The sequence below is a fragment of the Arachis ipaensis genome, chromosome B6, assembly GCF_059453495.1.
Source record: "Arachis ipaensis isolate K30076 ecotype BB chromosome B6, ASM5945349v1, whole genome shotgun sequence".
Taxonomy (NCBI): domain Eukaryota; kingdom Viridiplantae; phylum Streptophyta; class Magnoliopsida; order Fabales; family Fabaceae; genus Arachis; species Arachis ipaensis.
Window position 1 is genome coordinate 55948701 of NC_142441.1, and position 72089 is coordinate 56020789.

General features: G+C 37.1%; 2 protein-coding genes and 1 non-coding gene across 3 annotated transcripts; all 3 read left to right on the plus strand.

Moving 5' to 3' along the window:
- The first annotated feature begins 7705 nt into the window (after window positions 1–7705).
- LOC148555667 (chloroplastic group IIB intron splicing facilitator CRS2-B, chloroplastic-like) lies at window positions 7706–9209 on the plus strand. Its single transcript, XM_088491641.1, has 7 exons — window positions 7706–7742; window positions 7875–8023; window positions 8181–8231; window positions 8321–8394; window positions 8520–8578; window positions 8672–8748; window positions 9099–9209. Exons 1-7 carry the CDS (start codon window positions 7706–7708, stop codon window positions 9207–9209), a joined length of 558 nt encoding a protein of 185 aa, XP_088347767.1.
- A 4537-nt stretch (window positions 9210–13746) lies between these two features.
- On the plus strand, window positions 13747–14947 carry LOC107648187 (zinc finger protein ZAT5-like). Its single transcript, XM_016352159.3, has one exon. The coding sequence runs from the start codon at window positions 13869–13871 to the stop codon at window positions 14778–14780; it is 912 nt and encodes a 303-aa protein (XP_016207645.1). The 5' UTR covers window positions 13747–13868; the 3' UTR covers window positions 14781–14947.
- A 29722-nt stretch (window positions 14948–44669) lies between these two features.
- Window positions 44670–44773, plus strand: LOC148555668 (small nucleolar RNA R71). Its single transcript, XR_015887140.1, has one exon. It is a non-coding gene; the product is annotated as a small nucleolar RNA R71 (small nucleolar RNA).
- The last annotated feature ends 27316 nt before the right edge of the window (window positions 44774–72089 follow it).

A 72089-nucleotide genomic window follows, 5' to 3' on the forward strand; every position in this document is an offset into this window, starting at 1 on the left:
TTATTCTCTTTCATTCTATTTTTCTTTATTACATTTGCATACTTTCATTCATTGCGTTTTCATCTTGTGCATGTTTTATTTCCTTTTCTAAGTTTATTATTTTACCATTGATGTTAAATGTTCTTATTCAATTGTTATATCTTTTCTGGTATTATTTTGGTGCTTAGTGACTTGTTTTACACTATTAGATCATATTATTTACCTGTCAATGCCAATCTTTTATGATACTGGTATTCCTTTTGCATTGACATGAATTCATATTATCTTTCATTACCTACTATCTCTTCCCCATTGTTTCAATTTTTTCACTATTGATATGCCATTTGCCTCTACTGTTTTCTCACTTGCATGTTGTAGCTACCATGTAATTGAGACCCTCACTATTTAGCATTAACCCACCCAAGTTTTAACTGTTTCTTATCTTTATTTCTGGGTTACTTTTCTTCCTTTTCCGCTTCTTTCAGGATGGCCACCGAGAAGGGAAAGGAAGACCTTCTATAGGGGGCAACAGACAAGTCAATTTGCATAATTTTTGGAGAAAACCGTCAGTTGGAACCATCCGTCCACTTGCACATCTCAGCATGCACCGAGGACGGTGCAATCTTTAAGTGTAGGGAGGGCGACACCGACTTCCATGGGTTAGTTACCTTCTTTTCAACACCATTGCTTAATTTTCTTTGTAGTTCATTGTTGCATTTGCATGTTTGAGTGCATGCTTGTTTGATTTTGTGCATATTTTACCACTACTTGGTTGAAGTAATAATTTCTTTTCCAAGAAACTTTTTATAGCATTTCACTAATTTAAATTGAAAATTTGTGTTAAACTTGTTTGAGGATTGTAATTTGGAACATGAATTATAGCTAAGAACACACAACTCGTGAGTTTTGAGCTTATTTATATGGTTACATTATTTAACCATAATATTTTATTCTTGTGTGTTTTCTTCACTATGATTGCAGACTTTACTTTGTTCCATTCTATATATCCATTGTTCAGTGTATTTACATGCTTGCATATATTTGAGGCCATCAACTGTTATTAGCTCACTTATCCCAAATAGCCTACCCTTTCAATCACCTTTGTTTGCCACCTTGAGCCTTTTAATCCCCGTTTGTTCTATATTTTACCACATCACTAGCCTTAAGCGGAAAAATAATTAATTATCCCAATTGAATCTTTGGTTAGCTTAAGATAGAGATTGTGTGTCAATTAATTGTGGGAAACTATGGGAACTTGAGTTGATGAAATGGTGCTGTGTTTCATTGACAAAATATTGAAAATTTGGGTACCTACTCATGTGAGACCAGAAAAATTAAAAATCCACGTGCATTGATATGTTATGTTTAGTTTTATATTTTCAAAAAAAAAAAAGATAAAAACCAAAAATATTCAAATAATTAAGTAATAAGTGAATAAGGGGACAAAATTACCCCAATGTTAAGTTTAATAAAGGATCAATGCATATGTGATAAAATTAAAGAAAAGTTGATGCATGAGTATGTGATGCAAAAGTGGGAATTATGGGTAGCTAGGCATGATTTTAGAGTTATATAGAGTGTATGTATGTTAGGTGAGAACATAGGTTAGTCAAAGATTCATATTTTAGCTCACTTGGCCATATATATATATATATATATCCTCACATTTACCTTAGCCCCATTACAACTAACCTTGAAAAGACCTCATGATGTTTGCATTGGTCTACTAAATGTTTGTTGATTGGTTAGATGAAGAACAAAGTTTAGAAAGCATGATTAGAGAAGAGTAGAGTGATTCACCCTAGACACCTGAGAGGTTAGAGTGCATATACACTTCCTGTTAGGGTTCAATGCTTGATTCTATGTTCTCTGCTTTTATGAGCTATCTGCTTACAAGTTTACTTGTCTTTTATTATATAATTTGAATTAGTGAAATCTGATTTATATTTGTCTTGGAGAACTTGTTTACTTTTAACTAAGTAGGTAGAAGTATTTTTGCATTTAGTTGCATTCATATAGATAGGTTGCATTTCATAAGTTTTACCATTCATCTTCACTCCTTTATAGTCTCTTGAGCTTAGCATGAGGACATGCTAATGTTTAAGTGTAGCGAGATTTGATGCACCACTATTTTGTGGTACATCTTGTGCTTAATTGAGTGGATTTTACCTACTATTCTCACACTTATTCATAGAATTCACATGTTTTACACTTTCCTTCCTGATTTTGTGCTATGATTGAAAACATGCTTCTTTGGCCTTAAATTTGCTATGTTTAATCCTCTCTTATTACCATTCGATGTCGTGATGTGTGTGTTAAGTGTTTTCAGATATTACAGGGCAGGAATGGCTTAGAGAATGGAAAGGAAGCATGCAAAAGTGGAAGGAATACAAGAAGTTGAAGGAACTGCAAAGCTGTCAACCCTGACCTCTTTGCACTCAATCGATCATAACTTGAGCTACAGAGGTCCAAATGAGGCGGTTCAAGTTGCGTTGGTAAGCTAACATCCGAGGCTTCGAAATAATATATAATTTGTCATAGTGGCCATGCAGCTAGGTGACACGCACGCGCACTTGACGCGCACGCGCACATTGGCGAAAAGTCCATCGACGCGCACGCAACCTGGCGCGTACGCGCGACATGTCCGGCGGTGATTTCTGGGCTATTTTTGACCCAGTTTTTGGCCCAGAAAACACAGATTAGAGGCTGCAGAGTGAAGAAATCAGGGACACTTCTCATAATTCACAATTTTAGATTTTAGATGTAGTTTCTAGAGAGAGAGGCTCTCTCCTCTCTCTAGGTTTTAGTATTTAGGATTTCTTCTTTCAATTTCCCCTTTGGTTCAGGTTCAATGTTCTTTTGATTTAGTTTCTCTTCTACTTTTATTTATTCTAGCATTCTAGCTTATTTATTTTCCCAATTTGGTTTATGAACTCCATGTTAGATTTGATTTCTTTATTTAATGCAATTTGAGGTATTTCATATTTATAATTGCTTTCTTCAATTTATTGATGCTTTCAATTTAATTTAGATTTCTCTCCAATTTGGCTTTGGAGTTGATTAATATTTGGATACCCTTGAGTTGGAAGACTCAAGAGTTATTTTGTGATTGGCTCTCTAGCCACTAACGCTAATCCTTCCTAAGGGAGAGGATTAGGACTTGTAAATAGAAGTTGGCTCCCAACTTGAATTTTCTTTATTTAGTAAAGGATAACTAAGTAGAAACAACAACCTATTACTATTAATCTTGGGAAATCCAACAAGGATAGAACTTCTGATTAATCTTCTCCTAGTCAAGGTTTTTTAATTTAATTGCATAAAATCTCTCATTTATTTTCATTGCTTTAATTTATAATCATTTATTTTCCCATTCTCCAACTCTAAAAATTCTCTGAAAAACCAATAACCAATAATAACACACTTCCCTGCAATTCCTTGAGAGACGACCCGAGGTTTAAATAGTTCAGTTTATTTTATTGGGTTTGCTTTAGTGACAAACAAGTTTTTGTATGAAAGGATTATTGTTAGTTTAGAAACTATACTTGCAATGAGAATTTATTGTGAATTCTTTACTAGCAAAAATCTGTTCATCAGTTACACTCAATTTTCTAGTTTTAGTAGATTTAAGTTGTTAAGATAGGTTAGATTTAGGTTAGTGAATTAGGTTGTTAAGATATTTTGTTTTATATGCTTACTACTTTATTATTCATGGATGTTGTTGCTTAAGTCGTATAATTTTATATTGGTTTGTTTGTGAATCGTTTAGGGTTGATTGGTTATGGATAGAGTTTGTGGTGCATTTTATTTATAGATAAAACTTTGTCGAAATTTCTAAAAAATATAAATATAATTAAAGTTTAATTTATTGATTACTTCAAATAATTTTTAAGTAAACTACTAATCTTAAGTTTTTCATTGATAGATTTGCGTCAAATAACAACGCATGATTACAGAAGTGTACTAATATCATCAAGTTGATATACGACCATCCATGACCGAGCTATACAAAGATCCCTGCCAAGACCAAAGAGGATGGTTCCAGATGTGGGTGGTAAAAACTCTACATATTCAAACATTAGTTAGTTTATATCTTCTATTTTATTTAATTATGTATTTAATTTTGATTAACTAGTACTAAATATTTTTTTGAAGGAGAAATTTATATAGGACAAGATGCACGATATCATGATCAGGAAGACCTTCGACCATCGGATTGTTAGGCAGCTGTAGCAGATGATGGATGCCATAAGTGAATGGCGCGACCATCTCACTATTTGGCTCCGCCCGGACCTTAAGAAGGAACTATACGTCTATTGGGAGACTGATAATGGGTTCAAGTGTCGCTGTCTCATGAACAAAGCTAATAGAGTATCGACCAGGTCATCAAAGTATATTGGTGGATGAACAACTTTTATGAAGACAAAGACCAGGCTGGTATGTAACTTGTTTCAATTTGTTATTAAGTTCGTTTTGTTTTTGAAATGTAATATCATTATAACATGATTTAACAAGTTGTTTCAACCTGCGTAGTCTATGTTATTGAGTCATGATCAGACAATGGCAAAGACCTTCAAGTACACCCACACCTTGAAGGAGAACAAGGAGAGATTCGCTGATCAGTGGGCTACGAATCATTATGTGAGTAAGTATCGCAGGGTGTAAAGTTTAATTTTCAATTAGCTGCAGTCCTAATCATACCATGTGTTACACAGGAGTCCTACACGCAAAGATTGGCGGAAGCTGCAACCCAACAATCTCAGCAAACTATAGATGAAAGCAACAACTCTGCTGTAGCTGACGTCGATCTTGACACGATTTGGTGCGACACCACATCTAAGCCATACAAGAACCGTGTCTACGGATTTGGATCGTTCTTTGCCGAAACCTCCGAACCTCCACACTGAGACATTCATCCACCTCTACTACCAGCCGGCCCGTCGATCCCGAGGACGATGTCGATTTGAGGGAGCATGTGTTGGAGCTCACCCGGAGCCTTTACCAACAAGCTCAGCAGCTGGAACAGTTGAGTAAAAATATCAGGAGATCCTAACATGTGTCTCAGACACAAATTCCTTTAGGCTGGAGTGGAGGCGAGAGTTGGAGTAGCTTGAATGGATGGAGCAACAGATGACTGTGTACCAATATCGGATGCGAGCCAGTGGCCGCGGAGCTGTTACAGGGGCACCGACATCACTGCATAGTTCGCCGCCTCAAAAGGACTAGGGAGATGATGACAACGACGACGATGACTATCAGGATCTTTAATTATTATAGTTTTGTTGTAGATTGTTTTGTTATATATTCTACTTTTCTGACTGTTAATTCTTTTGTACACTTGATATTTTAATTTACCATATTAGGTTTCTATTATTTAAAAAATAAAAAAAATTGAGCAGCTATTATGTAAAATAAATAAATAAAAATCAGATTTATTGTCGGTTTTATCGGAGAAATTATGCGACAATAATTAGGTGGGAAAGAACATAGTGGAGTACCGAAATTACCGGTGAAATTTTTTGGTGGATAATTACCGGCGGATTAAATATATAATCTGTCGTAGAATTTGAAAGTAATTTGTTACTGATGAGAGTTATACCGTCAGATAATTTTCGTTATTCTGTCAGAAATTTTGACGGTATTTAATATTTTTCTTATAGTGAAATGCTATAAAAGTTTTAATCTCTATCTTTAAAATTTTAATTTAGTTCCTGATGTTCCCACTTTTTAGATAGAAAATACTAAAAAGACTAAAATTTTGTATTCTAAAATTAAAATTTTAATTTTCACTACAAGAAAAAAGGTCTATGGCCACGCTTTTTTCTTGCCACGCTTTAAAAGCGTGGCCAAAAGTGGTCAATGGCTACATTTTTATGAGGGGTGGCGATTGATTAGAGATTTGGCCACGTTTTTTTTTTCTACGCTTAAAAAGCGTGGCGAAAAGGGTCTATGGCCACGCTTTGATGAAGGTGGCAATTAATTCGAGATTTGGCCACGCTTTTTTTTTGCCACGCTTAAAAAACGTAGCCATAGATTGAAACAGCCACGCTTTTAAAATGTGACAACAGGATTTTGTTATAGTGACGTTTTAAAAGCGTGGCCGTTTCCTAGAACTCTTTTGGCACGCTTCAAAAGTGTGGCCAAAAGGTCCTCTCAAAAACAAAACGCAGCGTTCCTTTATGATTCTAAACGCTGCGTTCTTCTCCTTCATTCTTCGAAATTAAAAACCCCTCTCTCTTCAAAGAACCCTTTTCACTTCGATGAACCCTAAAAGCTTACAAGAACCCCAGCCGTCCGCGAAGAACCCCGGCCCCTCACCCCAGCCCTTCAAAGAACCCCAGCGCTTGCAATGCCTCCGTCGTCACTCTCTCTTCCGGAACTCCCATCATCGGTGCTCCTTCGGCGGTGACTCTCGTTCGTGGTGACTCTCTCGGCGCTCACCGTCCGTAGCAAGCCCTCCGTTGATGGCCAAAAGAAACCCTTCCGCGGAGCGTTGGTCACATCGTCGACGTCCTCGTCAACTCAGATTCCCTTCACCACCGTGAGGTCTCTTCCTCTCCTCCATTTTTCTTTTTTGGAATTTTCTGGGCCTTGAAAATTTCATCGTCAATTGCTATTTGCTCCAGCTACAACCATAAGCTAATTTTTTTTCTTTCCTTGTTATTTTGTTAGATTGTTGAAACTTGAGGGACAGAGTTTTACCCTCTTCGTATTTATTTTTTTTAAAAGAGAAAATATATTTATCAATTTCTTCTCCATTTACTCTCCGATGGAATACATTGTTGTTCTTACTTCTTTATGTTTCTGTCATAATCAACTTGAGTTAAACGCTATTTGTGTGTTTTTATTTGTGAGATGATTGTATTCGTAATTTACTTTTAGTTTTTGTACACTATATTTGCTTAAATGATTTATCATTGCTCTTATTTTATTTATTTATTTATTTTTAACTCTTTCCTTAATCAGATTCTGGAAAGTTCATAACATGGGGTTCAACAGATGACTTAGGCCAAAGCTATGTTACATCTGGGAAGCACGGGGTAATGCATAACCATGACACTGTTCTCATGCAGTCTTTGTTGCTTCTTTGTTAGTCAACTAACATTTTCTAGTTTTTCTGCAAAAGGAAACTCTAGAGCCTTTCCCTCTTCTGCCTGAAGTATCTATTGTAAAAGCAGCTGCTGGATGGGCACATTGTGTTTCTGTAACAGGTAACTTTGATCTCCTTGTTTTGTTGGGACTGAAATAGAATGAATAAAGGAACATTGAATGTGTAGTATTATGTCTTTGGAGTGGAGTAAAACGGGGGCTAAATTTACACATGATTATTTTCAACTGTGAACTATGCAGCTGTTATTTTCTACTTTTTGAAATTAAAGCTTTAATTTATATTTATATATAAATGCTTCTAATTTGTTTGATCAAGTTGTACTTAGTGAGATAATAACCAATTGAGCCATCAAGCGATGCTTCAATCACTGAACAACTTATATATAAAGTGGAGCTACTAAAGTGGAGTATACTCCTTGGCTTGTCGTAGGCTTGGGTAACCTTGGAAGTAAATACCATGGAACTAGGCACAATGTAATTGGTTATTCACCAAAAGTTTTTAAAAGTTCTTAAAAGAACAATAATCTTCTCTTGATGTGGTATGAATATTTTTTTCCCTACTATCTGTTAGGTGGGATTTGAAGTAATCAATAGCATTTCTAAAGCACAAGGGATTCGGATGAACACAATACAGTCTATGGCATTGATTGGAATAGGTAAAAAATTACCCAGGAATGATTTTATTCTTATTAATATTTTCTCCCTCTTTTCCTCCTCCAAGTTTATTGGCTTCATTTATCTTGGTAACTTTAGCATTGAGTTGTCTTTTCTTCTGTGATCTTATACAGGTTCTATAGGAGATGTACCAATTTTGCTAGCAAAGGCTCAAACATACATGAACTTTAGTGGCGAATCGGTTAGTTTCATTTCATCACATAAATTGCTAGATTTTATACGATATACACATGTACACTTGGTGAAATTGGTAACGAATCAAGTAAACCATCTATCTGATTTACTACTTTTTTTTGTATATGTTGATATTACATTTTTGTGTCTCACATTCATACAAATGACTTATGGATTGTTACTGTTAGCCCCCCTCTCTCTCTCATTTATTTCCCTAATTTTTCTTGCTTGTAATATTCCTAAAGGCTGGGCCTCTTGCTACATATTATCAAGTATCCCTGCGTCATATTCTACTAGTATGTTTTTCTAACCTTACTTCTAGTTGAAAGTAGTCAGCGATGACAATGTACAAGTTCCTTAAAAGTTAGTGGGAATTTTTATGTAGGTTTATGATGAAATGAGCCTTCCAAATGGTGTTTTAAGGCTTCAACCTAAAGGCGGACATGGTTACCACAATGGGTAATTCTTGTTGAATTTTTTTGTTACATGGTTTATAAATTTGGGATATCGTATAATATTTTTGTGTTTATGTCCTGTTGTAATGGAACATAAATTCCTATATAATTGGTGTTAGATTGTTGCAGGTTGAAAAATGTAATGGGCTATTTGGATGGTTCCCGTGAGTTTCCTTGGCTTTCCATAGGTTAGTTCCTTTCCACTTATCTCCTATCACTTGATGACTTGATATGGTGTCTAGTTTATTCATTAGTAGTATGTTTAATATTTCTGTTTATAGGAATCGGAAATCCTCCTGGAAATATGGATGTGAAAGCTTTTCTTCTGCAGAAGTTCAGTTCAGTGGAGCGAAAACAGGTTATACTTCCTGGCTTTCAACCTAGCATCACTTGGTTTAGTTCTTTTATTGTTGCATTACAAGTTTCTGCTTATATTTGTAAATACTTTGCGCTTTCACTCATGTTATGATAGTTAATATATTCTACAAGTTTGAGAACAGTTTAGAACTTATTTTGCTTATTGAACTTAATAGTAGTTAATAGACTATTGATGGATCCTAACAAATTTGGACAGATCTAACCTACAAAATGCAGTTCGAAGAGTAAAATCCTCGAATTTGTGTGATTATTTTATTACTTGTCGCAAATTATGTTCCTTTTTATTCCTTCCTTGATTGAATTTTGATGGAAATATATATTTTTTGACAGATTGATACTTCATTGGAGCAAGGAGTTGAAGCAGTGAGGACCCTGGTGTTAAATGGGTTTAATAACCATGTGTATAGATTCAACTTAGGGCAAAAATACAAGTACCATTAGGTTTAATTTTCATAAATTGTAGAGATGAACAAATATATATAAATGCTTCTAATTTTTTTGTTACTGAAAAAACCTGGAAAGTTTTGTATCGAGTATTAATGTATAAAACAATTATGGCAAAAATTATATATGTTGTTTTAATTTGTCTAATAATAAAAATTGCATACTATATTTATAGGTTTGGTAATAAAAAAGGATTGAAAATTTATATTGTGCAATAATGAAGGTAAAGTCAAATTTTTTTTTTTAAAATTTGACAAGGCTATCGCCACGCTTTTAAAGCGTGGCCGTATCTTTCGCTATCGCCACGCTTTTAAAGCGTGGCCGTATATCTCGCTATCGCCACGCTTTTAAAGCGTGGCCGTTTCTCTCGCTATCGCCACGCTTTTAAAGCGTGGCCGTATCTATCACATACGGCCACATTTTTAAGCGTGACAATCTGCAAAAGCGTGGCAAAAAATAAAGAGTGGCGATAGGTCACGAAAAGCGTGGCGATAGAGCAACCGCCACCCTTTCATAGGTCACCCTTTCAAAAGCGTGGCGATAGCTCAAAAAGCGTGGCAAAAAGCTATCGCCACGCTTTTTTCAGCTTTTCGCCACGCTTTAAAAGCGTGGCAATAGAGCTGTTTTCTTGTAGTGTTTAATCTCTAATTACCGATCACAATACTCAATTTCTCATTTTTGATTCCAAAAAACAAACTTATTTTATGGATTTTATATATAAGAGTAATATTGGAAGTTACAAGGAATCATAACTTCCTTTTTTTAAGCTTTTGTCGATGTATTTTTTTTATATTACATTCTTTGATCATAACTAAAATAAATGAATCATTTTAAATATAATAAATATATAATTGTAGATTATATAAAATTATAAATATTATTAAAATAATAGACTAACTTTGTATTATTATTCTTTAATATTACTCATATATAAGTATAATAATGAACAATTTTTATATTTTGAAAATCCTTATGGCGGTCAATTGATATCCATATTTTATTATTATTAGAAATTAAACTAGTCTAATTTGATTCAACGGAAGTTTCTCAAGAGACTTCATAATTTTTTCAACTAAAATTATTTTAAAACAAATATATTGAAAAAGTAAATATGAAGGATTCTTAAGGACCTAGTGGAAGTCTTTAAGCTTTTTTTTTTTTAATAAATGTATAATAAATACATTGAAATTTAAACTATATATATATATATTATGATATTTTTAAAAGGCGTTATACTTATTTTGCTAGAATAATAAATAAGTAAAATCACTTTAAAGATAAAGTGATGAGTCAGGTTAAAAGTATCGACACGGTGAGCAATGAATCTTGTGTAATTTGTTAAAAATTTCATGTATACACCCAAAAAGAAGGTGCCTTTACATTTACTTAGTTACTTTCACCCGAGATAGCTGTATGAAATATAAACTTCAAAGGTACACGTTCAATATAAGATGAGTTAAAACTTGAAAGTAAGATATAAGTTCATTTTAAGGACAAAAAACTTAATTACCTTTTCCTATGCAAGAAATTGCAAAACACGAACAAGCACTACTGATTCATTATTGATATATTATTCTACGGTAGAAAAAAGGGCTCTATTTTTTGAGGTGTAACTATAGAAACTGAAATTTTCGTGTATTAAAAATTAATTAGATAATTTTATTTTTTATAAAGTGTTTACCCGACTTTTTAAGTACACCAAAAGCGGAATCTAATTAAAGGTATGTTTATAGGGGAAGCATGTGACTGGCACAGACTTGATTATTTTGATATAAAAATATTTATTTATTTTAGTAGTTAATTATTTTGTTAAAAAAATATGAAATAACATGCATAAATATAAAAATAATACAATAAAAAAAATTTTCAAGTTTTTTAAAATTAGGTATTTAACTAAGTCACAGTATGCTTTTTCTTCAAACGTACATATATATGTGCTGTTACTGCTATGTTTTTTTCTTCTTCCTCTTTCTCCTCCCTCATTATCGTTCATCGACATCGTCATCGTCATCGTGTTGTCATGATGGTAGTCTTCTTCTTGAACAACGTCGTCTTCTTTTTTTATTGTTTTTCTTTTCAACATCTATTGTATTCTTCTTCTTTAATGTCTTCTTCCTTTCTTCTTCTTTTTTCCTTCTCATCCTCCATCATTATCTTCATGATCATCATTGTCATCGTCTTTTTTATCTTTATCTTCTATATATGTTCAGAAAATTAGAGCACAAAAATTTTGATTCACAGAACAAAAATTTTAATGCACAACACACAATTTTTAAAAGCACTATATGTCCATAACATTGACACTAAACTAACAAAATATGCACATAAATTTTGGTACACACTACACAACAAAAAAATTTGGTACACAACATAAAAATTTTTAAAGGACATGTCTCAAAACATTGACAACTAACCAATAAAATACATACATCACAGAAATTCTACTGCATAGTACAAAAATTATTGATGCACAACACATAAATTTTTTATGTATAGCACCAAAATTTTTTACATGTCTAGGAAATTGACTAATCCATCCAACAAATTACATTCATAGCAAAAATTTATATGTCATGTGCAAAAGTTATTGCACTATGAATAAAAATTTATGTACTGTGTACAAAAATTTTTATACTATATCGATAAATTTATACTTTATATAAAAATTTTTGTGCTATGTCAATAAATTTTTGTACTCTTCAATAAAAATTTTTGTACTGAGAAAAGGAAAAATAGTGACGCAAGTGCTTGTTTTTTTGTTAGACTTATATCGATTTGATTGAACTTAATTATAAAAAAACTTGTACCTGTAGTATCATGGTAAAAAATAATATGCAAAAGCTTTTTTTGTGTTTATAAATAATTTTCTATATTTTTTTATACAAATAAAACATTTTTGAGATTTAAAATTAAGTTTATTTACAAAAATTGTTTACATTATTTAACATACATTAACAAATGATGCAAGTATAGAATATTATTAATGTGGATTAAAGAAGATGCTTTGCTTTGAGGCACTAAGTGCATATAGCCATGCCTATACCCTAAACTAAACATGATGGTGGGGGGTGATGGGTGTTACGTACGTGCCGCTCACAAGTCACAACCCACCTTCCGCAACAATTCCTTACGCTAAGAATCTCTCTTGCCACTCCTTCCGATCTTCATTCGCACACTCTTCCTTTCTATAGTCTATAACCTTACACCCACGAAACCCACAACCTAAGCACCGTCCATTTGTTATTTTTTAAATGTATCCAATACTCCATGCTCTCTTTCAATTCTGTCATTAATTAAGAAGAAAATATATTTTTTATCTTTAAAATTTACCAAAATGTTTAAAAATATTCCTAAATTTTATTTTATTTTAATTTTATTTTTAAAATTTTTTATTTGTATCAAATATACCTCCTAATAGTTAAATTTTTAAAAAATTTAAAACCAATCTCGTAATATTTTGTGATAATTATATTTGATTTGCTTATATCAAAAATTGTTCTTGTGAAATTATTGTTAAATTAATTCTAATTTTCTTAAAAATTAGTTATCAGAAATATATTTAATACAAATCGAAAAATTTTTAGACAAAATTAAAATAAAATAAAATTTAAAAATATTTTTAAAAATTTTAACAAATTTAAAAGACAAAAAATATACTTTATTCATTAATTAATTAAGGTCTTCTTATTTTAGTATTGTTACTTATTTAATTTAGTTTATATATATGTCAATGATTATGGATCACGTATGTGTATCGTTGCGCGCCGTGATCATTGGGGCATTCCCTTGTATATGTCCACTAATAATTAACAAGTTAATAACTTAGTGACTAATGTGTACAAAGAAGTAGGAAGTAATGGTGGTTGGGTCAACTCCTCATGATGACATGTACTCCCTCTTTAGCTAGATAACACCGTACCATGCATGTTGCTGGTGTGTATATGTAGCATTAACTCCATGGTTAATTATTATTCATAATATAATGAATCATGTGTATGTGGTGGGTGACTGTTTCTAACCAGAATAATATAGCTAGCTAGTGTGAACATAATGATCTCAACCCATGAAGAAAATTCCCACACTAGCTAGTAGGAGTGGAATAACAATTATATATATTAATAATAATAGTAATAATAAGTGGTGGTTGGTTATTACTATATTAAGAGGTAAAAATTAGTAACCATAAGCTGTGCCTGGTAGAAGCAAAACAAGCCAATTAATAATTAAGAAATTGAAATAACAGAAAACACAACCACACACACTACAGATATGTTATTGTATGTTAATTTATTTAGGTATAGTTAGAATTAGAAGCTGTGTGTGGTTCCAGGCTTGCAAAGCAATCCTTCCAGAGAGGAATCGTTGATAAAAAGTAATGGGTTTGCTTCAAAGCCAACCGAATCTCACTCGTGTCCTCGCCTCCTCATACTTAACAATGCATCTTTCTCTCTCATTCAATTCAACACTTGACACCACCACCTGTAATCACACACATATATATAACTAACTAACTTCCAAGGTTGGAAACGCAACTCTGGCAGACACTGAGTTACTGTTAAAGAAAGCCCCTTTTCTCACACCAACCAATTATATTAACTCCATCATCCCATCCCACTCTTTTCAATTCATTATTCATTCTCTCTAATTAACAACAATATGGAGCAGCAGGTGGAAGAGGAACATGTGGTGCGCAGCAACAAAAATAACAATAATGATCACATGCAAATTATGATGAAGGGCAAGCGCACCAAGCGTCAGAGGCTACCTTCCCCACTTAGGTTAGCTATGGCCATGCCTTCTTCAACCTCTTCAACCTCCTCTTTCGGTTTGGATACCCCAACAACAACCGCAAGAACAGAAGATGAGGATAATAACGACGAAGACATGGCGAATTGCTTGATCCTCTTGGCTCAAGGCGGCGGAGGCCGGGGAACCCGCCATAATAACAAGAAAGAAAGCATATTCAACCTTTACGATTGCAAGACTTGTAACCGAAGCTTCCCTTCCTTCCAAGCTTTGGGAGGACACAGAGCCAGCCACAAGAAGCCCAAGATCTTAACAAACAGTAGTAGTGTTATTACCACACAAGAGAATTACAATAATGACCCTACAAGCACCGCCCTTACCTTGCAAATATCAAACAGCTCCTTGTACTGCCGCAGCATCACCACCACCAAAACAACGACCGTCATGGAAACCACTGCTCCTATTTCCAAAGCAAGTAAGGTTCACGAATGTTCCATTTGCGGTGCCGAATTCACCTCTGGCCAAGCCTTGGGTGGTCATATGAGGAGGCACAGGGGTTTGTTGACCGTTTCTTCCGCCACAGCGGCAACCACAACCACCACCACTACAACTACATCATCATCTATTAGTGGTGCAAATGCTGATCATCAAGAGACCAAGAACAATAATAATAATGTCAACAAGAATATTTTGAAGCTGGATCTCAATCTTCCGGCACCGGAAGATGATCATCACAACAGGGTACCAAAGTTCTCTTTCCAGTCCAAAGAGAAAGTTATTGTGTTCTCTTCTGCAGCTTCTCTCGTAGATTGCCATTATTAGATTGTTCATAATAATATATAGCCTCACTCCGATCCTCTCTATCATTGATTAAGTGTTCAGTTATATTGACATTTCTTAACTCTTTCATATTGTCCATTTGTCGTTATTTTCACTCCATTAACCCTTGTATACATTCAATGATTCTTTCAGTTAATATTCAAAATTAATTTGAACTTTTATTCAGACTCTGGTTTTGAAATATATACTTACGTGCACAATTTATTCCTCTTATATTCATTGTATATATTGGTTTGAGAAATTCTTTAGTACCATGTTTTTGGTTCGACAATTAGAAGGAATCTAAGTATAGGGAGAGCAACGGAGATACAAGATAGATACTTCATATGAATTTCTCTTTGTTTTTAGTCTCAATAAAATCATGTCATCCATATTTAAACTTTATTATTATGAATTTTATTAAATTGGTCAACGAGTGAAATGTCATATATATATAACGATTTTTTATATATTTTTTATATCTTCTACTTTTCATATTAAAAATTATTAATCAAAGATAAAAAATTTTGTTTTTAGTATATATAATAAAAAGCATACAAACATCATTTTTCATTATTAAAATAACCTTCCGCTAAGATATTAGAATAAAGGTTGTAAATCAGGTATCGGTGAGTGAAGGATTAATGCACATATGAGATATGGACGATGTTAACGAGATAATATTTAAGATTATTTTATGTAACATGATATTTAAAATTTTATACATATTGGTACACGAAATTGTGATCTCTGGTAATGGCTCCAAAAACTTGGTGCTCTAATCTTAATTCATAATTTGTCACAACTTTGATACAACTAACCAGTAAGTGCACTGGGTCGTCCAAGTAATAAAACCTTACGTGAGTAAGGGTCGATCCCACGGAGATTGTCGGCTTGAAGCAAGCTATGGTCACCTTGTAAATCTCAGTCAGACGGATATCAAATGGTTATGGAGTTTTCGAATAATAATAATAAATAAACAGAAAATAAAGATAGAAATACTTATGTAAATTATTGGTGAGAATTTCAGATAAGCGTATAGAGATGCTTTCGTTCCTCTGAACCTCTGCTTTCCTGCTGTCTTCATCCAACCAATCCTACTCCTTTCCATGGCAAGTTGTATGTTAGGCATCACCGTTGTCAATGGCTACATCTTGTCCTCTCAATGAAAATGGTCCAATGCGCTGTCACTGCATGGCTAATCATCTGTCGGTTCTCGATCATACTGGAATAGGATCCATTGATCCTTTTGCGTCTGTCACTACGCCCAGCACTCGCGAGTTTGAAGCTCGTCACAGCCATCCCTTCCCAGATCCGATCCTACTCGAAATACCACAGACAAGGTTTAGACCTTCCAGATCTCAGGAATGGCTATCCATGGGTTCTAACTTATACCACGAAGACACTAATAGCTCGGACTCGGTCCCCTGTATTAGATATCCAAGAGATATCCATTCAATCTAAGGTAGAACGGAAGTGGTTGTCAGGCACGCGTTCGTAGGGAATGATGATGATTGTCACATTCATCATATTCATGTTGAAGTGCGAATGAATATCTTAGAAGCGGAATAAGTTGAATTGAATAGAAAATAGTAGTAATTGCATTAATTCATGAGGAACAGTAGAGCTCCACACCTTAATCTATGGAGTGTAGAAACTCTACCCTTGAAAATAGATAAGTGATAAGGTTCAGGCATGGCCGAATGGCCAGCCCCCAAACGTGATCAGTAGATCAAAAGATAATCCAAAGATGAAAATATAATAGTAAGAAGTCCTATTTATACTAAACTAGTTACTAGGGTTTACAGAAGTAAGTAATTGATGCATAAATCCACTTTCGGGACCCACTTGGTGTGTGCTTGGGCTGAGCTTGAAGTTTACACGTGCAGAGGCTTCTTTTGGAGTTGAACGCCAAGTTGTAACGTGTTTTTGGCGTTCAACTCTGGTTCGTGACGTGTTTCTGGCGTTTAACTCCAGACTACAGCGCAGAACTGGCGTTCAACGCCCTTTTGCATCGTCTAAACTCGGCCAAAGTATGGACTATTATATATTTCTGGAAAGCCTTGGATGTCTACTTTCGAACGGAATTAGAAGCGTACCATTTTAAGTTCTATAGCTCCAGAAAATCCACTTTGAGTGCAGGGAGGTCAGAATCCAACAGCATCATCAGTCCTTCTTCAACCTCTGAATCTGATTTTTGCTCAAGTCCCTCAATTTCAGCCAGAAAATACCTGAAATCACAGAAAAACACACAAACTCATAGTAAAGTCCAGAAATGTGAATTTAACATAAAAACTAATAAAAACATCCCTAAAAGTAACTAGATCCTACTAAAAACATACTAAAAATAATGCCAAAAAGCGTATAAATTATCCGCTCAACACAACACCAAACTTAAATTGTTGCTTGTCCCCAAGCAACTGAAAATCAAATAGGATAAAAAGAAGAGAATATACTATAAATTCAAAAATATCAATGAAACATAGCTCCAATCAGATGAGCGGGACTTGTAGCTTTTTGCCTCTTGAATAGTTTTGGCATCTCACTTTATCCATTGAAGTTCAGAATAATTGGCATCTATAAGAACTCAGAGTTCAGATAGTGTTATTGATTCTCCTAGTTCAATGTGTTGATTCTTGAACACAGCTACTTTATGAGTCTTGGCCGTGGCCCTAAGCACTTTGTTTTCCAGTATTACCACCGGATACATAAATGCCACAGACACATAACTGGGTGAACCTTTTCAGATTGTGACTCAGCTTTGCTAAAGTCCCCAATTAGACGTGTCCAGGGTTCTTAAGCACACTCTTTTTTTTTGCTTTGGACCTTGACTTTAACAGCTCAGTCTCAAGTTTTCACTTGACACCTTCACGCCACAAGCACATGGTTAGGGACAGCTTGGTTTAGCCGCTTAGGCCAGGATTTTATTCCTTTAGGCCCTCCTATCCACTGATGCTCAAAGCCTTGGGATCCTTTTTATTTACCCTTGCCTTTTGGTTTTAAGGGTTATTGGCTTTTTGCTCTTGCCTTTTGGTTTTAAGAGCTTTTGGCTTTTTCTGCTTGCTTTTTCTTTTTCTTTCTATTTTTTTTTTTGCCATTTTTTTTCTGCAAGCTTTTGTATTCACTGCTTTTTCTTGCTTCAAGAATCATTTTTATGATTTTTCAGATTATCAAATAACATGTCTCCTTGTCATCATTCTTTCAAGAGCCAACATATTTAACATTCTTAAACATCAAATTCAAAAGACATATGCACTATTCAAGCATTCATTCAGAAAACAAAAAGTATTGTCACCACATCAATATAATTAAACTAAGTTCAAGGATAAATTCGAAACTCATGTACTTCTTGTTCTTTTGAATTAAAAACATTTTTCATTTAAGAGAGGTGATGGATTCATATTCACTACTTTAAGGCATAGACACTTAGATACTAATAATCATATAATTAGACACAAACATAGATAAACATTTAACATAAGAAAACGAAAAACATAAAATTTAAGAACAAGGAATGAGTCCACCTTAGTGATGGTGGCATTTCCTTCTTGAGGAACCAATGATGTTGTAACAACCCAATTTTCAGTACGCCTAGGATATACCAGAAACTGAGTGCTACCAATTTGTCATCCTAATTATTATCTATTATTTATTATATGAGCCTGATTCGTTGTTAGAAGCATAGTTAGTTAGCGAGGTACTTTTTTTTTTAAAAATATTTAGACTAATAAACAGAATCATTTATAATCAATTCACAAATAATAACAGATAAAACAGTTACAAACAACCACACATAAATGCATCACAAGTAATTGACAACATTCGGTGATTCAGCCTTTATTAGAATATAGACTATTAGTTAGAACACTCCTAGATATTGCTAAATAATATCTATATACATATATATACATACAACATCCCAGGTCCTGACCTGTTCAAGAGGTCCCTAAGCTGGCACCTAGGCTAGCCTAGACTCTATACTCACCTAGTCCCTCTAAACTACTAAAGCGAGGAAAAGTACGTTCTAAGTCTTCACAACTCAAGTCAGGTGGAACGTCATCAAAAGATAGAACATCATCTGCTGCTCCTCTGCACGATCAGACTTTTCCACAGGACGTCTCTCTGGTACCTCATGAAGTATCCACAAAATAGGAATCTCGTACACAGGATTTAGGTTAAAGTGCGCATACGAAGGGGTGCAGACGTTGGCTGGTCTCACAGTATTTACATATAATCAGAGAACGATATTCACCCGAGACTCAGAAGACTATCTAGAGCAGAATCCTCTTCTTGAGAACGGTCATCAGCAAACTATGGTAAGGTACTCTTACTTCCATCTAAAGGGGGAAGGGAAAGAGAAGTGGTAAGAACTGGGGAGTTCTTAGTAGGGTCGGGGTTATTAGTTACGTTTATTAATTCTATGTTGTTTAGCAGACTATTAGCAGAATACAAGGAAGCAGTAATTAGAAAACACAGATAAGTAGAGAAGATAGAGAAAACAGATAGCAGAACACAAACAGAAGAATACAAGAAAATATCACAAGCGCAGAGAATGGAATTCAAACAAGGAAAGCATACATTCATACCACGAACATAACAAAGGAAATGCGCAACCAAGTATGATGCATGTCTAGCCCTAGTGCAGGTAATGAGCTCATCTGTCGGTTACTAACCCGCTCCCGACGTTATCCAGCAACCTCTGTCTGGATAAGGCTTTCCTATTGGCTATACCCCTGTGTACAGGAAATAACCCCTCTGCCACCACAGGGTCTACTGCACGCAGGAAATAACACATCTGCCACTGCAGGAATGTACGCCGACACACCTTCTGTATACAGGAAATAACCCCTCTGCCACTACAGAAATGGAACAGGTGGTCACGGTACTTCTGTAGCAGGAAATAACCCCTCTGCCTTACAGAAATAAAATATGGATCTGTACCGTAGGAAAGCGTTCTCAGTGGTCACACCATTATCTATTTGACTGCCTCACAGCAGCAGATGATCATACAAGTATATCTGGAGTTGCCTTAACGCAACAAATGAATAAACACATCTCTTGGGTTGCCTCAAGCAACAAATAAATATCTCTTGGGTTGCCTCAAGCAACAAATCATCACATAATCATTCTCATTATCATCATTCATCATCAATTTCACATTATTCATCATCATTTTCACATTCTTATGCAGTACCTCTTTCTTTCTCTGTTCAATCATACTGTACAAACTTTACATCTTTCACTTTTACAACATCTTAATTCAAACCATATCTCTTTATCACATTATTCTTTTCTCTTTGTCTTTTAACTTTGTTCTGATTACTCTTTTCTCTGTATCCCTTTACTCTGCTCTGATTACTCTGTTCTCTGTGTTTTTCTACTCTGCTCTGATTTTTCTGTTTAACGTATGTATTTAAAGCTTATGTAAATTTCGGTATGAATAGTTAGTCTGTCCCAAGTATAGGTTCATTAAGTATATACTGAAACAGTTTAACTTTTCATATAATACCTAACCCTCATTTTCTGTCATTAAAACTTTACAGACTTTTTCTTCGATTTTTATCTTTTCTTCAAATTTTTATCTTTTATTTATCTTTGCCTCACTAATATGTTTTTACCACTCTCTAAGTGTTTTATGAAAGTAATTATGAGATTCTGTGCTTAAAGTTGTCTTTCTAAAGCTTTTACAGAAAACTGCCTTTTCTGTATTATTTTATTATTTTTATTAAAATAATATTTTTAATTAAATATTATTATTTAATATTTTATTGTTTTTTTATTATTTTATCATTAAATTTTCGAAAATTAACTTTCTTTTACTTTTAACTTTTAAAATTCACTTTTTACCACCCGTAACTTTTAATATTTCTACTTTTACCACCCTAACTTTCAGAAATTACCGAATAACCCCTCAAACACCAAAATAATTACAACCTTGCCCTTTTTAAGATCTAAAAGGTGTTCTTCAATGTTCTTCATCACACTCAAAGTGTTCTTCGTGTTCTTCATAAATTCTTCAGATTCTTTCTCTGTTTTTACCCGTTTATTAGTCTTTTCAGCAACCGGTTATTACCATAATTCATAATAAATTAGCAGCCACTAAAACCCCATCTTTTCTACATGATTTCAACACAAATTGAACCTCAATTTAGCTTAGGGTTTCATTTTTCCAGCTTCCCAAGAACATGAACTTTAAAGCTTGAATTTCATCAAATTTCATCAAAATTTCACCAAAATTTCAACAAGAATCACTCATATAAATCATCAATTTCAAGCACAGCCAAACCATATCATAATCACACAACTCAAATACAATCAATCAAGATTAAATTCTTCAATCCCTACCTGCTTTTGCTGCTCCTAATTCGGTTAAACTTTCAGGTGGTCCTTAAGCACTTTTTCCTCCAAAATCACATCAAGAACAACTTTAAATCCAAAAACTCTCAACTGACCAAATCTCACTCAGTATGTTAGGAAGAGATATCTCACCTTAGACTTACTGGAAATTCATGTTTCTTGGCCCTCAAGTCAAGTTAAGCATGATTCCTAAGGAAGAACATCAAGAAAACACATGTTTTGCATGGTTTTCCTTGAAAACCGAATTGAAATGGGAGGGAGACAGCCATCTCACCTTATTTCCAGCCTTGATAAATTACATGGTTATGTAGAGGAAGAAGAGAGGATCATTTTGGTGAAATCGGAGTTTTGATTTGAGTTTTGGTTCAGAAGAAATCAAGATTTAAAGATTAAGTGTTCATGAAAGTTTCTCTCTTTTCTCTCTTGTTATTTTCGGCCAAAATGAGGAAATGAGATAGCCTTGGAGTTCTTGGGGGTGTAAGGTGAGTTGTGATTGGTTGGCTTGGAGGTGGATTAAAATAATATTAAAATATCTCTGGTGTACAACTACTAAAACTAGGTGTATCGGAACACTCGTAAAAACATCTCTAAAAATTATTTTCTAAGATACTAGCATAAATGACACTAGTAACATATTTATTATGAGAATAGTACATGTATAATGAGGCCTTAGCATTGCTAAATTCATCAGAGAGTGTTGGTGCTAAGCTGCACCAGTAAACCGTAAACCCGGTTAAACCGATTTTCTATTTTTAAATAAAACTGACCAGGTAACCTTATAATATTATTCAAGAAGCTTCTAACACTAATATAATGATAATGTCATCCTATTTACAAAAAACCAAATCAAAACTTCTAACCGATACGGTTCAAAAATCAGGTTCTTCGTGACCGCGTTATCGAGCTTGTATCGGAAAAGGTTCTAACTTAAAGATGACATAATGACAATGAGGATTGAGATACTTGATGATATATCAAAGTTTTTCCCCTTACTGATCTTCCAGAGAAATCCGTACTTTCAGAAAAGATTTCGCGTTCTCGAAAACCGGGGTTGTTACATTCTACCCTCCTAAAAGAAAATTTTGCCCTCAAAATTTCAGTTACCTGAGAATAGATGCGGGTAATCAACTTTCATCTTATCTTCCAGTTCCCAAGTGTGTTCTTCTTCTCCTCTTTGTCCCCAAGCTACTTTGACCAAGCGAACGATTTTGCCTCTTAGCTGCTTATCACTTCTTTCTACAATCCGAACTAGTGATGCTTGATATGTCAAATCGTTTCATAACTGTACTGTCTCTGGTTGTAAAATGTGACTCTCGTCGGGAATATATTTCTTAAGTTGCGAGACATAGAAAAAACATCATGAAGGTTTGATAAATAAGGAGGAAGGGCTATTTGATAAGCTACTAGACCGACTCTTTTAAGTATTTGGAAAGGTTCTATGTATCGTGGGTTAAGCTTCTTAGTCTTAAGGGCTCTACCTATTCCAGTAATCGAAGTTACTTCTAAAAAGACATGATCTCCCTCACTAAACTCTAAGGGTCTACGTCTATTATCGGCATAGCTCTTTTGACGGCTCTATGCGGTCTGGATCTTCTGGCGAATCCCCTTTATCTTCTCAGTAGTTTCTTGCACTAAGTCTGGACCTAAGACACTAGCTTCTCCATCATCATTCCAACACAATGGTGTCTGACATCTCCTTCCGTAGAGAGCTTCATATGGTGCCATCCCGATACTTTGTTGGTAACTGTTGTTGTAGACGAACTCGACCAATGGCAAATACCTATCCCAACTGCCCTGGTTATCCATCACACAAGATCTTAACATGTCTTCCAATGTCTGGATTGTTCGCTCTGATTGTCCGTCTATCTGAGGATGGTATGCTGTACTCATATGCAATTCTGTTCCTAAAGCTTTCTGGAAAGCTCCCCAGAATCTGGAAGTAAACCTCGGATCTCGATCTGAAACAATTGAGGAAGGTATCCCATGCAATTGTACGATTTTTTGAATATATAGCCGTGCTAGCCTTTCTAATGTATAGTCAACTTGAATCGGAAGGAAGTGCGCTGATTTTGTCAACCTGTCCACAATTACCCAAATGGCATCGTATCCTGTTGAAGTCCTTGGCAATCCCGTGACAAAATCCATAGTGATCTGCTCCTATTTCCATTGTGGTATTTCTAAGGGGTGCAGGGTTCCTGACGGTTTCTGGTGTTCCACCTTCACCTTCTAGCAGGTTAAACATTTTGAGACATAATCAGCTACCTCTTTCTTCAAACCCGGCTACCAGAACTTTTGTTTTAAATCCTTGATACATCTTTGTTACTCCAGGATGCATAGAAAATATACTTTGATGAGCTTCTGCAAAAATCCTTTGCCACAAATCTCCAGAGCTAGGCATACAAATTCTGTTCTTATATCTCCAGAGGCTGCTACGATCTAGTCTTACAGCTTCTGGTTCTTCTACTTTCATCCGTCTCAGCATCGTCATCATTTCTAAATCCTGTACTTGTGCTTGCTGAATCCTAATCTTAAAATTTGGTGTTATATGTAATTGGGCCAAACGGACTCCACTTGACGTCTCAGTCATAGCCAACTTAAGGTCCTCAAATTCCGTGAGTAACTTTTCTTCCTTTATCATCATCCAAGAGATATTCAAATTCTTCCTGCTCAAAGCGTCTGCCACCACGTTCGCTTTTCCTGGGTGATAACTTAACTTAAAATCATAGTCCTTCAGGAGCTCCATCCACCTTCGCTGTCGCATATTAAGATCCTTCTGGTCAAAGATATACTTTAAACTTTTGTGGTCAGAGAAAACTTCTAGTTGAGCGCCATACAAATAGTGTCTCCAGATCTTCAGAGCAAACACTACTGCAGCCAACTCCAAGTCATGCGTCGGATAATTTCGTTCATGAGGTCTCAGCTGCTGGGAAGCATAAGCCACCACATTTTTGTCTTGGATCAGCACATATCCAAGTCCTTTATGAGAGGCGTCACAGTATACTTCAAAAGGTTTCTACGGATCGGGTAGTACTAATACAGGTGTAGTTGTTAACTTCTCCTTAAGCATCTTGAAACTTCTATCACACTCAGCCGTCCAAACGAACGGAACTTCCTTTCGTGTAAGGTAAGTCAGAGGTAAGGTTATCTGTGAAAACCCTTTAATAAACCTCCCGTAATATCCAGCAAGTCTGAGAAAACTCCGAACTTCTGTAACGGTCGTAGGTGGTTCTCATTGCACTACTGCTTCAATTTTTGAAGGATCCACTGCAATTCCTCCCTGTGATATAACATGTCCCAAAAATGCCACCTTCTCTGTCCAGAACTCGCACTTTGATAGTTTAGCATATAACTTCTGAGTCCTTAGTATCTGCAATACAGTCCTTAGATGCCCTTCATGCTCTCTTTCTGTCTTCGAATAGATGAGAATATCGTCTATGAAGACTACTATGAACTGATCAAGGTACGGATGGAAAATACAATTCATGTAATCCATGAAAATCGCAGGAGCATTAGTTAGTCCAAACGACATAACCGTATACTCATAGTGACCATATCGAGTTTTAAATGCAATCTTCGGTATATCTGACTCTTTCACTCGAATCTAGTGATAGCCCGATCGCAAATAAATCTTCGAAAACACAGTTGCACCTTTTAACTGATCCATCAAATCATCTATTCGTGGAAGTGGGTACTTGTTCTTGATAGTGACTTTATTTAACTGTCAGTAATCTACACAAAGTCACATTCCACCATCCTTCTTCTTTACTAGCAACACCGGAGCTCCCCGAGGTAATGCGCTGGGACGAATAAATTTTTTTCCAAGTAGCTCATCCAACTGCTTCTTCAACTCTGCAAGTTCCAGTGGTGACATCCGGTACCGTGCTATGAAAATCGGTCCGGTTCCAGGTACAAGTTCAATGCTGAATTCTATCTCTCGCTGAGGAGGAAACTCAGGTATGTCGTCTGGGAAAATATCAGGAAATTCCTTCACCACTTGGATTCGTTCTAAGCTTAGTTCACTATCATTCGAGCTAGCCGCTAACAGAACGTACCCCTCACAATCACTCCCATCTAATGCAACTCTTACAAAATTCCGATATAAAGTATGAGACAGAAATGGTTTAATATCTAAACTATCAGACGGAATAACAGCAGTTCTTTCATAGCAATCAAGGAAAACATGATACTTAGATAACCAATCTAACCCTAGAATAACTTCTAAATCACATAGAGGCAAACAGATTAGATCATGTATAAAAGTTCTGTTCCTAATAGTGAATGGTACTTGCAGGCACACTAAACTAGTCAAAGCATTTTGGGATGCAGGTGTATGGACAATCAGATCAAAGTTCAACTCAGAGAAATCTAATCCCAACTCACGAGCAACAGTTAAAGAAACAAAGGAATGCGATGCACCCGAGTCATACAGTACAGTTAGAAATCGATCTTTGACAATACACTGACCTTGGATCAGGGCGTCTGATTGCATAGCATCATCAGCAGTCATGGAAAACACTCGACCTTGTTGCTGGGTTTGCACTAGATTCCGAAAAAACTTTATTGGATACATCCTAGCTGTGTGTCCAGATTCCTCACAAGTAAAATAAGTGTTCGTTCCTTACAGCATCCAAATATAACATAAACATAACCATGGAGATCATAACAGCTATGAGGATAGCTGTGCCTCGCATCGATTCGTCATTCGGAACTCGATTAAACTATGTCTATTCGCAGTCATTAAGGTCCTATCTGCACCAAACAATCAACATTAAGGTGATCAGTCTTAATATTTCATGTAAAGCACGAACATTCCCAAAATGAGCACTCATAGACATTCATGCCAAATGTATCTTAAAGATACCCTAATGGCGTGAGACACACAAGCAGAGTATGCAATGAAGCATAGTCAGTCCACTCCCCAGGCTCTACTGGGAACGAACTGCTCTGATACCAAATTGTAACGACCCAATTTTCAGTACGCCTAGGATATACCAGAAACTGAGTACTACCAATTTGTCATCCTAATTATTATCTATTATTTATTATATGAGCCTGATTCGTTGTTAGAAGCGTAGTTAGTTAGTGAGGTACTTTTTTTTTGAAAATATTTAGACTAATAAACAGAATCATTTATAATCAATTCACAAATAATAACAGATAAAATAGTTATAAACAAGCACACATAAATGCATCACAAGTAATTGACAACATTCGGTGATTCAGCCTTTATTAGAATATAGACTGTTAGTTAGAATACTCCTAGATATAGCTAAATAATATCTATATACATATATATACATACAACATCCCAGGTCCTGACCTGTTCAAGAGGTCCCTAAGCTGGCACCTAGGCTACCCTAGACTCTATACTCACCTAGTCCCTCTAAACTACTAAAGCGAGGAAAAGTACGTTCTAAGTCTTCACAACTCAAGTCAGGTGGAACGTTATCAAAAGATAGAACATTATCTGCTACTCCTCTGCACGATCAGACTTTTCCACAGGACGTCTCTCTGGTACCTCATGAAGTATCCACAAAATAGGAATCTCGTACACAGGATTTAGGTTAAAGTGCGCATACGAAGGGGTGCAGACGTTGGCTGATCTCACAGTATTTACATATAATCAGAGAATAATATTCACCCTAGACTCAGAAGACTATCTAGAGCAGAATCCTCTTCTTGCGAACGGTCATCAGCGAACTATGGTAAGGTACTCTTACTTCCATCTGAAGGGGGAAGGGGGAGAGAGAAGGGGTAAGAACTGGGGAGTTCTTAGTAGGGTCGAGGTTATTAGTTATGTTCATTAATTCTATGTTGTTTAGCAGACTATTAGCAGAATACAAGGAAGCAGTAATTAGAAAACACAGATAAGTAGAGAAGATAGAGAAAACAGATAGCAGAACACAAACAGAAAAATACAAGAAAATATCACAAGCGCAGAGAATGGAATACAAACAAGGAAAGCATACATTCATACCACAAACATAACAAAGGAAATGCGCAACCAAGTATGATGCATGTCTAGCCCTAGTGCAGGTAATGAGCTTATCTGTCGGTTACTAACCCGCTCTCGACGTTATCCAGCAACCTCTGTCTGGATAAAGCTTTCCTATTGGCTATACCCCTGTGTACAGGAAATAACCCCTCTGCCACCACAGGGTCTACTGCACGCAGGAAATAACACATCTGCCACTGCAGGGATGTACACCGACACACCTTCTGTATACAGGAAATAACCCCTCTGCCACTACAGAAATGGAACAGGTGGTCACGGTACTTCTGTAGCAGGAAATAACTCCTCTGCCTTACAGAAATAAAATATGGATCTGTACCGTAGGAAAGCGTTCTCAGTGGTCACACCGTTATCTATCTGACTACCTCACTGCAGCAGATGATCATACAAGTATATTTGGAGTTGTCTTAACACAACAAATGAATAAACACATCTCTTGGGTTGCCTCAAGCAACAAATAAATATCTCTTGGTTGCCTCAAGCAACAAATCATCACATAATCATTCTCATTATCATCATTCATCATCAATTTCACATTATTCATCATCATTTTCACATTCTTATGCAGTACCTCTTTCTTTCTCTGTTCAATTATACTGTAGAAACTTTACATCTTTCACTTTTACAACATCTTAATTCAAACCATATCTCTTTATCACATTATTCTTTTCTCTTTGTCTTTTTACTTTGTTCTGATTACTCTTTTCTCTGTATCCCTTTACTCTGCTCTGGTTACTCTGTTCTCTGTGTTTCTCTACTATGCTCTGATTTTTCTGTTTAACGTATGTATTTAAAGCTTATGTAAATTTCGGTATGAATAGTTAGTCTGTCCCAAGTATAGGTTCATTAAGTCTATACTGAAACAGTTTAACTTTTCATATAATACCTAACCCTATTCGCAATTCCAAGACTAACTATGTTGCCATAGTTCGTTCACTAGTCTCTGTCTGTTTTTCTGTCATTAAAACTTTACAGACTTTTTCTTCGATTTTTATCTTTTCTTCAACTTTTTATCTTTTATTTATCTTTGCCTCACTAATATGTTTTTACCACTCCCTAAGTCTTTTATGAAAGTAATTATGAGATTCTGTGCTTAAATTTGTCTTTCTAAAGCTTTTACAGAAAACTGCCTTTTCTACATTATTTTATTATTTTTATTAAAATATTATTTTTAATTAAATATTATTATTTAATATTTTATTGTTTTTTATTATTTTATCATTAAATTTTCGAAAATTAACTTACTTTTACTTCTAACCTTTTGATACGTAAAAATTTGATTTCACGTAATTACCGGCAAGTATACCGGGTCGTATCAAGTAATATAACTCACTAAGAGTGAGGTCGATCCCACGAAGATTGGTAGATTAAGCAACTTTAGTTACATGGTAGATTTAGTCAAGCAAACATGGTTTTGGATTCATGAGATTTGATTTTTGAATGTAATTGCGGAAAGTTAAATAACAAAGAATTTAAAGAACTAGAATAAAGAAGAACAATGAAAGTAAATAACTGAAACTTAAAATGTAAGAAACTTAAATGACATTAAAGATAGCTTGCAAGAAAGTAAAGATTGCAGAATTATAAAGAACAGAATAGTAAATTGCAAGAATTGGATAAACAGAATGTAAATGGCAAGAATGATAAATTGCAAGAAGATAAAAGGGGATTGGGTAATGGTTATTCAAAATAACTAAAGAACAAAAGAAATGAGAATTAATGATGGAAAGGATCATTAAGGATCGGAGATGCAAATTCTCATGAATTGATGTTGATCAATTTCTTCTCAATCATGGGTATAGATCCATGGCAATTTGTGGGTAATTGAGTCCCAATCTCTTGGTAACTCAATTTCTCTCAACACAACCAATTGCCACTCTCGTGATCTAATTATTCATGAGAAGAGATGAAGTTCAATTCCTAATCCAAGCCACACAACTTCCAGAATCTCAACTAAGGGAGGTTACATCTCACATACCAACCAAAGTATATTGATCAAGGAAATCATGAAAGGATGAACTGTAAACTAAATTATGTAGCTCCTTTCTCAAATTCACTACATAATTCATATAGATTAATCCCTCTCTCGATGGTGATTGAATCTGTGAGGAACAAGAGTTTCCTTTTAGATGAACCACTTGAATTGAGAAAGAAAAGAAAAGTTATCAACTCATTCAAATGAGCAGAGCTCCCCCCCCTAATGAAAATGGGGTTTAGTGAATCATAGCTCCAATTTCCACAATAATTTCAAAGATGAAAATTAAACTAAGTGTAGAGAAGAATGAAGAATAAGAAGTTCTTAAAACTGTAATTCAAAGTTGCAAGAAAAAACAAAATAGAAAACCGGTGAGAAAATGTCTAAGTGTCCAAAAGTCTAAAAATAAGTTCCAAAGCAAAAAGTAAAAAGTAAAAGTCCCTCTAAGTATCAAACTTTTCTCTATTTATACTACTCCTAAAACTCCTTCAGAGATCTTTAATTTGGGCTAGCAATGTGGGCTTTCTCTTTGTTGAATTCCTGGCTCAATGGAAGAAGTTGCTGGCCTTTGTGAGGAACAGAGGAAGCAGAGCAAGTTGTCATCAATTCTGGCCCATTGAGGGGCGTTACTGGCAAACACGCTAGTGTTGTAGCACGTTGGCAATGTGCTTATGATTGTGCTGGGATGGTGGCTTGGTGCTGGGCGTTGTTAGCCCAAGTTGTTGCTAACAACTTGGTTCTCTTCTTCTTGACCCTACTTTCATGCTTAATGTTGCCCAGAATTTGAGTATCAATCCTCTGCTTTAATATGGACTATCATACATCATTGGAAAGCTCAGAGTATCTTCTTTCTAATGCACTTGGAATCATCTTAATTGGATTTTTCTAGCTCAAGTTATGCTTCCTCAAAGAAGGTAAGGTTAGGCTGCCAAGTTTGTTGAAGTTGTTGCTGAACACGCCCCTCTCTTCCCAAGTTGGCAACGTGCCAAGTCTCCCAAGGCTGAATCATGGGCTGGCGTTGTCCTCAAACACGCCCCCTTGTTGGCACATTGGCAACGTGCTCGTTGCTTCCTTCCAAGGCTCATTCATGCTTCCTTGAATTTCAACCTCATTTTCTTGTTTTTGGGGCCTAAAGATGAATCTGATTCGAGCTTCTATTTCATGCTTCACTATAAGCTATTGTATATGGTTGGAAAGCTCTGAATGTCAGCTTTCCAACACAACTGGAAGCACTCAATTTGGATCTCTATAACTCAAGTTATGCTCGTTTGAAGGAGACAGGGTCAGGCTGCCAAAATCGCACCCGTTTTTGGTGAAAACGCCCTTGTTTCCAGCGTTGCCAACGTGCTCAGATTCTGAAGCTCTAAATGAAGCTAACTTTTGAAGCTTCAAATGAATGCCAATCCCATACTATGATATATGGTTGGAAATATCTGGATGTCTACTTTCAAATGCCGTTGGAATCACCTCATTTGGAGCTTTGTAGCTCAAGATATACTCCATTGAAGAAGGTAAGGTCAGGCTGTCCAGCTCACCAGCGTTTTTGGCAAACACTCCTTTGTATTTCCAAGTTAGCAATGTGCTACCTCCATTCTTCACCATCCAAAGCTTCCTGGCGTTGTTGCCAAACACGCCAATGCTTTCTTGAGTTGGCAACGTGCTCGTGGCTGCCTCCTAGCTCCAAGTTTGCTGCGTTGCCAATGAACACGTCAATGGAACCCATGTTGGCAACGTGCTCCTTTCTGAGGCTTCAAATGAAGCCAGCTTTTGAAGCTTCAAATTAATGCTAACCCCATACTATGATATATGGTTGGAAAGCTCTTGATGTCTAATTTCCAATGCCACTGGAATCACCTTCTTTGGAGCTTTGTAGCTCAAGTTATGCATCCTTGAAAGAGGCAAGGTCAGGCTGCCAAGTTCGCTGGAGTTGTTGCTGAACACGTCCCCTTTCTTCCAAGTTGTCAATGTGCTGGCTTCTCCAGGGCTGCTTCCTTGCTTGGCATTGCCTTGGAACACACCCATGCTCTCCCAACCCAACAACGTGCTCGAGCCTTCCCTATGGCACCAAGCTTTGCTTGCTACGTTGCCAAGGAACACGCCTTCAGAACTTGGCGTTGGCAATGTGCATCTCCCTTTCCTGGGCCAAGTCTTCTATTCAGCGTTGTTTGCCTGCGTTGTCCTCAAACACACCCTCATCTCTAGGCTGGCAACGTGCTCGAGGCTTTGGACTATCTACCCAAGGTTGCTTGCTGCGTTGCCAAGGAACACACCTTCAGAATTTGGCGTTGGCAACGTGCTTCACACCCTTCCTACCCAAGCCTTCTTGTTGCTGGCGTTGTCACCAAACACGCCCTTGTTGGTGGCGTTGGTAACGTGCTTAGGAGAGAGCCAGGGCTGTCTTCCATTGTTGGGCACTGTTGGCAAACACTCCAGCTCTTCCTGGAGTTGGCAACGTGCATGATCACTTCCCAGGGTTGCTTCCTTTGTCCCTGGCGTTGCCTAGGAGCACGCCCTTGTTCCTGGCGTTAGCGACGCCCAAGTCCCTTCCTCCTTGCCCTGTTTGCTATGCCCCCAATCTTTCTTGCTCCAATTCTTGCTTCCTTGTCTTCTTGCTTCATTACCTATCATTAACCCAAGAAATTGTCTCAAAGTATTGCCATTCCATGCAATCAATTTCAAGAGATTCATTCATACTCATTCATTTGTAAACTTCTTGAATTATTTGCATCAATATGGCCAAGTTCCACCTAATTCTTGGTTCATGAATGCATGGAGAGAAAGTTCATATAACTGCTTGTTTATTTTGATGAAAATGAATGAAATTAAGCTAAAACTACTTAAACTAACTAGCTAATATAGCAAAGATGCAAATGCATCACAACACCAAACTTAAACCTTGCTTGTCCTCAAGCAAGAAAAGAACTATGGACAAAGGTTTCTTTTAATTGGAACAAGTTGAGGGATAGCTTGTAATGCCTTGGTGAGTGAAGTGATTAAGTGATAGTGGGGTGAATTCTGAATTATATGCTCATGCAAGGATTCCAGTGCTTATTAGTCCCTACATTTTGGAAGTCTTAGATCTTAGGATTTTCATTCAAATGATATCATGGAAATCTCTCTATAGGTAATCACCTTGAAGCAGTCTTATAGTTTTTGTGTCTTGGCCTTGATTCTAAGTGTCATGTCTCAAAGCGGCTCTTTAGATAAGCTTTCAATCAACACTCCCAAACCAGTTGGTTTTAAGGTATTAGGTGTTGAAGCACCCCTTAGGATTTACTTGCTCAAGCCTCTCTCTTTGACACAATTCTACCACAAGCATTTAACTAGGATAATAACTCTTTGAGTTCTTATTTATTTCTTTTTCTTCCTAGTAATTGATGCTCAGAGCCTTTTGCCATGTTCTCTCTCTTCTTTTTTTTTTCTTTTTTTTTTTTTGCTGCTTCTTAGATCAAAAGATATTTGAGAATCTCCACAATACTTCTTTGAACTCTATTTCCTGCTTATGAGCTCCCATGCAGGTTTTCACAAATATGCAACCTCAATACACAATCATACAACTAGAACCACCACTTCTCTTAATCTTTTGCTTGCCTCAAAACAAATTTTTGACTCCTCAATCATTCTTTTCAAAGAATTGTTCTCTGTTTGCAATTTATGGATCTTGAGTGTAAGCAGATTTTCAAGTGTATGGTGTTAGGATGTATTTAGCATCTTAGTTATTGAACTTTTAAAGAGATTATGCTAAGCAGACAAGCAGGGGTGCAGTATTACTTTCAATCATAACAGTTTTAAATAAAAGACAATCACTTAACAATACAACCTTTTGGAGTTTACTTGCTTTACTCCTTATCATCATCATTGTTGGTCTTTACATCCCTCTTTGTCTCTTTGGTTGATGATGCTTAATCCTTCCCAAGATTGAAGTAACTGCCTACAATAAACTTTGAAAGTTGCTTGTCCCCAAGCACTTGAGAGATGGTTAGCATGCAGTTATGCTTGTGAGTTCTTGAACTTAAGTTGGTGTGGGAACACCAAACTTAGTTCCTTGCCTACTTCTATATGCTAACACAGAATGCTTCTTTCATGCATGCATACTACATCATGTGCTTTAAGTCTATGAGTAAATAAAATGCAGGACTAAAAGGTAAACAAATGAAATTGCAGGCTTAGTCAATTTCTATGATTGTTTGGGATTTGTGATTATTCATAATTGTCTCAAGGGTTACTTTGTTTTTCATGAATGTTGGTGGAACACCAAACTTAGTACCATGCATTCACCCTTAAATTTTTTTTTGTTGATACAATCACATTGGTGTGGAACACCAAACTTAATTCCTTGCAATACATAGAAGTTGAACTAACCATTTATTCTGAGAAGAGTATAGAAAATAGTTACCTAAGGTTGGGTTGCCTCCCAACAAGCGCTCTTTTATCGTCATTATCTTGACGGTTGTCCCTCTTTAGGGAGGATGATGATCATAGTGCCTTAATCCTTCCCCTCTCACCGTGAGCTTCCTTCCAGTATCCTTCTTGATGATTTCCACATGTTCAAGTGATAGGATTTTGTTCACTGTGTGATATCCAGAAAAGTGTGGAGATGTTTCCATTGGTTGGTAAGTTAGCATCACTTTATCCCCTGGTGAGAAACCTTCAGTGGGGATTTTCTTGATTCTCCATCCTCTTGGCACTTTCTTCTTGGGGCTCTTTTCTTTTTCAGGAGGTAGTTCAGATTTCGAAGTCTCAATTTTTGGAATGTCTTTGCTGAGAATCTCAAATGCAGGCTTTAGTTGTAGCTTCTCCTCTATTCTTTGAGCTTTTTGCACCACTTCTACCTCTTCCTTTCTTTTCCAGCATGAGCTTAGGTGCATTGGAAGTGTTTCATCAGGTGCTTCTTTCAAGTTTGGATTTATGGAATCAATCTTCATACACTCCTCCTCTTGGGTAGAATCTTGCAAATTCTTGAAGACATGGAACACTATATGCTCTTCATGCACCCTTAGCATCAATTCTCCTTTTTCAACATCTATCAATGCCCTGGCAGTAGCTAAGAAGGGTCTTCCTAGGATAATGGGAGTGTTGTCATCTTCCTCTATGTCTAGGATGACGAAGTCAGCTGGGAGAAAAAATTTGTCCACCTTTACCAATACATTATCCACAACACCAAGTGCTTGCTGAATGGATTTGTCTGCCATTTGAAGGGCTATTTTTGTGGGTCTCAATTCATGAATCTGAAGCTTCCCCATCAGGGATAGAGGCATTAAGTTGATGCTTGCAATAAGATCACAAAATGCTTTCTCAATTGTCATGTTGCCTATGGTGCAGGGGATATGAAAGCTCCCTGAGTCCTTCCTCTTCCTTGGTAATCCTTTCTGGATGATGGCACTACACTCCGTGGTCATTACAACTATTTGTCCCTCCTTCAAGGATCTTTTCTTTGTTAACAATTCCTTCATGAACTTTGCATACAATGACATTTGTTCAAGTGCTTTTATGAAGGGGATGTTGATGTGCAGTGTCTTGAATATCTTCAGAAATTTGGAGTATTGCTTCTCTTTGTTCTCTCCCTTAAATCTTTGAGGATATGGTAGCATTGGTTGATATGCTCTCACTGCCTCTTTCTTAGTTGACTTATCACTTTATGTAGAGGTTTCTTGCTCCTGCTTTTGCTCCTTCACCTCTTCTTTCAAGCCTTCTTTGTTGTGCTCTTCCTGAGTGATGGCTTCTATCTCCACCTTCTTACCACTTCTCAGGGTGATTGCTTTACACTCCTCCCACTTTATGGCTTTTCCTGTGTCCTTTGGATTGGAGATTGTATCACTTGGGAGAATATTGGTTGGCCGTTCAGCTTGTTTGGCCAATTGTCCCACTTGTCGTTCAAGGTTTTTCATGATGGCTTCATGTCTCTCTTGTCCTTTGAGCAAAATCTCTTGCCCCTTGGCTAAACCTTGAGTGGTCTGGGCAAGTGACTGTGTGTTTTGGGTAAGGGCTTGCAAGGCTGCTTCAAGACTTGAAATCCTGGTTTCATGATGGTCAATGGGTGGTATGGTAGGGTATGATTGTTGTGGCTGGAAGTTGTTTGGAGCATTGAGGTGGGCATTTTGTGAGTTGAATGGTGGTGTGGAGAAGTTATTTTGGTGAATTTGTGAATTGTTGTGGGGTGATTGATATGTGTTTTGTGGTTTTTTGTATTGGTTAGTGTTGTTAGATGAATGATTTTGGTTGTGTGTGTTGCGGGAATGGTTGGAGTTGTTATTTTTCTGCCATTGGTTTTGATTATCACCCCATCTCAGGTTGGGGTGGTTCCTCCAGGATGAGTTGTATGTGTCACCATGGAAGTCATTTTGAAATGAACTTGAGGTATTTTGCATGTGTTGAACTTGTTCTTGTTGCTGCTCAACATTGCCTGCTTCATTTTGACCCCATTCAATTGAAGCTTGATTTGTTCTGCTCACTGGAGCTAGTTGGAGGCCATCTATTCTCTTAGCCATCATTTCTATTTGTTGCTGGATTTGTTGGTGCATCAACTTGTTTTGTGCCAAGATTGTATCCACTCCTTCTAGTTCCAACACGCCCTTCTTTTGAATAGGTTGGCGTTGCCTCTGATGAGCAAAGAGGTATTGGTTATTTGTCACCATGTCTATGAGATTCTGAGCTTCTTCGGCTGTATTCATCAATTGTAGTGAGCCTCCTGCAGAGAAATCCAAGGACTCTTGAGATTTTTCAATCAACCCTTCATAGAAATTTTGAAGTTTATCCCATTCACTGAACATCTCAGGTGGACATTTTCTAATCAGGGCTTTGTATCTTTCCAATGCTTCATACAATGATTCCCCATAAATTTGAGTGAATGTTTGCACCTCCATTTTTAACCTGATGATCCTCTGAGGCGGATAGAACTTGGATAGGAATTTATTCACCAGATCATCCCAAGTGTTGATACTTTCTTTGGGGAATGTCTCCAGCCATTGAAATGCCTTATCCCTCAAAGAAAATGGGAATAATAGCAGCTTGTAAACATCTGGATGCACACCATTTGTCTTGACAGTTTCACAAATTCTTAGGAAGACAGATAGGTGTTGATTTGGGTCCTCAAGGGGGCCTCCTCCATAGGAACAATTGTTTTGCACGAGAGTGATGAGCTGAGGCTTCAATTCAAAGTTATTTGCATGAATATTAGGAGCGAGTATACTGCTCCCACAGTGTCTTGGATTTGGGAGAGTGTAAGAAGCTAGAACTCTCCTTTGAGGTGGGTTGTTATTGTTGGCAACTCCCTCTGGGTTATTATTGTTGGCAACTCCCTCAACATGGTTATGTGAATTGCCCTCCATGACTTGGTCTTCTCCGTCTGAATCCTCTTCTCCAACAATGTTTTTCCCTCTTTCAGCTCTTCTTAATCTTCTGAGGGTTCTTTCGTCTTGTTCACAAAAAGTGGGTATAATTCTCCTTGTACCTGACATGCAACCAAAGCATAAGAATCACACAACACCAGAAAGGCAATAACACTTCAATCCATGGCTGAAGTGAAATGTTAGTTGGCTTAAGCGAAAATTCAAACAGTTAGTGTGTTAGTTAAAATTTAAAGAACAAAAATAAAAAGTGCTAGATCTAGATCTTCACTTAACTTAATCATTGTCAATCTAATTCAATCCCCGGCAACGACCCCAAAAACTTGATACGTAAAAATTTGATTTCACGTAATTACCGGCAAGTATACCGGGTCGTATCAAGTAATAAAACTCACTAAGAGTGAGGTCGATCCCACGGAGATTGGTAGATTAAGCAACTTTAGTTACATGGTAGATTTAGTCAAGCAAACATGGTTTTGGATTCATGAGATTTGATTTTTGAATGTAATTGCGGAAAGTTAAATAACAAAGAATTTAAAGAACTAGAATAAAGAAGAACAATGAAATTAAATAACTGAAACTTAAAATGTAAGAAACTTAAATGACATTAAAGATAACTTGCAAGAAAGTAAAGATTGCAGAATTATAAAGAACAGAATAGTAAATTGCAAGAATTGGATAAACAGAATGTAAATGGCAAGAATGATAAATTGCAAGAAGATAAAAGGGGATTGGGTAATGGTTATTCAAAATAACTAAAGAACAAAAGAAATGAGAATTAATGATGGAAAGGATCATTAAGGATCGGAGATGCAAATTTTCATGAATTGATGTTGATCAATTTCTTCTCAATCATGGGTATAGATCCATGGCAATTTGTGGGTAATTGAGTCCCAATCTCTTGGTAACTCAATTTCTCTCAACACAACCAATTGCCACTCTCGTGATCTAATTGTTCATGAGAAGAGATGAAGTTTAATTCCTAATCCAAGCCACACAACTTCCAGAATCTCAACTAAGGGAGGTTACATCTCACATACCAACAAAAGTATATTGATCAAGGAAATCATGAAAGGATGAACTCTAAACTGAATTATGTAGCTCCTTTCTCAAATTCACTACATAATTCATATAGATTAATCCCTCTCTCGATGGTGATTGAATCTGTGAGGAACAAGAGTTTCCTTTTAGATGAACCACTTGAATTGAGAAAGAAAAGAAAAGTTATCAACTCATTCAAATGAGCAGAGCTCCTCCCCCTAATGAAAATGGGGTTTAGTGAATCATAGCTCCAATTTCCACAATAATTTCAAAGATGAAAATTAAACTAAGTGTAGAGAAGAATGAAGAATAAGAAGTTCTTAAAACTGTAATTTAAAGTTGCAAGAAAAAACAAAATAGAAAACCGGTGAGAAAATGTCTAAGTGTCCAAAAGTCTAAAAATAAGTTCCAAAGCAAAAAGTAAAAAGTAAAAGTCCCTCTAAGTATCAAACTTTTCTCTATTTATACTACTCCTAAAACTCCTTCAGAGATCTTTAATTTGGGCTAGCAATGTGGGCTTTCTCTTTGTTGAATTCCTGGCTCAATGGAAGAAGTTGCTGGCCTTTGTGAGGAACAGAGGAAGCAGAGCAAGTTGTCATCAATTCTGGCCCATTGAGGGGCGTTACTGGCAAACACGCCAGTGTTGTAGCATGTTGGCAACGTGCTTATGATTGTCCTGGGCTGGTGGGTTGGTGCTGGGCGTTGTTAGCCCAAGTTGTTGCTAACAACTTGGTTCTCTTCTTCTTGACCCTACTTTCATGCTTAATGTTGCCCAGAATTTGAGTATCAATCCTCTACTTTAATATGGACTATCATACATCATTGGAAAGCTCAGAGTGTCTTCTTTCTAATGCACTTGGAATCATCTCAATTGGATTTTTCTAGCTCAAGTTATGCTTCCTCAAAGAAGGTAAGGTTAGGCTGCCAAGTTTGTTGAAGTTGTTACTGAACACGCCCCTCTCTTCCCAAGTTGGCAACGTGCCAAGCCTCCCAAGGCTGAATCATGGGGCTGGCATTGTCCTCAAACACGCCCCCTTGTTGGCACGTTGGCAACGTGCTCGTTGCTTCCTTCCAAGGCTCATTCATGCTTCATTGAATTTCAACCTCATTTTCTTGTTTTTGGGGCCTAAAGATGACTCTGATTCGAGATTTTATTTCATGCTTCACTATAAACTATTATATATGGTTGGAAAGCGATGAATGTCAGCTTTCTAACGCAACTAGAAGCACTCAATTTGGATCTCTATAACTCAAGTTATGCTCGTTTGAAGGAGACAGGGTCAGGCTGCCAAAATCGCACACGTTTTTGGTGAAAACGCCATTGTTTCCAGCGTTGCCAACGTGCTCAGATTCTGAAGCTCTAAATGAAGCCAGCCTTTGAAGCTTCAAATGAATGCTAATCCCATACTATGATATATGGTTGGAAATCTCTGGATGTCTACTTTCAAATGCCGTTGGAATTACCTCATTTGGAGCTTTGTAGCTCAAGATATACTCCATTGAAGGAGGTAAGGTCAGGCTGTCCAGCTCACCAGCGTTTTTGGCAAACACTCCTTTGTATTTCCAAGTTAACAACGTGCTACCTCCATTATTCACCATCCAAAGCTTCCTGGCATTGTTGCCAAACACGCCAACGCTTTCTTGAGTTGGCAACGTGCTCGTGGCTGCCTCCTAGCTCCAAGTTTGCTGTGTTGCCAATGAACACGTCAATGGAACCCATGTTGGCAACGTGCTCCTTTCTGAGGCTCCAAATGAAGCTTGATTTTGAAGCTTCAAATGAATGCTAACCCCATACTATGATATATGGTTGGAAAGCTCTTGATGTCTACTTTCCAATGCCACTGGAATCACCGTCTTTGGAGCTTTGTAGCTCAAGTTATGCATCCTTGAAAGAGGCAAGGTCAGGCTGCCAAGTTCGCTGGAGTTGTTGCTGAACACGCCCCCTTTCTTCCAAGTTGGCAACGTGTTGGCTTCTCCAGGGCTGCTTCCTTACTTGGCGTTGCCTTGGAACACGCCCATGCTCTCCCAGCCCAACAACGTGCTCGAGCCTTCCCTATGGCACCAAGCTTTGCTTGCTACGTTGCCAAGGAACACGCCTTCAGAACTTGGCGTTGGCAATGTGCATCTCCCTTTCCTGGGCCAAGTCTTCTATTCAGCGTTGTTTGCCTGCATTGTCCTCAAACACACCCCTCATCTCTAGGCTGGCAACGTGCTCGAGGATTTGGACTAGCTCCCCAAGGTTGCTTGCTGTGTTGCCAAGGAACACACCTTCAGAATTTGGCGTTGGCAACGTGCTTCACACCCTTCCTACCCAAGCCTTCTTGTTGCTGGCGTTGTCACCAAACACGCCCTTGTTGGTGGCGTTGGTAACGTGCTTAGGAGAGAGCCAGGGCTGTCTTCCATTGTTGGGCGTTGTTGGCAAACACTCCAGCTCTTCCTGGAGTTGGCAACGTGCATGATCACTTCCCAGGGTTGCTTCCTTTGTCCCTGGCGTTGCCTAGGAGCACACCCTTGTTCCTGGCGTTAGCAACGCCCAAGTCCCTTCCTCCTTGCCCTGTTTGCTATGCCCCCAATCTTTCTTGCTCTAATTCTTGCTTCCTTGCCTTCTTGCTTCATTACCTATCATTAACCCAAGAAATTGTCTCAAAGTATTGCCATTCCATGCAATCAATTTCAAGAGATTCATTCATACTCATTCATTTGTAAACTTCTTGAATTATTTGCATCAATATGGCCAAGTTCCACCTAATTCTTGGTTCATGAATGCATGGAGAGAAAGTTCATATAACTGCTTGTTTATTTTGATGAAAATGAATGAAATTAAGCTAAAACTACTTAAACTAACTAGCTAATATAGCAAAGATGCAAATGCATCACCTTTAAAATTCACTTTTTACCACCCGTAACTTTTAATATTTCTACTTTTACCGCCCTAACTTTCAGAAATTACCGAATAACCCCTCAAACACCAAAATAATTACAACCTTGCCCTTTTTAAGATCTAAAAGGTGTTCTACAATGTTCTTCATCACACTCAAAGTGTTCTTCGTGTTCTTCGTAAATTCTTCAGATTCTTTCTCTGTTTTTACCCGTTTATCAGTCTTTTCAGCAACCGGTTTTTACCATAATTCATAACAAATTAGCAGCCACTAAAATCCCATCTTTTCTACATGATTTCAACACAAATTGAACCTCAATTTAAGCTTAGGGTTTCGTTTTTCCAGCTGCCCAAGAACATGAACTTTAAAGCTTGAATTTCATCAAATTTCATCAAAATTTCACCAAAATTTCAACAAGAATCACTCATATAAATCATCAATTTCAAGCACAGCCAAACCATATCATAATCACACAACTCAAATACAATCAATCAAGATTAAATTCGTCAATTCCTACCTGGTTTTGCTGCTCCTAATTCGGTTAAACTTTCAGGTGGTCCTTAAGCACTTTTTTCTCCAAAATCACGTCAAGAACAACTTTAAATCCAAAAACTCTCAACTGACCAAATCTCACTCAGTATGTTAGGAAGAGATATCTCACCTTATACTTACTGGAAATTCACATTTCTTGGCCCTCAAGTCAAGTTAAGCATGATTCCTAAGGAAGAACATCAGGAAAACACATGTTTTGCATGGTTTTCCTTGAAAACCGAATTGAAATGGGAGGGAGACAGCCATCTCACCTTATTTCCAGCCTTGATAAGTTATATGGTTATGTAGAGGAAGAAGAGAGGATCATTTTGGTGAAATCAGAGTTTTGATTTGAGTTTTGGTTCAGAAGAAATCAAGATTTAAAGATTAAGTGTTCATGAAAGTTTCTCTCTTTTCTCTCTTGTTATTTTCGGCCAAAATGAGGAAATGAGACAGCCTTGGAGGTCTTGGGGGTGTAAGGTGAGTTGTGATTGGTTGGCTTGGAGGTGAATTAAAATAATATTAAAATATCTCTGGTGTACAACTACTAAAACTAGGTGTATCGGAACACTCGTAAAAACATCTCTAAAAATTATTTTCTAAGCTACTAGCATAAATGACACTAGTAACATATTTATTATGAGAATATTACATGTATAATGAGGCCTTAGCATTGCTAAATTCATCAGAGAGTGTTGGTGCTAAGCTGCACCAGTAAACCGTAAACCCGGTTAAACCGATTTTCTATTTTTAACTAAAACTGACCAGGTAACCTTATAATATTATTCAAGAAGCTTCTAATACTAATATAATGATAATATCATCCTATTATCTCTCTTCTCTCATAAATTGAGTTCGGTTCGTCAAACTGAGACTATTTACAAAAAACCAAATCAAAACTTCTAACCGATACGGTTCAAAAACCAGGTTCTTCGTGACTGCGTTATCGAGCTTGTCTCGGAAAAGGTTCTAACTTAAAGATGACATAATGACAATGAGGATTGAGATACTTGATGATATATCAAAGTTTTTTCCCTTACTGATCTTCCGGAGAAATCCGTACTTTCAGAAAAGATTTCGCGTTCTCGAAAACCAGGGTTGTTACAGATGTCCTTGAGCTCTTCTATGTCTCTTCCTTGTCTTTGTTGCTCCTCCCTCATTGCTCTTTGATCTTCTCTAATTTCATGGAGGATGATGGAGTGCTCTTGATGTTCCATCCTTAGTTGCTCCCAATAATTGTGTGGAGGAAAATGTATCCCCTGAGGTATCTCAGGGATCTCTTGATTTGCAGTCAAATGTTCTACCACTGAGCTATAGACCCTTGAGATGAATCTCTCCATCTCCTATGACTCGGAGGTAGAAGCTTTTGTCTTCCCTTTCCTCTTTCTAGAGGTTTCTCTGGCCTTAGGTGCCATCAGTGGTTATGAAAAAACAAAAAAGCTATGCTTTTACCACACCAAACTTAGAATGTTGCTCACCCTCAAGCAAAAGAAGAAAGAATAGAAGAAGAAGAATATGTGGAAGAATCTAGGACTATGAGGAGGGAAGGTGGGGATCCTGTGGGGTCCACAGATCCTGAGATGATCCTGTGAGGTCCACAGATCTTGAGGTGTCAAGGATTTACATCCCTGCACCAATTAGGCATGTAAAATGCCTTTGCATGCAATTCTGGCGTTTAAACGCCGAACTGATGCTTGTTCTGGGCGTTCAACGCCTAGATGCAGCATGTTTCTGGCATTGAATGCCAGTTCTATGCTTGTTTCTGGCGTTCAGCGCCAGATCCATGCTCTGTTCTGGCGTTGAACGCCAGCCAGATGCTCCTTACTAGCGTTTAAACGCCAATAAGTCCTTCCTCCAGGGTGTGATTTTTCTTCTGCTATTTTTGATTCTGTTTTCAATTTTTCTATTTATTTTGTGACTCCACATGATCATGAACCTAATAAAACATGAAAGAACAATAAAAATAAAAATAAAATTAGATAAATAAAAATTGGGTTGCCTCCCAACAAGCGCTTCTTTAATGTCAATAGCTTGACAGTGGGCTCTCATGGAGCCACACAGGTGATCAGGTCAATTTTATAGACTCCCAACACCAAACTTAGAGTTTGGATATGGGAGTTCAACACCAAACTTAAAGTTTGGCTGAGGCCTCCCAACACCAAACTTAGAGTTTGACTGTGGGGGCTCTGGTTGACTCTGTTTTGAGAGAAGCTTACTGTGCCTCTTTTCCATGTTTACAGAAAGGTGACCTTAAGTTTTAAACACAAGGGAGTCCTCATTCAATTGAAGGACTAATTCACCTCTGTCTACATCAATCACAGCTCTTGTTGTGGCTAGGAAGGGTCTTCCAAGAATGATGGATTCATCCTCATCCTTCCCAGTATCCAGGATTATGAAATCAGCAAGGATGTAAAGGCCTTCAACCTTTACTAACACGTCCTCTACTTGTCCATAAGCCTCTTTTCTTGAGTTGTCTGCCATCTCTAATGAGATTTTAGCAGCTTGCACCTCAAAGATTCCCAGTTTCTCCATTACAGAGAGTGGCATGAGGTTTATTCCTGACCCAAGGTCACATAGAGCCTTCTCAAAGGTTATGGTGCCTATGGTACAAGGTATTAGGAACTTTCCAGGATCCTGTTTCTTCTGAGGCAGTCTCAGTTGATCCAATGCATTTAGTTTATTGGTGAACATGGGAGGTTCATCTTCCCAAAACTCTTTACCAAATAAATTGGCATTCAGCTTCATGATTGCACCAAGGAACTTGGCAACTTGCTCTTCAGTAACATCTTCATTCTCTTCAGAAGAGGAATACTCATCAGAGTTCATGAAGGGTGTAAGGAGGTTTAATGGAATCTCTATGGTCTCTAGATGAGCCTCAGATTCCTTTGGTTCCTCAGAGAGAAACTCCTTATTGATCACTGGACGTCCCAGGAGGTCTTCCTCACTGGGATTCACGTCCTCAACCTCCCTTACAGGTTCGGCCATGGTAATTAATTCAATGGCCTTGCACTCTCCTTTTGGATTCTCTTCTGTATTGCTTGGGAGAGTACTAGGAGGGGTTTCAGTGATTCTTTTACTCAGCTGGCCTACTTGTGCTTCCAAATTTCTAATGGAGGACCTTGTTTCATTCATGAAACTCACAGTGGCCTTAGATAGATCAGAGACTAAATTTGCTAAGCTAGATGGATTCTGCTCAGAATTCTCTGTCTGTTGCTGAGTGGATGATGGAAAAGGCTTGTTATTGCTAAACCTGTTTCTTCCACCATTATTAAGCCTTGTTGAGGCTTTTGTTGATCCTTCCATGAGAGATTTAGGTGATTTCTCCATGAAGGGTTATAGGTGTTTCCATAAGATTCACCCATGTAATTCACCTCTGCTATTGCAGGGTTTTCAGGATCATGAGCTTCTTCTTCAGAATATGCCTCTTGAGTACTATTGGATGCAGCTTGCATTCCTTTCAGACTCTGAGAAATCATATTAACTTGCTGAGTCAATATTTTATTCTGAGCCAATATGGCATTCAGAGTATCAATTTCAAGAACTCCCTTCCTTTGAGGCGTTCCATTATTCACAGGATTCCTTTCAGAAGTGTACATGAACTGGTTATTTGCAACCATGTCAATGAGTTCTTGAGCTTCTGCAGGCATTTTCTTTAGGTGAATGGATCCACCTGCAGAAGTATCCAATGACATCTTGGCTAATTCAAACAGACCATCATAGAATATATCCAGGATGGTCCATTCTGAAAGAATGTCAGAAGAACACTTTTTGGTCAGTTCCTTGTATCTCTCCCAAGCTTCATAGAGGGATTCACCTTCTTTCTGTCTGAAGGTTTGAACATCCACTCTAAGCTTACTCAGCTTTTGAGGAGGAAAGAACTTGGCTAAGAAAGCCGTGACCAGCTTATCCCAAGAGTTCAGGCTATCTTTAGGTTGAGAATCCAACTATATTCTAGCTCTGTCTCTCACAGCAAAAGGGAAAAGCATGAGCCTGTAGACTTCAAGATCTACTCCATTAGTCTTAACAGTATCACAGATCTGCAAGAATTCAGTTAAGAACTGAAAGGGATCATCAGATGGAAGTCCATGAAACTTGCAGTTTTGTTGCATCAGAGAAACTAATTGAGGTTTAAGCTCAAAGTTATTTGCTCCAATGGCAGGGATGGAGATGCTTCTTCCATGTAAATTGGAATTAGGTGCAGTAAAGTCACCAAGTATCCTCCTTGCATTATTATTATTTTCGGCTGCCATCTCCTCTTCCTTTTCAAAAATTTCTGTAAGGTTGTCTCTGGATTGTTGTAATTTAGCTTCTCTTAGTTTCCTCTTCAGAGTCCTTTCAGGTTCAGGGTCTGCTTCAACAAGAATGTTCTTGTCCTTGCTCCTGCTCATATGAAAAAGAAGGGAACAGAAAATAATAATAGGGATCCTTTTTACCGCAGTATAGAGGTTCCCTTGTATGAGTAGAAGAAAAGAAAGTGAATAAGAGTGAAGAAGAGAAAAGAAAGGAGAATTCAAATAGAAGGGTGAGGATAGGAGCAGTGATTTGAGATGAAGAGAAGTGTTAGTAAATAAATAAATAAATAGAAGAAGATGAGAGAGAGAAGTTTTCGAAAATAATTTTTGAAAAAGAGTTAGTGATTTTCAAAAATTAAAGGGGAAATAAAATTAAAATCAAAATTTGAAACAATTAGTTAATTAAAAGAATTTTGAAAAAGGAGGGAGATAATTTTCGAAAATTAGAGAGGGAAAATTAGTTAGGTGATTTTGAAAAAGATAAGAAACAAATAAAAAGTCAATTAGTTAGTTGAAAAAGATTTGAAATTTGTTTTTGAAAAAGATATGATTGAAATTTTAAAAGATATGATTGAAACAAAAAGATAAGATTTGAAAATTAAATTTGAAAAGATAAGAAGTTAGAAAAAGATTTTGAAATCAAAGTTTTTGAAAAAGATTTGATTTTTAAAAAATCAAAATTAATGACTTGATTCACAAGTAATCACAAGATATGATTCTAGAACTTAAAGTTTGAATCTTTCTTAACAAGCAAGTAACAAACTTGAAATTTTTGAATCAAAACATTAATTTTTGATGATATTTTCGAAAATTATGAAATAAAATTAAGAAAAAGATTTTTTGAAAAATATTTTTAAAATTTTCGATAATAAATAAGAAAAATGAAAAAGATATGATTTTTGAAAATGATTTTGAAAAAGATAAGATTTTTAAATTGAAAATTTGATTTGACTCATAAGAAACAATTCAATTTTAAAATTTTTTGAAAAAGTCAATCCAAATTTCTGAAATTTATAAGAGAAAAAAGGAAAGATATTTTTTTGATTTTTGAATTTTTAATGATGAGAGAGAAAAACATGAAAAATGATGCAATGCATGAAAATTTTGGATCTAAACATGTGATGAATGCAAGAACACTATGAATGTCAAGATGAACACCAAGAACACTTTGAATGTCAAGATGAACACCAAGAACTTATTTTTGAAAATTTTTTTTATGCAAAGAAAACATGCAAGACACCAAACTTAGAAATTTTTAATATTTAGACACTAAGAATTCAAGAATGCATATGAAAAACACCATACAACACAAAACAATATAATATGAAGATCAATCAAGAAGGTTTATCAAGAACAACTTGAATATCATGATGAATGCAATGCATGAATGCAAGTTTCGAAAAAATGCAAGATGAGTATGCAATTGACACCAAACTTAAAATTTGACACAAGACTCAAATAAACAACATAAAATATATATATTTTTTTTATTTTTATGATTTTCAATTTTTTTTTTGGATTTTTGTGTATTTTTTCGAAAAACATATAGGAAAAGGGAAATAAGAAATTCAAAAAATTTTTAATAAGAATTCCAGGAATCTTTCAATATTAGCCTAAAGCTCCAATCCAAGGGTTAGACATGGCTTAATAGCCAGTCAAGCTCTAGAAGATACAAATCAGTCATACAGTAACAAATTTGATTAGCACCAACTAGCTTGCTCTTGTAATGATGACTTGGAAGCCTCAGTCTAAAAGAATTTAGACATGGCTTTACAGCCAGCCAGGCTTCAACATGCTTCATGAAACACTAGAATTCATTCTTAAAAATTCTGAAATAATTTTCAAAAACAAAGGGAAAATTTTTTTTTTGAAGGATTTTTGAAAATTTTTTTTTTGAAAATAAAACAAAAAGAAAATTACCTAATCTGAGCAACAAGATGAACCGTTAGTTGTCCAAACTCGAACAATCCCCGGCAATGGCGCCAAAAACTTGGTGCACGAAACTGTGATCTCTGGTAATCGCTCCAAAAACTTGGTGCTCTAATCTTAATTCATAATTTGTCACAACTTCGATACAACTAACCAGCAAGTGCACTGGGTCGTCCAAGTAATAAAACCTTACGTGAGTAAGGGTCGATCCCACGGAGATTGTCGGCTTGAAACAAGCTATGGTCACCTTGTAAATCTCAGTCAGGTGGATATTAAATGGTTATGGAGTTTTTGAATAATAATAATAAATAAACAGAAAATAAAGATAGAAATACTTATGTAAATTATTGGTGAGAATTTCACATAAGCGTATAGAGATGCTTTCGTTCCTCTGAACCTCTGCTTTCCTGCTATCTTCATCCAATCAATCCTACTCCTTTCCATGGCAAGCTGTATGTTAGGCATCACCGTTGTCAATGGCTACATCCTGTCCTCTCAGTGAAAATGGTCCAATGCGCTGTCACTGCATGGCTAATCATCTGTCGGTTCTCGATCATACTGGAATAGGATCCATTGATCCTTTTGCGTCTGTCACTACGCCCAGCACTCGCGAGTTAAAGCTCGTCACAGCCATCCCTTCCCAGATCCTACTCGGAATACCACAGACAAGGTTTAGACTTTCCAGATCTCAGGAATGGCCATCCATGAGTTCTAACTTATACCACGAAGACACTAATAGCTCGGACTCGGTCCCCTGTATTAGATATCCAAGAGATATCCATTCAATCTAAGGTAGAACGGAAGTGGTTGTCAGGAACGCATTCGTAGGGAATGATGATGATTGTCACGTTCATCATATTCATGTTGAAGTGCGAATGAATATCTTAGAAGCGGAATAAGTTGAATTGAATAGAAAATAGTAGTAATTGCATTAATTCTTGAGGAACAGCAGAGCTCCACACCTTAATCTATGGAGTGTAGAAACTCTACCGTTGGAAATACATAAGTGATAACGTTCAGGCATGGCCGAATGGCCAGCCCCCAAACGTGATCAGTAGATCAAAAGATAATCCAAAGATGAAAATATAATAGTAAGAAGTCCTATTTATACTAAACTAGTTACTAGGGTTTACAGAAGTAAGTAATTGATGCATAAATCCACTCCCGGGGCCCACTTGGTGTGTGCTTGGGCTGAGCTTGAAGTTTACACATGTAGAGGCTTCTTTTGGAGTTGAACGCCAAGTTGTAACGTGTTTTTGGCGTTCAACTCTGGTTCGTGACGTGTTTCGGCGTTTAACTCCAGACTACAGCGTAGAACTGGTGTTCAACGCCCTTTTGCGTCGTCTAAATTCGGCCAAAGTATGGACTATTATATATTGCTGGAAAGCCCTGGATGTCTACTTTCCAATGCAATTGGAAGCGCGCCATTTTGAGTTCTGTAGCTCCAGAAAATCCACTTTGAGTGCAGGGAGGTCAGAATCCAACAGCATCAGCAGTCCTTCTTCAACCTCTGAATCTGATTTTTGCTCAAGTCCCTCAATTTCAGCCAGAAAATACCTGAAATCACAGAAAAACACACAAACTCATAGTAAAGTCCAGAAATGTGAATTTAACATAAAAACTAATAAAAACATCCCTAAAAGTAACTAGATCCTACTAAAAACATACTAAAAACAATGCCAAAAAGCGTATAAATTATCCGCTCATCACATATACAACAACAACAACAACAACGCTTTGTCCCATTAAGTGGGGTCGGCTACATGAATCAAATGACACAATTGTGCTTTGTCATGTATCATGTCTATAGAGAGACTATTTACATGTAGATCTCGTTTGACCACCTCATGGATGATCTTCTTAGGTCTTCCTCTGCCTTTCGCTCCTTGTCTATCTTCCATCTCATCCACCCTCCTAATTGGATGTTCTATCGGTCTTCTTCTCACATGTCCAAACAACCTAAGACGCGATTTAACCATCACTACAAAAAGGGGTTAAAACGGCGGTTATTTTGGAGAATTACGGCGGTTAAAATTGCCATTATGACCAAAACTGGCGCCTCCAAGAAACGCCGTTATTCTGGATGCCATTCTGGTTATTACGGCGGTTTTCAGAAAACCGCCGTAATAACCTGTGGATAATACGGCGGTTTTTTAAGGGCTAAAATGGCAGTTTGTAACCGCCATTATTTTCGCATAAAATGGCGGTTTTTGAACAGCCACTGTTTTTACCAGGATGTTGTGGCATCTCTTCTGTTTAAAATGGCCGTTAAAAATTGCCGTTTTTACCATTATAACCGCCATTTTTACCATGTTATAATGGCATCTTTTGTGTTTAAAATGGCAGTTTCTAACTGCCGTTTTTACCAAAATATAATGGCATTATTTTCGTTTAAAATGGTAGTTTTTAACCGCCGTTTCTACTAGTGTATAATGGCGTCGTTTTCATTTAAAATGGAGGTTTCTAACCGCCGTTTGTACCTAATTATGATGACAATTTTATGCTTTTTAAAATAAGATTGAAACTACTAATTTAAAGTGATACTTTTGAAACTCACTTAAAATTCTCATAATAACCAAAAGGTATAGCCATAAATCAAACATCATAAGATAATTTTTAATTCATACATGATCCAAAAGTCATAATCCAAGTCATAATTGAAATGTCATAATCCAAAAACAAAGTATCAAAATAACATTTTTCAATAGTATGTCTTAACATATAATCCTTAATATACGTCTTAACATATCAAGCAAGGTCATGCTTCCTTGTTGCTTGCTCCAGAAGCCCTACTTCCTAACTCTTTTGGTGATGAAATTTCACTCTCCTGATTCAATTCCTACAACAAAAATATAATTATTATGAGCACAAGAAATACAAGAAAAAGGCATATATTAATAATAAGTGAATAATTATGAATTTGAATTCATCTAAAAAATACATATAAAATATTACTAATAATACTACTAGTGCTAGTTGTTAATTAGCTTTCCCATGTGCTTGTTAACCATAGCAGCGACAAAGAATGAAACTTAAGATCTTTCTATTCACTAATGTATAGAATCATTTTCAAACAATAGCCTGAAGCCAGCAGCAACAAACAACAGTAGTAACTACCATGGAATTTGGAGCAGGAAAAATAAACAAATAAACGACGTTAGCTAGCTATATCCACCGTGCATGCTAAATTATAGAAATTAATGTCAAGTGTGTAACCTAAATAAGAACAACCCTTAGTCAACAACCAGCAATAACACACGCTCATGCTCACCTATTACCATTAACTGCTTCCTACTTATGCCTATATACCACAAACATTAATAAATCTTTTTTTTCACTTTTTGTTAAACAATTATAATTTAGAAGAAAATCAGAATGGGAAGTCGAAATCTGTATCCTAGCAACTTGGTGAATAATGAAATGATGAATAATAATGCAATTTGGTGGGTAAATCATGCCAAATGTAAACTTAAATTACTTTACTTTTTGTCTTTCTTGAGTGTCCTTTCAATATTTTCATCTTCTTGTACTCAGTTGCATACATTTCTTATTAGTTGTACTGTACTGAATACTGATCCAATTATTCACTCAAAAGTACATTCAGATAGCCAACAGTGACCATGACCGAATATTAACTTATTTTGGAGATCAAAAGTATTCATGAACATTTTACAATTATTTCACATCAGGGATTGGCTTATAGCAAACACAGGCCAAAAAAGAATTTGAGCACATCGATGATGCCATTAAGACCAAACCATATAGGAGCACATTTTGGGGATGCCACGTGGCAAACTGTAATTCAAGGAACCATATAGGAGCACATCGATAATTAACTCGTTTAATTACAATTAACACATTCTTTCAATAATCTAGTCTAGGTGTAGAATCTATTAGTGAAGGCATCAACAACAATGTTCTTCAAGCCCCCTATCGTTGATGCCAACATAATGCACACTCCATTCTATGCAGGCTGTAGCATATTAAAGCAAAGGAAAAAAATAGGATAATTGTATTTGTACCTGTGAAACTTGTTGAGTAGGTAACATTCCAGCCAATTGTATTGAAATTTTACCTCCTTCCTTAGAAGCAATATAGGAGACTAGCGCTTACAATTGCACTTTAACGGTATCCAACTCTTCTTGCACATTTGGATCACAAGTAGATGATGTACCAACATCATTTGAAGAATCTAAATTCATTTGACTAATCCTTGTAGTGTTGTTCTTGAAAGCAATTGTTGGAACAGCTCCCATACCTAAACCTCAAACACGACCAGGATGCTCTTTCCCAAAAACTACTCCAAGAGCATCAAGAGGAGAATTAACAGTTAATTCCATCGGTTGTTAGCTACTATGTGCTTCAATATTCTCCTACATGTATAAAAAAAAGAGAAAGAATAAAAAATAGTATTATCTTATAGAAAAGAAAGAAAAAGAAATACAAACAAGTTACTTATTACACTTTAGTCTTACCGCTATTTCTTTAGCTTTTTCATTAACATAACTTCCATCTATTTTCTTGTGAGTGATGTCCCACATTTGAACCCTACTAACTTCTTTTCCCGTCTCTTCCGTCTAAAATTTAAGAAAAGTAGAAAGACTCGATCAAAAAATAGCAGCCTACTAACTTCAATCATGTATCTATTATTCATCTAATTATTATTTGAGATAGATTAGATATGCAAAAAATTAAGAGATGATGCATGCATTATATTTGAGATAGATTAGATATGCATGCATTAATTGATTACCAATTCAGCCCTTCTTCTTGCAATTGATTTAGCACCTGAAGTATGAGGAATTATTTATTTTTGCCGAATTTCTTGATTCCTCTTACAAAGTTTCTGCAAGTTAAATTTGGACACAATTAAATAGAGCCAAACATGCATTCAACATATAACAAAGCTTATAAAAAGAGAGCCAAGAAAATAATAATAATAACAATAATAATGGTTTCAAGAGGGTAAAAGAGTGCAGCACTGCTGCATGAGAAGCTATCACTAGTTCATTACCAACTCTATATAAAATAAAATACAAGAGCAGGCAGCAGCAATATCTGCTTCATATAAGGCTTTTTAGTGGGTATGCCTAATAATTATATATATTCCAAAGGCTGTAAAAAAGGACAACATTTAACTAGGAGAGTAAGTACTTACTTGAGTTTTAGGCTTCTGGTGCACAAATTGTGAATCACACTTTTCACAACTCGTACCACTAACCAACAAGTGCACTGGGTCGTCCAAGTAATACCTTACGTGAGTAAGGGTCGAATCCCACGGAGATTGTTGGTTTGAAGCAATCTATGGTTATCTTGTAAATCTTAGTCAGGAAGTCAATTATGTTTATCAGTTGAATTTCAAATAAACAAGAGAGCATGGATTAAAGGTTACTTGTTATGCAGTAATGGAGAATATGTTGGAGTTTTGGAGATGCTTTGTCTTCTGAATCTCTGCTTTCCTCAGTCTTCTAATTCACGCACGCACGTCCTCCTATGGCAAGCTGTGTGTTGGTGGATCACCGTTGTCAATGGCTACCTTCCATCTTTCCAGTGAAAACTACGCTCACGCGCTCTGTCACAGCACAGTTAATCACCGGTTGGTTCTCGATCCGGTTGGAATAGGATTTACTATCCTTTTGCGTCTGTCACTAACGCCCAGCCTTCAGGATTTTGAAGCTCGTCACAGTCATTCAATCCTTGAATCCTACTCGGAATACCACAGACAAGGTTTAGACTATCTGGATTCTTATGAATGCCGCCATCAGTTCTAGCTTATACCACGAAGATTCTGATTAAGAGATCTAAGAGATACTCATTCAATCGGATATAGAACAGAGGTGGTTGTCAGGCACACGTTCATGGTTTGAGGAAGGTGATGAATGTCACGGATCATCACCTTCATCATAGTTAAGCGTGAATGAACATCTTAGATAGGAACAAGTGTGTTTGAATGGAAAACAGAAATACTTGCATTAATTCATCGAGACACAGCAGAGCTCCTCACTCCCAACAATGGGGTTTAGAGACTCATGCTGTTAGAGAATACAAAGTTTTGATCTAAAATGTCATGAGATACGAAATAAGTCTTCTAAAAGTTGTTTAAATACTAAACTAGTAGCCTAGGTTTACAAAAATTGAGTAGACTATGATGGATGATGCAGAGATCCACTTCTGGGGCCCACTTGGTGTGTGCTGGGGCTGAGATTTAAGTGAGTCATGTGCAGAGGCCATTTGTGGAGTTGAACGCCAGTTTTTGTGCCAGTTTGGGCATTCAACTCCAGCTTTTGATCCTTTTCTGGCGCTGGACGCCAGAATTGGGCAGAGAACTTGCGTTGAACGCCAGTTTACGTCATCTATCCTTGTGCAAAGTATGGGCTATTATATAGTTCTGGAAATCCCTGGATGTCTACTTTCCAACGCAATTGGAAGCATGCCATTTCGAGTTCTGTAGCTCCAGAAAATCCACTTTGAGTGCAGGGAGGTCAGAATCCAACAGCATCAGCAGTCCTTTTTCAGCCTGAATCAGATTTTTGCTCAGCTCCCTCAATTTCAGCCAGAAAAATACCTAAAATTACAGAAAAACACACAACTCATAGTAAAGTCCAGAAATATGAATTTTTCCTAAAAACTAATGAAAATAGACTAAAAACTAACTAAAACATACTCAAAACTATATGAAATTAACCCCAAAAAGCATATAAAATATCCGCTCATCACAACACCAAACTTAAACTGTTGCTTGTCCTCAAGCAACTAGACAAATAAAATAGAAGACTAATAGGTTGAGAAGCAATAATATCTCAGAGTTTTTGATTGAAGCTCAGATTCTAATTAGATGAGCGGGACTAGTAGCTTTTTGCTTCTGAACAGTTTTGGCATCTCACTTTATCCACTGAAGCTCAGAGTGATTGGCATCTATAGGAACTTAGAATTTAGATAGTGTTATTGATTTCTTAGTTCAGTGTGATGATTCTTGAACACAGCTTCTTTATGAGTCTTGGCCGTGGCCCTAAGCACTTTGTTTTCCAGTATTACCACCGGATACATAAATGCCACAGACACATAATTGGGTGAACCTTTTTCAGATTGTGACTCAGCTTTGCTAAAGTCCCCAATTAGAGGTGTCCAGAGTTCTTAAGCACACTCTTCTTTTAGCTTTTGGATCTTGACTTTAACCGCTCAGTCTCAAGTTTTCACTTGACACCTTCACGCCACAAGCACATGGTTAGGGACAGCTTGGTTTAGCCACTTAGACCAAGATTTTATTCCTTTATGCCCTCCTATCCACTGATGCTCAAAGCCTTGGGATCCCTTTTATTTGCCCTTGCCTTTTGGTTCTAAGGGTTATTGGCTTTTTCTGCTTGCTTTTTCTTTTTCTTTCTCTCTTTTTTTTTTCTGCAAGCTTTGTTCTTTGCTGCTTTTTCTTGCTTCAAGAATCATTTTTATGATTTTTCAGATTTATCAATAACATGTGTCATGTTCATCATTCTTTCAAGAGCCAACATATTTAACAGTCTTAAACAACAAATTCAAAAGACATATGCACTGTTCAAGCATTCATTCAGAAGACAGAAAGCATTGCCACCACATTTAACTAATTAGAATTTCTCTTATTAAAACTCGAAATTTTATTGCCTCTTATTCAAAAGATCTCCTACTTTATTCATGTTTGCTGATGATGAGAAAAATAAACTATAGCTTAATTGGAGATAAAATTAAAATAGATACTAATTACTACTATATGACTTCTAAGGTAAACTTCTATAAGGACACTGTCACAGAGTTAAGGCAGAAATTGGAAGTTAACAACCTTTATTCTAGGGGAACGGGGGTTCCTCTGATCCTTGGGGTGCTTGGTCCTACAAGAGAAGGCTTTTGGCGCTTCAATTCCCTTAAGTCACGCCCTTGCTCCTCTTGTTCTTTAAACATATAGGTCAGCATTTGACTGTGTTCCTTCTGTTCTTTTATTATTTGCTCCATAGCTTCCCGTATCTTGGTAACAGACGTCTCAAGATACTCCCAGTATTCAGATTGAGGGATCTCTGGGAGGAATTCCTGTGCTCTCTTCTTGATGGGATCCTCCTGTGCTTGTTGTTTTTCCATTGATGCTTTGGTGATTGGCTTTTCAATTAGGATATACTCAGTTATTCCCATCCTTGCTCCAGCGTCCTTGCAGAGCAAAGAAATCACGCTTGGATAAGCCAACCTGGCCTCTTTAGAATTTTTGTTAGCAATTTTGTAGAGTTCAGTTGAAATCAGCTGATGAACCTCCACTTCCTTCCCCATCATGATGCAATGGATCATCACTGCTCTTTTAACTGTGACTTCAGAACGGTTGCTAGTGGGCAATAGAGAACGCCCAATGAAGTCTAGCCATCCTCTGGCGACTGGTTTGAGATCCTCTCTCTTGAGTTGATTTGGGACACCCTTTGTGTTGGTGGTCCACCTGGCTCCAGGGATACATATGTCCTCTAGAATCTTATCCAGGTCAATGTCTGCTCTCATCATCCTCCTGTTGAAGGAGTCTGGATCATCCTTTAGCTGAGGTAGCTTTAAGATCTCCCTGATCTTGTCAGGGGTGGTATGAACAATCTTTCCTCTGACCATGATCCGAAATTCATAGAATACAGTTCCAGATAGTTTTTGCTTGTCAGTTTGCCACATATTAGCATAGAACTCCTGGACCATGTTCCTTCCCACTTTCGTTTCAGGATTAGCTAGGACTTCCCAGTTTCTGATTCGAATTTGCTCCTGGATCTTCGGATATTCATCTTCTTTTAGATCGAATCTAACTTCCGGGATCACTGATCTCAAACCCATTACTTTAAGATAATGGTCTGAATATTCTTTAGATAAGAACTTCCCTTGATTCCAAAGTGGTTTTGGAACGCTCTCTTTCTTGCCTCTTGGAGTGGGTTGTTTTCCTTTAGGAGCCATGATCTTAGTGATCTCGGATAAACACACCAAACTTAGAGGTTTGCTTGTCCTCAAGCAAAAGAAAAGAAAGGAGAGGGATAGAAGGAGAGCTAGGTGCAATTGTTGATGGAGGAGGAGGGAGGCCGAACCCAAATTTAAAGGGATGGGGGGTGGGTTTTCGAAAAATTGGAAAAGATAAGATAAGAAGATTGAGTTGAAAAAGATAAGATAGAAGATATAGTTTAATTTTGAAGAGATATGATAGATTTTTGAAAAAGATAAATATGAATTTTGAAAAAGATAATATGGAGATTTGAAAAAGATATGGATTAGTTGAAAAGATTTTAGAGTGAAAAAGATAGATTTGTTTTCAGAAAAGATTTGAAAAGAGTTGGATTGAATTTGGAAGGATGGATTTTTAGAAATTAAGGATTTTAGAAATCAGGGTTTTTGACATGTTCATGTAAAAATCATGCATTGAAGCATAAAATTTGAAATTAAAATGGAAATACGTGTGGAAAAAATGAATTTGGCTCCTCCCTTCCTTCCTGGCGTTTGAACGCCCAAACACTGCCTGTTTTGGGCGTTCAGCGCCCAATTGCTGCTCTCCTGGGCGTTCAACGCCCAGCTGCTGCCATTACTGGCATTCAACGCCCAGTGGGTGCCCCTTTCTGGCGTTGAACGCCCAGCTGCTACCATCACTGGCGTTCAGCGCCCAGTGGATGCCCATTTTGGGCGTTGAACGCCCAAAATGCACTTTTATTGGTGTTCTCTTGCCAGTGAGATCTTTTTCTCTGTTTTGTGTGCCGAGGTCTTCTGTAAATGATTATTTACCTTGTTATCAATGAACTCTATATAAACAAATAAAAATAAAAATAGAAATAGGGCAAAATGCTTAGAGGATTGTTGCCCCATGGCTGGGTTGCCTCCCAGCAAGCGCTTCTTTATTGTCTTTAGCTGGACCTTGCTGAGCTTTTAATCTAGCTTCAACTTTGAGCATTCTTGCTCAATGTTGCCTTCAAGATAATGCTTGATTCTCTGTCCATTGACAATGAACTTCTTATCAGAATCAATATCTTGAAGCTCCACATAACCATATGGTGACACACTTGTAATCACGTATGGTCCCCTCCACCGGGATTTCAGTTTCCCGGGGAATAGCCTGAGTCTAGAGTTAAACAACAGGACCTTTTGTCCTGGTTCAAAGATTCTAGATGACAGCTTTCTGTCATGCCATTTTTTTTTATTTTTCTTTATAAAGCTTGGCATTTTCGAAAGCTGTGAATCTGAATTCCTCTAGCTCATTTAGCTGGAGCAATCGTTTTTCTCCTGCTAATTTGGCATCAAAGTTTAGGAATCTGGTTGCCCAGTAGGCCTTATGTTCCAGTTCCACGGGCAGGTGACATGCCTTACCATACACGAGTTGGTATGGAGATGGCCCTATGGGGGTCTTGAATGCTGTCCTGTAAGCCCACAGAGCATCATCCAGGCTCCGTGCCCAATCCTTTCTACGGGTATTTACTGTCCATTCCAGGATTCTCTTTAATTCTCTGTTAGAGACTTCAGCTTGCCCATTGGTTTGTGGATGATATGGAGTGGCCACCTTATGGCGAATTCCATACCGAACCATGGCAGAGTAAAGCTGTTTATTGCAGAAGTGAGTGCCCCCATCACTGATTAGTACTCTAGGGACACCAAACCTGCTAAAGATATGTTTCTGGAGGAACTTCAGCACTGTTTTAGTATCATTGGTGGGTGTGGCAATAGCCTCAACCCATTTTGATACATAGTCAACTGCCACCAGAATATAAGTGTTTAAGTATGATGGTGGGAAAGGTCCCATGAAGTCAATTCCCCATACGTCAAACAACTCAATTTCCAAGATTTCTTGTTGAGGCATGGCATAACCATGAGGCAGATTACCAGCTCTTTGGCAACTGTCACAATTACGTACAAACTCTCGGGAATCTTTATAGAGTGTGGGCCAATAGAAGCCACATTGGAGGACCTTGGTGGCTGTTCGCTCACCTCTGAAATGGCCTCCATATTGAGATCCGTGGCAATGCCATAGGATCCTCTGTGCTTCTTCTCTAGGCACACACCTACGGATAATTCCGTCTGCACATCTCTTAAAGAGATAAGGTTCATCCCATAAGTAGTACTTTGCATCAGTAATTAATTTCTTCTTTTGTATCCTGTTGTACTCCTTGGGTATGAACCTTGCAGCTTTATAGTTTGCAATATCGGCAAACCATGGTGCTTCCTGAATGGCGAATAAATGCTCATCAGGAAACGTCTCAGAGATCTCAAGAGAAGGGAGGGACGTCCCTTCCACTGGCTCTATCCGGGACAGATGATCAGCCACTTGGTTCTCTGTCCCTTTTCTGTCTCTTATTTCTATATCAAACTCTTGCAGAAGCAATACCCATCTGATGAGCCTGGGTTTTGAATCCTACTTTGTGAGTATATATTTAAGAGCAGCATGGTCAGTATACACAATCACTTTTGATCCTACTAAGTATGATCTGAACTTGTCAATGGCGTAAACCACTGCAAGTAGTTCTTTTTCTGTGGTTGTGTAATTTTTCTGGGCATCATTTAGAACGCGACTGGCATAATAAATGACATGCAGAAGCTTGTCATGCCTCTGTCCCAATACTGCACCAATGGCATGATCACTGGCATCACACATTAGCTCAAATGGAAATGTCCAGTCTGGTGCAGAAATGACTGGTGCTGTGACCAGCTTAGCTTTCAGCGTTTCAAACGCCTGCAGGCACTCTGTGTCAAACACAAATGGCGTGTCAGCAGCTAGCAGATTGCTTAGAGGTTTTGCGATTTTTGAAAAATCCTTTATAAACCTTCTATAGAATCCTGCATGCCCCAGAAAGCTTCTGATTGCCTTAACATTGGCAGATGGTGGTAATTTTTCAATTACCTCTATTTTTGCTTGATCCACCTCTATTCCCTTGTTTGAGATCTTATGCCCAAGAACAATTCCTTCAGTCACCATGAAGTGACACTTTTCCCAGTTTAAAACTAGGTTGGTCTCTTGGCATCTTTTCAGAACAAGTTTCAGGTGATCAAGACAGGAGCTGAATGAGTCTCCATATACTGAGAAGTCATCCATGAAGACTTCCAGAAATTTTTCCACCATGTCAGAGAAAATAGAGAGCATGCATCTCTGGAAGGTTACAGGCGCATTACATAGCCCAAATGGCATCCTTCTATAAGCAAACACTCCGGATGGACATGTGAATGCTGTTTTCTCTTGATCCTGGGGATCTACTGCAATCTGGTTATAGCCTGAGTAGCCATCCAAAAAGCAGTAATAATCATGACCTGCTAGTCTTTCTAGCATCTGGTCTATGAATGGTAAAGGAAAATGATCCTTTCTGGTGGCTGTATTGAGCCTTTTGTAGTCAATACACATGCGCCACCCTGTAACTGTTCTTGTAGGAACCAGTTCATTCTTTTCATTATGAATTACTGTCATGCCTCCCTTTTTTGGGACGACTTGAACAGGGCTCACCCAGGGGCTATCAGAAATAGGATAAATAATCCCAGCCTCCAGTAATTTGGTGACCTCTTTCTGCACCACTTCTTTCATGGCTGGATTTAGCCGCCTCTGTGGTTGCACCACTGGTTTGGCATTATCCTCCAATAAGATTTTGTGCATGCATCTAGCTGGGCTTATGCCCTTAAGGTCACCTATGGACCACCCAAGAGCTGTCTTGTGTGTCCTTAGCACTTGAATAAGTGCCTCCTCTTCCTGTGAATTTAAAGCAGAGCTTATGATCACTGGAAAAGTGTCACCTTCTCCCAGAAATGCATATTTCAAGGATGGTGGTAATGGCTTGAGCTCGAGTTTAGGAGGTTTTTCCTCTTTCAGAAGAAAGTTTAGAGGCTCTTTCATGTCCCCTGAATCCTCCAAATCAGGCTGAACATCTTTAAAGATGTCTTCCAACTCTAATTCGAGACTCTCAGCCATGTTGATCTCTTCTACCAAAGAGTCAATAAGATCAACTTTCATGCAGTCTGTTGATGTGTCTGGATGCTGCATGGCTTTGACAGCGTTCAACTTGAACTCATCATCGTTGACTCTCAGGGTTATTTCCCATTGTTGGACGTCAATGAGGGATCGTCCAGTTGCTAGGAAGGGTCTTCCTAGAATGAGAGTAGCACTCTTGTGCTCCTCCATTTCCAGCACAACAAAGTCAGTGGAAAAGGCGAATGGCCCAACTCTGACAATCATGTCCTCAATCACGCCTGATGGGTATTTAGTGGAACCATCAGCAAGTTGGAGACATATCCAGGTTGGTTTAACTTCATCAGTTAAGCCAAGCTTCCTGATAGTGGATGCAGGTATTAGGTTGATGCTTGCCCCAAGATCGCATAAAGCTGTCTTGGTGCAATTATCTTCTAATATGCATGGTATCAGAAAGCTCCTAGGGTCTTTAAGCTTTTCAGGAAAGCTCTTCAGAATGACTGCACTGCATTCTTCAGTGAGGAGAACTCTTTCTGTTTCTCTCCAATCCTTTTTATGACTCAAGATCTCTTTCATGAACTTGGCATAAGAAGGTATTTGCTCAAGTGCTTCTGCAAATGGAATCTTTATTTCAAGAGTCCTGAGATAATCTGCAAAGCGAGCAAATTGCTTATCCTGCTCCTCCTTCCGGAGTTTTTGAGGATAAGGTATCTTGGCTTTATATTCTTCAACCTTAGTTGCTGCAGGTTTATTGCCTACAGAAGTGGTTGAAGAAGCCTTTTTAGAGGGGTTGTTATCAGCATTTGTGTGTGTCTGATCCCTCACTGGCACTTGAGTGCCAGTGTTAGAAGATGGAGTGAAGCTGGACGCCAGCTCCTTGTCTGCTTCTGGCGTCTGAACGCCAGAACTGTGCCCATTTTGGGCGTTCAGCGCCAGATCATGCCCATTTTGGGCGTTTAACGCCAGATCCTTGCCCATTTCTGGCGTTGAACGCCAGTCCTGCTGTATTTCTGGCGTTGAACGCCAGTTTTGGCCATGGTCTGGGCGTTCAGCGCCAGCCTTCCACCAATTTTCTGGCGCTTTAGCGCCAGAATTATTTTTCCCTGGGCTCTTACTGTCCTCAGGTGAATTTTGGGTGGTTTGCTCATTTCTTAGCTTTTTGCTGCCTTGAGGTGGGGTATTTAATGTTTTCCCACTTCTTAGTTGAACTGCTTGGCATTCTTCTGCTATTTGCCTTGACAGCTGCTGCTTTGTTTGCTTAAACTGTTCGTCCATATGTATATTAGCCATCCTTGTCTCTTGTAGCCTGTCTTTAAATTCGGCTAACTGCTTTGTGAGAAAGTCCAATTGCTGATTGAATTCAGCAGCTTGTTTTACAGGGCTGAGTTCAGCAGTTACTGTTTTAACCTCTTCATTCATGGAAGGGTTGTTGCTTAGGTACAGATGCTGATTCCTGGCAACTGTATCAATGAGCTCTTGAGCCTCTTCAATTGTCTTTCTCATGTGGATGGATCCACTAGCTGAGTAATCTAGAGACATCTGAGTTCCTTCTGCAAGCCCGTAATAGAAGATGTCTAACTGAACCCACTCTGAAAACATTTCAGAGGGGCATTTTCGTAGCATCTCTCTGTATCTCTCCCAGGCATCATAAAGAGATTCATTATCTCCTTGTTTAAAGCCTTGGATGTCCAGCCTTAGCTGTGTCATCCTTTTTGGAGGGAAATATTGATTCAGGAACTTTTCTGTCAGCTGTTTCCATGTCCTTATGCTGGCCTTAGGTTGGTTATTCAACCACCTCTTAGCTTGATCTTTTACAGCAAATGGAAACAGTAATAGTCTGCAGACATCCTGATCTATTTCTTTATCATGTACTGTGTCAGCAATCTGTAGAAACTGTGCCAGAAACTCTGTGGGTTCTTCCTGTGGAAGACCGAAATACTGGCAATTTTGGTGCACCATGATAATGAGCTGAGGATACAACTCAAAGCTACTGACTCCAATGGAGGGTATGCAGATGCTACTCCCATATGAAGCAGTAGAGGGGTTAGAATATGACCCCAGAGTCCTCCTGGACTGTTCATTTCCGCTTAGGTCCATGATGGAGAAAGGGAGATGATGTAAAATAGAAAAAATATTTTTATTTATTTATTTATATATTTATTTCGAAAATGAAATAAATTGAAATAAAATAAATAAAAATTGGGTGAAGATTTTCAAAAAACTGAGGAGAGAGAAAGTGGTTAGGAAGTTTTGAAAAGGATATGATGATTTTGAAAAAAAAAAGTTTTAAATTTTGAAATAAAAATCTAAATTTTAGAAATATATTTCGAAAATATGTTTTTAAAATAGAGAGAAAAGATATTTTTGATTTTTAAGAGGAAAGAGAAAAACAATAAGATAGCACAAGATTTAAAATTTTTAGATCTAATGCTCCCTATTTTCGAAAATTTTGGAGGGAAAACACCAAGGAACACCAAACTTAAAAATTTTAAGATCAAGTCACAAGGAAAACTCAAGAACACGAAGAAAGAACACCAAACTTAAAATTTTTAGAAAACCAAAATAAATTTTGGAAAAACACAGAAAAATCAACAAGAAAACACCAAACTTAAAGTTTGGCACAGGATTTAATAGAAAAATTATTTTTGAAAAAGATTTTAAAAAGAGTGTACCAAACTGCCACGGGCTTAGACTAACGCTTTAGCCAATTGGGCAGTAAATGTAACACTTGTTTTAAAGAAGGATATTTTTAACCAAGAACAATAATAAGAGATTCTAAACCAAAAAAAAAAGAAAAATTTTCCTAATCTAAGCAACAAAATAAACCGTTAGTTGTCCAAACACGAACAATCCCCGGCAACGGCGCCAAAAACTTGGTGCACATATTGTGAATCACACTTTTCACAACTCGTACCACTAACCAGGAAGTGCACTGGGTCGTCCAAGTAATACCTTACGTGAGTAAGGGTCGAATCCCACGGAGATTGTTGGTTTGAAGCAATCTATGGTTATCTTGTAAATCTTAGTCAGGAAGTCAATTATGTTTATCAGTTGAATTTCAAATAAACAAGAGAGCATGGATTAAAGGTTACTTGTTATGCAGTAATGGAGAATATGTTGGAGTTTTGGAGATGCTTTGTCTTCTGAATCTCTGCTTTCCTCTGTCTTCTAATTCACGCACGCACGTCCTCCTATGGCAAGCTATGTGTTGGTGGATCACCGTTGTCAATGGCTACCTTCCATCCTTCCAGTGAAAACTACGCTCATGCGCTCTGTCACAGCACGGCTAATCACCGGTTGGTTCTCGATCCGGTTGGAATAGGATTTACTATCCTTTTGCGTCTGTCACTAACGCCCAGCCTTCAGGAGTTTGAAGCTCGTCACAGTCATTCAATCCTTGAATCCTACTCGGAATACCACAGACAAGGTTTAGACTTTCCGGATTCTTATGAATGCCGCCATCAATTCTAGCTTATACCATGAAGATTCTGATTAAGAGATCTAAGAGATACTCATTCAATCGGATATAGAATGAAGGTGGTTGTCAGGCACACGTTCATGGTTTGAGGAAGGTGATGAATGTTACGGATCATCACCTTCATCATAGTTAAGCGTGAATGAACATCTTAGATAGGAACAAGTGTGTTTGAATGGAAAACAGAAATACTTGCATTAATTCATCGAGACACAGCAGAGCTCCTAACCCCCAACAATGGGGTTTAGAGACTCATGCCATCAGAGAATACAAAGTTTTGATCTAAAATGTCATGAGATACGAAATAAGTCTTCTAAAAGTTGTTTAAATACTAAACTAGTAGCCTAGGTTTACAAAAATTGAGTAGACTATGATGGATGATGCAGAGATCCACTTCTGGGGCCCACTTGGTGTGTGCTGGGGCTAAGATTTAAGTGAGTCACGTGCAGAGGCCATTTGTGGAGTTGAACGCCAGTTTTTGTGCCAGTTTGGGCGTTCAACTCCAGCTTTTGATCCTTTTCTGGCGCTGGACGCCAGAATTGGGCAGAGAACTGGCGTTGAACGCCAGTTTACGTCGTCTATCCTTGTGCAAAGTATGAACTATTATATATTTCTGGAAAGCCCTGGATGTCTACTTTTCAACGCAATTGGAAGCATGCCATTTTGAGTTCTGTAGCTCCAGAAAATCCACTTTGAGTGCAGGGAGGTCAGAATCCAACAGCATCAGCAGTCCTTTTTCAGCCTGAATCAGATTTTTGCTCAGCTCCCTCAATTTCAGCCAGAAAAATACCTGAAATTACAAAAAAACACACAACTAATAGTAAAGTCCAGAAATATGAATTTTTCCTAAAAACTAATGAAAATAGACTAAAAACTAACTAAAACATACTCAAAACTATATGAAATTAACCCCAAAAAGCGTATAAAATATCCGTTCATCAGCTTCAAACGATATTCTACGAATAAAGCCCATTGAAAAGGAGCAATATCTTCTGGTGCATTATTTATGATCTCGGTTTTACTCAACCTCGGATCATAAAAATCATTCCAAAGCTATATCCTATGTTCCCTCCTTTTTTTGCCAAGTGATTGGAGCAAAAATCGTTTAGCCAAGTTATCACTCACTTTGAAGCAAAATCGAGCCTTCAAAATTATAACAAAGAATATATATTAACCAGCAAATATAACTAAATAATGGCAAAGAAATAAGCTTTAGAGTTTGAGTAATCTTCTTACTAGGAAAAAAATATTCCATTGATTTTCAAAAAAGCTTGCTGGAATGTCTGACCACTTTTCAAAACTGATTGGAAATGCTACACAATCAGTGGCCAATTGCCCATAAACTCCTGCAAGGAGTCCAGCTGCTTCTCCTATTGCTGCATGATGTTTATCAAAATTGACAACTATACGCAAACTTTCTGGCAAATTATGCACATCCTTCACTAATAAATGAAGGCGTGTACTAGCTCCGTATTCATCTAAAATAGACAAATGAGTATAAATAAATGAGTAAATGAGCGACTAAAGAATAAAATAATAGATACTATATAACTGACTTAATAATAACAGATAAATTAGACAAAAATTAAGCATTAATAAATAATAGATACTATAGAACTGACTTAATAATAACTTTTCAGATTAAAAAAAAAAGCTATAAAACTGTAAAAATGATATATAATATGATAATAAATAAATAAATAGAGACTGAATAATGTCTCTGCTATAATGAAATTTATTACCAGTTGCAGACACAAAATCTTAAGATGGGGATGCAAACAACTCAACTGGGATTGACTTGAAGAATCTGGTAAATAGAGTAGCATGTAACAAAGCAAAGCATGGTCCTAAAACCCAGCTAAAAAGTAAAAATTTTAACCCTAGCAAAATTCCATATATGCTAATATATAAGTAGTTTGGTAATTAGAGTAGCATGTAACAAAGCAAAGCATTGTCCCAAAACCCAGCTATAAATGAGTATATTGATGAACGAATTTTTGACGGTTTAGAATTCACAATAAATTCTCATTGCTAGTATAGTTTCTAAACTAACAAAGAATTCTTTCATACAAAAATTTGGTTGTCACAAGTAACAAACCCCTAAAAATAATAATCGAAGTATTTAAACCTTGGGTCGTTGATAAACCCCATTTGTAGGATTTATCTTGTGTTAAATTTAGAGGGTTTTGTCAACTTTTCTCCCATTTATTCAATGAAATAGCATGATTTTGTAAATTCTCCTTTAATTGTGCTTAAGAGTGAAAACATGCTTTTTAAGTCCTTAATTGTTTAATCTTAACTTACCTTTGATTCCATTAGATGCCTTGATATATTTGTTAAGTGATTTCAGATTTAGGAGGCAAAGATTGGATCAAGGGAATGAAGAAAAAGCATGTAAAAATGGAGAACTCATGAAGAAATGAAGGAATCACAAAAGCTATCAAGCCGACCTCTTCGCACTTAAACAACCATAACTTGAGCTACAGAGGTCCAAATGATGCGGTTTCAGTTGTGTTGGAAAGCTAACATCTAGGGCTTCAAAAAGATATAAGATTTGCCATAGTTGCTACATGTATGGTGATGCGTATGTGCACTGTACGCGCACGCATCGTTGCTGCCATATGATCCACTTAAAGCAATACGTGGCCAGCGAATTCTAAAGCCTTGTGGGCCCAATCCAACTCATTTATGATGCTATTTAAGCCAAGGATTGAAGGGAATCAATATACTTTACATACTTTCACACATTAGTTTAGTTTAGTTTAATTTTTGGAGGAAAAGTTAGTTTTAGAGAGAGAAGCTCTCACTTCTCTCTAGGATTAGGAGTAGGTTTTAGATCTAGATTAGGAATTCTTAGATCTAGGTAAATTTCATGCTTAGATTTACTTTTCTCTTTGTAATTCTTCTCCTTCTACCTCTCCTCTCTCTAGTTTTGCTTTTAATTCTTGTAATCCTTTACTTTTATGTTCATGCACTTTTGTTTCTTCTATTTTCATTTCAATGCAATTTATGTTTTCATGTTCCTTTATTGTTCATTTGATTTGTTGTTGTTTGATTTCTTGCAATTGAGTAGTGTAGATTTACTTTCGTTGTACTTTTTACTATGCTTTCCTTTTATGCCTTCCAAGTGTTTGATAAAATGCTTGGTTGGATTTTAGTATAGATTTTGCTCTTCTAGGCCTAGGTAGAGTAATTAGTGACGCTTGAGTTATCTAATTCCTTTGTTGATTGATAATTAGAAGTTGCTAATTGATTTGGATACCACTAAAGCTAGTCTTTCCCTTGGGATTTGGCTAGGACTTGTGGAATGAAGTTTATTCATCCACTTGACTTTCCTCCATGATTAGAGGTTAACTAGGTGGTAGGAATGGACAATTTATGATCATAATTGAGGAGGATAACTAGGATAGGACTTCTAATTCTCATAACCTTACCAAGAGCTTTCTTAGTTATTAGTTTACTTTCATTGCCATTTACACTTCTTGTCTAAAATCTCAAAAACCCCAAATATAAATCATAACCAATAACAAGACACTTCATTGCAATTCCTAGGGAGAACGACCCAAGGTTCAATACTTCGGTTTATAAATTTAGGGGTTTGTACTTGTGACAAATAATCTTTTGTATGAAAGGATTATTATTGGTTTAGAAACTATACTTTACAACGAGAATTCATTAGAGAAATTCTAAACCACACAAAAGTCCAATCATCAAAATGGCGTCGTTGCCGGGGAGTTGCAATGGTGTTATGTTATTGGTTATTGTATATATGTGAATATTGTGAATAGCTTGAATTTTGTATTGCTTGTTAGTTTTTACTAGTTTTAGGATTTTGTTTCATTACTTCTTATTAGCTTTTATTCTTATTTTCTCTTTTCATTATGAATCCTCACTTTGGCTATGAGTTTGGTTCTAACTATGTTGTAGGAAATGAGGACTATAATGAGAATGTGTATCAAAGATGGGATAACCAAAGGTGGGAGGAGCCATATGCATATGATCAATCCTCTTGGCAACAACCTCCACCAATACACTATGAACAAGAGCCATTCTATGATGCATATCAATCCAATGGCTATGGTGAATATCCTTGTGACTTTCAAGAACCACCACCATATGCCTATGAGCCATATCCTCAACATAACCCTCAACCATACTCACGAGCTCCTTCTTACCATCCACCCTCATATGACCCTAATCTATACCCATCCTACCAATAACTATATGAGCCATATGAACCACACATAGAGCTACTACCACTCCAGCATCAACATTTTCAAGAGCCACCCCCTCCATGTTATTACCAAGACGAACCACCTCCAATGTATGAAAATTTTCAACCACAAGATGAATACTACTTTCCACTACAACCTCCCATGGAAGAATATTCATATCCCTCGATCCAAGAGCCATGGAAGAATATTCAAGGGATCGTCTCAAGGAAACATTGGATCAACTTCAAGCAACCATGGAGCGTGTTGTGCAACAAGTGGAAAGAGTGGAAATTATTGAACCACCACAACTCTACCAAGAAGAACCATCTTTCTACTATGAACCCTTCCCCCAAATTGATAAACCCTTCCATCCACCCCAACCTCCAATGGATGACATCCTTGATGTTCTTGTTCAAGGACAAGAGGAAATGAAAAAGGATGTGCAACAATTCACGGCCGCCTTGGATGAGGTGGTAAACCGGTTAGCATCCCAATGGTTGAACACTCAAGGGACTCCCATGGCTACATGTGGAAAAACAAATGAAGAGCATAACATGAAGGAGAGATTGGTGGATAATGAGAGAAGTTGCTTTGTATTGGAACAATTGGAGGAAGCTATGATTGTTGAAGAAAAGGAAGAAGTGGTTGAAGACTTAGGAGATGCGGAACCACCTTGGGAGTCTAGAATTGAAGAAAACCCCTCCAAGATGATTGAATTTGATGCTAAGGAGGAATGTGCACAACCTCCAAGGCATATCCTTTATGAAGACTTGGATGGGATAGAGCAAGAATTGTGTTCCCTTGGTGATGAGGATCAAGCATCAAGTCTTAGTGGTGAAGAATCCTTTGAGCATGAAGAACCTTCTCCCAACAAGATGGAAAGAAATATGGAGGTAAATTTTTCTCATCCTCCCATTTATGACTTAAGTAGGAGAAAAGGTTTAGATAAAATTGTTGAACAAAGGATTATAATTGAGAAGTCTTGTAAAGAGGTGGAAATCCTTAGAAAAAGAAGGACATGAATTGAATACGCTTTATCAAGACCCTTGGAGTTGTCTTTGCCTAGGTTGCCATCTACTCCTTCATTTGAGTGGGTGAAATTCATTTCTATTAGCTTTATTATCCCACTTGAATATGGTTTGCTTGAAACAGATGGCCAACTTAGGGACCTTTGTGGGATAAAGCGTAAGCAAAAAAGGTTTTGTGGTTGGGGTTGCAAATCAAAGCTCATTATTGTTTATGCTTCAAACATGAGATATAAAAGTTAGAGTAGTGCTCAAATAGATGGGTCTAGGAGGATTGTTGGTCACTTTATTGAGAATTCTTCTTACTTGCCACCCGGTTGGACTAATAATGATGATCAACATCAAGACGGGTGTGAAAATAAAGTGTGGGATCCCAGATCGCACAAGGAAAATCAAATTTGGGAGCCCATGGTTTGTGAAGAATTCCATCCAAGCTTAAAGATATTAAAATTGAAGAATGGAGCTTACTGGAGATTCAAGCATTGGTGGATGTTCAAGGATAGTTTCAAGCACAAGCCACCTTGAGAGGAGCTCCCCATAAGTCCAACTTAAGGACAATAAACAAAAGTGCTAGGTAGGAGACACCCCACCATGGTAAAATCTTTCTTTTTTCTTCTTTTTTGCACATATTGGTTAAAATAGTTTAATTTCTTGTTTTGATTGATTTGTTGAGTTTGTTTGGTAGTTTAGTATGTTAAATAAGATTTTATGGTGTTTTGGTGGTTGTTTGGAGGTTTGGAATGCTTGGATTGGTGCAAAAACATAGAAAAATTTTGAAAAAAAAAAAGCACCATCCTCGCATACGCGCACTGCGTGTGTACGCGTGCATCAAGCATTTTCACCAATCCACGCGCATGCACCATGTACGCGTACGCGTGGATTGAGAAATTCCACCCCAAGCCAAAAACCCGAGAGTTGTGCGAACGCTGCGCGTGCCTTGTGCCTTTGGCACAAAAACACTGACGCATACGCGTCACTCTCAAAAAAAAAAAAAAAAAACCATCGACGCGCGTACGCCATGTGCGCATACGCGTGGATTTGCACCATGTTTTGCTCCTTTCTTCTTCTTTCTTCTTTTCTTCTTCTTTCTTTTTACCTTTCTTCTTCCTCTCTTGAAAAAAAAATTTTTTAATAAAAAAAATAAATAAAATAAAATAAAATAAAAAATAAATAAATAAATAAATAAATAAAATAATAAAAAAAATTTCCTTTCTTGCATTTTCTTTTATTGCATTTGCTTACTTTCATTCATTGCATTTTAATTTTGATTTTAGAGCTTGTTGTAATTTTCTTTTTTTAAGTTTCTTATTTTAATAATGGTGTTGAATTTTCCTATTCAATCGTTGAGAATTTCTTGCATTATTGTGGTGCCTCTTGATTTGTTTGATATTGTTGGATGAGGAAACTTTTAAATCAATGCTTAATCTTGTATGACTCTTGTGTCTTTGTGCATTGATATGACCTAATATTGTTTTTCATGACCCACTCTTTCTTGTTTGCTCTTGATGCTCAATATGCTCTTCATGCTTTGACTTTACTCTTGCATCAAGCTTAATGATATGCCTTAGCTTACATTGTTTTCTCACTTACGTGCGTAGCTAACATGTTGTGAGAACCTTACTCTTATTTGGCATTAGCCCCCGCCTATGTTCTACTTACTTTGCTTTCTTTGTTGTAGCCTAAATTTATCTCTTTTTCTTTCCTTTTAGGTTGGCCACCAAGAAAGGAGGAAAGGAAAAGCTTCGAGATGGGGCAACGAACAAGTCATCCGCACAACCTTTCGAAGAAGCTCATCAATTGTAGCAACCATCCACCTTGCTCTTCTTTGCATGCACCGAGGACGGTGTAATCTTCAAGTGTGGGGAGGTTGTCCGACCGATCTCCGTGGGTAACAATTTTTTTTCAACACCAAAGTTAGCTAGATGTTGCATTGCATGATAGGTTGCATGTTAGTTAGAATGTGTACATATTTTTACTACTTCTTTCCTATTAGGACTACTTGGTTAGGGTGATGATTTCTTTTCCAAGAAATTGTTTTTAGGGCACCCTACCGATTTGAAAAATTTTTGGTTGAAGTTGCTTGAAAGAATTTATTTTGGAACATGGTTTTTGAGCTAAGAACACAAGCGTGTGAGATTTGAGCCTAATGGCGTGGTTACATCTTATAACCACTTATTTTCCCTTCTTGTGTGCATTGTTCTCTTTCTATGATTGTGATCTTTGATTTGTTTGATTCTTTATGTCCATTATTTTGTGTATTCATGTATTTATATGATTGAGGCCATCATTTCACTTAGCTCACTTACCCAAATAGCCTTACCCTTTATCTTCCATTGTTAGCCAACTTTCAGCCTACGCTTAACCCACTTGTTTTTAATTTAGCACATTACAAGCCTTAAAGCGAAAAACAATAAAAGTCCTTAATTTGGATCTTTGATTAGCTTAGGCTAGTGTGTGTGTGTGTGTGTCATTTAAGTGTGGGAAATCTTGGAACAATTGGGTAAACAAAAGGGTAGTTTTATATTTTTGTTGTAAATATTGGGAATTGGGTACATGCTCATGTGTAATGAACGTAAAACCTTATGCATTGATGATCTTGTATATAGAAAGAAAAAATGAGAAAAAGGAAAAGGAAAAGAAAAAAAACAATATGGAAAAGAAAAGAAAAAAAATATAGAAAAAGAAAGAAACAAAGAAAAAGAAAGAAATAAAAGGGGACAAAATACCCCAAAGCAAAGCTCAATAAGGGTTAATGCATAAGTGTTATGAAATGAAAGGGAATACATGAATATGTGAAAAAGTGAGAAAAATGGGTAGTTAGGATAGCCTTGAAATAGTATAGGATGTTGAAGAACGGAAGATTGACGGTTTAGAATTCAGAATAAATTTCCGTTGCACGTATAGTTTCTAAACCAAGCAATCATCCTTTCTTACAAACGTTTTGGTTGTCACAAGTAACAAACCCCTTTAAAATTGATAACCGAAGTATTTAAACTTCGGGTCATCTTCTCAAGGAATTGCAGGGAGGTATGTTCTTATTATTGGTTATGAGTTTTGTAAATTGGGGGTTTTGAAAGTAAGGGACAAGTAATTTAAATGACAAGTAAAATAAATAAATAACTATAAAATAAACTCTCAGCAAGGTATGAAAATTTGGAAGTCCTATCCTAGTTATTCTTATGAGAATTGAAGTTAATCCTACTTAGTTAACCTTTACGAAAGTAAGGGAAAGTCAAGTGGACTAATTAGTTAGATAACAATCAAGAGCCTCTAGTTTGATAACTCAAGAGCCTCTAGTTAATCAATTAAAGCTAAGAATATAAAAAAAGCT

Coding starts and splice junctions, on each gene's coding strand:
- LOC148555667 (XM_088491641.1), top strand. CDS start 7,706: ATGAACACAATACAGTCTATGGCATTGATTGGAATAG. Junction 7,743..7,874: donor TATGGCATTGATTGGAATAG/GTAAAAAATTAC, acceptor GATCTTATACAG/GTTCTATAGGAGATGTACCA. Junction 8,395..8,519: donor GGACATGGTTACCACAATGG/GTAATTCTTGTT, acceptor AGATTGTTGCAG/GTTGAAAAATGTAATGGGCT.
- LOC107648187 (XM_016352159.3), top strand. CDS start 13,869: ATGGAGCAGCAGGTGGAAGAGGAACATGTGGTGCGCAGCAACAAAAAT.